Below are 72089 nucleotides of genomic sequence, written 5' to 3' on the forward strand. Positions count from 1 at the left end.
GATCGGTTTTGTGGTGCATGTGAAACAGTATGATTGGTTTTGTGGTGTGTGTGAAAATGTATGATCGGTTTTGTGAAATATGTGAAATAGTATGATTGGTTTTGTGGCGATTGTAAAATAGTATGATCGTTTTTTTGGTGCATGTGAAACAGTATGATCGATTTTGTGGAACATGTGAAATAGTATGATCGGTTTTGTGGTGCATGTGAAACCGTATGATCAGTTTTGTGGTGCATGTGAAATTGTATGATCGGTTTTGTGGTGCATGTGAAATAGTATGATCGATTTTGTGGCGATTGTAAAATAGTTTGATCAGTTTTGTGGCGCATGTGAAACAGTATAATCGGTTTTGTGGCGCATGTAAAACAGCATGATCGGTTTTGTGGCGTATGTAAAACAGTATTATCAGTTTTGTGGACCATGTGAAATAGTATGATCTATTTTGTTGAGCATGTGAAACAGTATGATCGGTTTTGTGGAGCATGTGAAATGGTATGATCGGTTTTGTGGTGCATGTGAAACAGTATGATCGGTTTTGTGGTGCATGTGAAACAGTATGATTGGTTTTGTGGTGCGTGTGAAACAGTATGATTGGTTTTGTGGAACATGTGAAATAGTATGATTGGTTTTGTGGTGATTGTAAAATAGTATGATCATTTTTTTGGTGCATGTGAAACAGTATGATCGGTTTTGTGGAACATGTGAAATAGTATGATCGGTTTTGTGGTGCATGTGAAATAGTATGATCGCTTTTGTGGTGCATGTGAAATATTGTGACCGGTTTTGTGGTGCATGTGAAATAGTATGATTGGTTTTGTGGTGCGTGTGAAACCGTATGATCGTTTTTTTGGTGCATGTGAAATAGTATGATCAATTTTGTGGCGATTGCAAAACAGTGTGATCAGTTTTGTGGACCATGTGAAATAGTATGATCTATTTTGTGGCGAATGTAAAACAGTATGATCAGCTTTGTGGAGCATGTGAAATAGTATGGTCGGTTTTGTGGTGCGTGTGAAACCGTATGATCGGTTTTGTGGTGCATGTGAAATAGTATGATCGATATTGTTGCGATTGTAAATTAGTATGATCAGTTTTGTGGTGCATGTGAAACAGTATAATCGGTTTTGTGGCGCATGTAAAACAACATGATCGGTTTTGTGGCGTATGTAAAACAGTATTATCGGTTTTGTGGCGCATGTAAAACAGTATGATCAGTTTTGTGGACCATGTGAAATAGTATGATCTATTTTGTGGAGCATGTGAAATGGTATGATCGGTTTTGTGGTGCATGTGAAACAGTATGATTGGTTTTGTGGTGTGTGTGAAAATGGTATGATCGGTTTTGTGAAATACGTGAAATAGTATGATTGGTTTTGTGGCGATTGTAAAATAGTATGGTGCATGTGAAACAGTATGATCAGTTTTGTGGAACATGTGAAATAGTATGATCGGTTTTGTGGCGCATGTGAAACAATATGGTTGGTTTTGTGGTGCGTGTGAAACAGTATGATCGGTTTTGTGAAACGTTAAATAGTATGATTGGTTTTGTGGCAATTGTAAAATAGTATGATCGTTTTTTTGGTGCATGTGAAACAGTATGATCGATTTTGTGGAACATGTGAAATAGTATAATCGGTTTTGTGGTGCATGTGAAACCGTATGATCGGTTTTGTGGTGCATGTGAAATTGTATGATCGGTTTTGTGGTGCATGTGAAATAGTATGATCGATTTTGTGGCGATTGTAAAATAGTATGATCAGTTTTGTGGCGCATGTGAAACAGTACAATCGGTTTTGTGGCGCATGTAAAACAGCATGATCGGTTTGGTGGCGTATGTAAAACAGTATTATCAGTTTTGTGGACCATGTGAAATAGTATGATCTGTTTTGTGGTGCATGTGAAACAGTATGATTGGTTTTGTGGTGCATTTGAAACAGTATGATTGGTTTTGTGGACCATGTGAAATAGTATGATCTATTTTGTGGAGCATGTGAAATGGTATGATCAGTTTTGTGGTGCATGTGAAACAGTATGATTGGTTTTGTGGTGCGTGTGAAACAGTATGATTGGTTTTGTGGAACATGTGAAATAGTATGATTGGTTTTGTGGCGATTGTAAAATAGTATGATCGTTTTTTGGTGCATGTGAAACAGTATGATCGGTTTTGTGGAACATGTGAAATAGTATGATCGGTTTTGTGGTGCATGTGAAATAGTATGATCGCTTTTGTGGTGCATGTGAAATAGTGTGATCGGTTTTGTGGTGCATGTGAAATAGTATGATCGGTTTTGTGGTGCATGTGAAATAGTATGATTGGTTTTGTGGTGCGTGTGAAACCATATGATCGTTTTTTTGATGCATGTGAAATAGTATGATCAATTTTGTGGCGATTGCAAAACAGTGTGATCAGTTTTGTGGACCATGTGAAATAGTATGATCTATTTTGTGGCGAATGTAAAACAGTATGATCAGCTTTGTGGAGCATGTGAAATAGTATGATCGGTTTTGTGGTGTGTGTGAAACCGTATGATCGGTTTTGTGGTGCATGTGAAATAGTATGATCGATTTTGTGGTGATTGTAAACTAGTATGATCAGTTTTGTGGTGCATGTGAAACAGTATAATCGGTTTTGTGGTGCATGTAAAACAACATGATCGGTTTTGTGGTGCATGTAAAACAGTATGATCAGTTTTGTGGACCATGTGAAATAGTATGATCTATTTTGTGGAGCATGTGAAATGGTATGATCGGTTTTGTGGTGCATGTGAAACAGTATGATTGGTTTTGTGGTGTGTGTGAAAATGTATGATCGGTTTTGTGAAATATGTGAAATAGTATGATTGGTTTTGTGGCGATTGTAAAATAGTATGATCGTTTTTTTGGTGCATGTGAAACAGTATGATCAATTTTGTGGAACATGTGAAATAGTATGATCGGTTTTGTGGTGCATGTGAAACCGTAAGATCAGTTTTGTGCTGCATGTGAAATTGTATGATCGGTTTTGTGGTGCATGTGAAATAGTATGATCGATTTTGTGGCGATTGTAAAGTAGTATGATCAGTTTTGTGGCGCATGTGAAACAGTATAATCGGTTTTGTGGCACATGTAAAACAGCATGATCGGTTTTGTGGCGTATGTAAAACAGTATTATCAGTTTTGTGGACCATGTGAAATAGTATGATCTATTTTGTTGAGCATGTGAAACAGTATGATCGGTTTTGTGGAGCATGTGAAATGCTATGATCGGTTTTGTGGTGCATGTGAAACAGTATGATCGGTTTTGTGGTGCATGTGAAACAGTATGATTGGTTTTGTGGTGCGTGTGAAACAGTATGATTGGTTTTGTGGAACATGTGAAATAGTATGATTGGTTTTGTGGTGATTGTAAAATAGTATGATCATTTTTTTGGTGCATGTGAAACAGTATGATCGGTTTTGTGGAACATGTGAAATAGTATGATCGGTTTTGTGGTGCATGTGAAATAGTATGATCGCTTTTGTGGTGCATGTGAAATAGTGTGACCGGTTTTGTGGTGCATGTGAAATAGTATGATTGGTTTTTTGGTGCGTGTGAAACCGTATGATCGTTTTTTTGGTGCATGTGAAATACTATGATCAATTTTGTGGCGATTGCAAAACAGTGTGATCAGTTTTGTGGACCATGTGAAATAGTATGATCTATTTTGTGGCGAATGTAAAACAGTATGATCAGCTTTGTGGAGCATGTGAAATAGTATGGTCGGTTTTGTGGTGCGTGTGAAACCGTATGATCGGTTTTGTGGTGCATGCGAAATAGTATGATCGATATTGTGGCGATTGTAAATTAGTATGATCAGTTTTGTGGAGCATGTGAAACAGTATAATCGGTTTTGTGGCGCATGTAAAACAACATGATCGGTTTTGTGGCGTATGTAAAACAGTATTATCGGTTTTGTGGCGCATGTAAAACAGTATGATCAGTTTTGTGGACCATGTGAAATAGTATGATCTATTTTGTGGAGCATGTGAAATGGTATGATCGGTTTTGTGGTGCATGTGAAACAGTATGATTGGTTTTGTGGTGTGTGTGAAAATGTATGATCGGTTTTGTGAAATACGTGAAATAGTATGATTGGTTTTGTGGCGATTGTAAAATAGTATGGTGCATGTGAAACAGTATGATCAGTTTTGTGGAACATGTGAAATAGTATGATCGGTTTTGTGGTGCATGTGAAATAGTATGATTGGTTTTGTGGTGCGTGTGAAACCGTATGATCGTTTTTTTGGTGCATGTGAAATAGTATGATCAATTTTGTGGCGATTGCAAAACAGTGTGATCAGTTTTGTGGACCATGTGAAATAGTATGATCTATTTTGTGGCGAATGTAAAACAGTATGATCAGTTTTGTGGAGCATGTGAAATAGTATGGTCGGTTTTGTGGTGCGTGTGAAACCGTATGATCGGTTTTGTGGTGCATGTGAAATAGTATGATCGATATTGTGGCGATTGTAAATTAGTATGATCAGTTTTGTGGTGCATGTGAAACAGTATAATCGGTTTTGTGGCGCATGTAAAACAACATGATCGGTTTTGTGGCGTATGTAAAACAGTATTATCGGTTTTGTGGCGCATGTAAAACAGTATGATCAGTTTTGTGGACCATGTGAAATAGTATGATCTATTTTGTGGAGCATGTGAAATGGTATGATCGGTTTTGTGGTGCATGTGAAACAGTATGATTGGTTTTGTGGTGTGTGTGAAAATGTATGATCGGTTTTGTGAAATACGTGAAATAGTATGATTGGTTTTGTGGCGATTGTAAAATAGTATGGTGCATGTGAAACAGTATGATCAGTTTTGTGGAACATGTGAAATAGTATGATCGGTTTTGTGGCGCATGTGAAACAATATGGTTGGTTTTGTGGTGCGTGTGAAACAGTATGATCGGTTTTGTGAAACGTTAAATAGTATGATTGGTTTTGTGGCAATTGTAAAATAGTATGATCGTTTTTTTGGTGCATGTGAAACAGTATGATCGATTTTGTGGAACATGTGAAATAGTATAATCGGTTTTGTGGTGCATGTGAAACCGTATGATCGGTTTTGTGGTGCATGTGAAATTGTATGATCGGTTTTGTGGTGCATGTGAAATAGTATGATCGATTTTGTGGCGATTGTAAAATAGTATGATCAGTTTTGTGGCGCATGTGAAACAGTACAATCGGTTTTGTGGCGCATGTAAAACAGCATGATCGGTTTGGTGGCGTATGTAAAACAGTATTATCAGTTTTGTGGACCATGTGAAATAGTATGATCTGTTTTGTGGAGCATGTGAAACAGTATGATTGGTTTTGTGGAGCATGTGAAATGGTATGATCGGTTTTGTGGTGCATGTGAAACAGTATGATCGGTTTTGTGGTGCATTTGAAACAGTATGATTGGTTTTGTGGACCATGTGAAATAGTATGATCTATTTTGTGGAGCATGTGAAATGGTATGATCAGTTTTGTGGTGCATGTGAAACAGTATGATTGGTTTTGTGGTGCGTGTGAAACAGTATGATTGGTTTTGTGGAACATGTGAAATAGTATGATTGGTTTTGTGGCGATTGTAAAATAGTATGATCGTTTTTTTGGTGCATGTGAAACAGTATGATCGGTTTTGTGGAACATGTGAAATAGTATGATCGGTTTTGTGGTGCATGTGAAATAGTATGATCGCTTTTGTGGTGCATGTGAAATAGTGTGATCGGTTTTGTGGTGCATGTGAAATAGTATGATCGGTTTTGTGGTGCATGTGAAATAGTATGATTGGTTTTGTGGTGCGTGTGAAACCATATGATCGTTTTTTTGATGCATGTGAAATAGTATGATCAATTTTGTGGCGATTGCAAAACAGTGTGATCAGTTTTGTGGACCATGTGAAATAGTATGATCTATTTTGTGGCGAATGTAAAACAGTATGATCAGCTTTGTGGAGCATGTGAAATAGTATGATCGGTTTTGTGGTGTGTGTGAAACCGTATGATCGGTTTTGTGGTGCATGTGAAATAGTATGATCGATTTTGTGGTGATTGTAAACTAGTATGATCAGTTTTGTGGTGCATGTGAAACAGTATAATCGGTTTTGTGGTGCATGTAAAACAACATGATCGGTTTTGTGGCATATGTAAAACAGTGTTATCGGTTTTGTGGTGCATGTAAAACAGTATGATCAGTTTTGTGGACCATGTGAAATAGTATGATCTATTTTGTGGAGCATGTGAAATGGTATGATCGGTTTTGTAGTGCATGTGAAACAGTATGATTGGTTTTGTGGTGTGTGTGAAAATGTATGATCGGTTTTGTGAAATATGTGAAATAGTATGATTGGTTTTGTGGCGATTGTAAAATAGTATGATCGTTTTTTTGGTGCATGTGAAACAGTATGATCGATTTTGTGGAACATGTGAAATAGTATGATCGGTTTTGTGGTGCATGTGAAACCGTAAGATCAGTTTTGTGGTGCATGTGAAATTGTATGATCGGTTTTTTGGTGCATGTGAAATAGTATGATCGATTTTGTGGCGATTGTAAAGTAGTATGATCAGTTTTGTGGCGCATGTGAAACAGTATAATCGGTTTTGTGGCGCATGTAAAACAGCATGATCGGTTTCGTGGCGTATGTAAAACAGTATTATCAGTTTTGTGGACCATGTGAAATAGTATGATCTATTTTGTTGAGCATGTGAAACAGTATGATCGGTTTTGTGGAGCATGTGAAATGGTATGATCGGTTTTGTGGTGCATGTGAAACAGTATGATCGGTTTTGTGGTGCATGTGAAACAGTATGATTGGTTTTGTGGTACGTGTGAAACAGTATGATTGGTTTTGTGGAACATGTGAAATAGTATGATTGGTTTTGTGGTGATTGTAAAATAGTATGATCATTTTTTTGGTGCATGTGAAACAGTATGATCGGTTTTGTGGAACATGTGAAATAGTATGATCGGTTTTGTGGTGCATGTGAAATAGTATGATCGCTTTTGTGGTGCATGTGAAATAGTGTGACCGGTTTTGTGGTGCATGTGAAATAGTATGATTGGTTTTTTGGTGCGTGTGAAACCGTATGATCGTTTTTTTGGTGCATGTGAAATACTATGATCAATTTTGTGGCGATTGCAAAACAGTGTGATCAGTTTTGTGGACCATGTGAAATAGTATGATCTATTTTGTGGCGAATGTAAAACAGTATGATCAGCTTTGTGGAGCATGTGAAATAGTATGGTCGGTTTTGTGGTGCGTGTGAAACCGTATGATCGGTTTTGTGGTGCATGTGAAATAGTATGATCGATATTGTGGCGATTGTAAATTAGTATGATCAGTTTTGTGGTGCATGTGAAACAGTATAATTGGTTTTGTGGCGCATGTAAAACAACATGATCGGTTTTGTGGCGTATGTAAAACAGTATTATCGGTTTTGTGGCGCATGTAAAACAGTATGATCAGTTTTGTGGACCATGTGAAATAGTATGATCTATTTTGTGGAGCATGTGAAATGGTATGATCGGTTTTGTGGTGCATGTGAAACAGTATGATTGGTTTTGTGGTGTGTGTGAAAATGTATGATCGGTTTTGTGAAATACGTGAAATAGTATGATTGGTTTTGTGGCGATTGTAAAATAGTATGGTGCATGTGAAACAGTATGATCAGTTTTGTGGAACATGTGAAATAGTATGATCGGTTTTGTGGCACATGTGAAACAGTATGGTTGGTTTTGTGGTGCGTGTGAAACAGTATGATCGGTTTTGTGAAACGTTAAATAGTATGATTGGTTTTGTGGCAATTGTAAAATAGTATGATCGTTTTTTTGGTGCATGTGAAACAGTATGATCGATTTTGTGGAACATGTGAAATAGTATAATCGGTTTTGTGGTGCATGTGAAACCGTATGATCGGTTTTGTGGTGCATGTGAAATTGTATGATCGGTTTTGTGGTGCATGTGAAATAGTATGATCGATTTTGTGGCGATTGTAAAATAGTATGATCAGTTTTGTGGCGCATGTGAAACAGTACAATAGGTTTTGTGGCGCATGTAAAACAGCATGATCGGTTTTGTGGCGTATGTAAAACAGTATTATCAGTTTTGTGGACCATGTGAAATAGTATGATCTGTTTTGTGGAGCATGTGAAACAGTATGATTGGTTTTGTGGAGCATGTGAAACGGTATGATCGCTTTTGTGGTGCATGTGAAACAGTATGATCGGTTTTGTGGTGCATGTGAAACAGTATGATTGGTTTTGTGGTGCGTGTGAAACAGTATGATTGGTTTTGTGGAACATGTGAAATAGTATGATTGGTTTTGTGGTGATTGTAAAATAGTATGATCGTTTTTTTGGTGCATATGAAACAGTATGATCGGTTTTGTGGAACATGTGAAATAGTATGATCGGTTTTGTGGTGCATCTGAAATAGTATGATCGCTTTTGTGGTGCATGTGAAATAGTGTGACCGGTTTTGTGGTGCATGTGAAATAGTATGATCGGTTTTGTGGAACATGTGAAATAGTATGATCGGTTTTGTGGTGCATGTGAAATAGTATGATCACTTTTGTGGTGCATGTGAAATAGTGTGACCGGTTTTGTGGTGCATGTGAAATAGTATGATCGGTTTTGTGGTGCATGTGACATAGTATGATTGGTTTTGTGGTGCGTGTGAAACCGTATGATCGTTTTTTTGGTGCATGTGAAATAGTATGATCAATTTTGTGGCGATTGCAAAACAGTGTGAACAGTTTTGTGGACCATGTGAAATAGTATGATCTATTTTGTGGCGAATGTAAAACAGTATTATCAGTTTTGTGGACCATGTGAAATAGTATGATCTATTTTGTGGAGCATGTAAAACAGTATGATCGGTTTTGTGGAGCATGTGAAATGGTATTATCGGTTTTGTGGTGCATGTGAAACAGTATGATTGGTTTTGTGGTGCATGTGAAACAGTATGATCAGTTTTGTGAAACATGTGAAATAGTATGATCGTTTTGTGGTGAATGTGAAACAGTTTGATCATTTTTGTAGTGCATGTGAAATAATGTGATCGGTTTTGTGGTGCATGTGAAATAATGTGATCGATTTTGTGATGCATGTGAAACAGTGTGATCGGTTTTGTGGACCGTGTGAAATAGTATGATCTATTTTGTGGAGCATGTGAAATGGTATGATTAGTTTTGTGGTGCATGTGAAACAGTATGATCGGTTTTGTGGAACATGTGAAATAGTATGATCGCTTTTGTGGTGAATGTGAAACAGTATGATCGGTTTTGTAGTGCATGTGAAATAATGTGACCGGTTTTGTGGTGCATGTGAAATGGTATGATCGGTTTTGTGGTGCATGTGAAACAGTATGGTTAGTTTTGTGGTGTGTGTGAAACAGTATGATCGGTTTTGTGAAATGTGAAATAGTATGATTGGTTTTGTGGCGATTGTAAAATAGTATGATCTTTTTTTGGTGCATGTGAAACAGTATGATCGATTTTGTGGAACATGTGAAATAGTATGATTGGTTTTGTGGTGCATGTGAAACCGTATGATCGGTTTTGTGGTGCATGTGAAATAGTATGATCGATTTGTGGTGATTGTAAAATAGTGTGATCAGTTTTGTGGTGCACGTGAAACAATATAATTAGTTTTGTGGCGCATGTAAAACAGCATGATCGGTTTTGTGGCGTATGTAAAACAGTATGATCGGTTTTGTGGCGCATGTAAAACAGTATGATCAGTTTTGTGGACCATCTGAAATAGTATGATCGGTTTTGTGGACCATGTGAAATAGTATGATCTATTTTGTGGAGCATGTGAAATGGTATGATCGGTTTTGTGGTGCATGTGAAACAGTATGATTGGTTTTGTGGTGTGTGTGAAACAGTATGATCAGTTTTGTGGAACATGTGAAATAGTATGATCACTTTTGTGGTGAATGTGAAACAGTATAATCGGTTTTGTAGTGCATGTGAAATAATGTGATCGGTTTTGTGGTGCATGTGAAATAGTATGATCGGATTTGTGGTACATTTAAAATAGTATGATCGGATTGGTGGTACATGTAAAATAGTATGACCGGTTTTGTGGTACATGTAAAATAGTATGACCGGTTTTGTGGTATATGTGAAATAGTATGATCATATTTGTTACATTTTCAAAATCTCAAAAATGCATCTCAATCTGACTATTTTTCAATCATATTCACATCAATCAACACTCATCATGAAAAATGCACAACTTCAGCAACTGCTTTGACCAGTGATTTTGCCTTCCTAAAGCCACTGTTTCCGATCATTTGCCTCTCGCACACGTAAACAATATTGTGGATAAAGGCAAACAGTTGTGTTGCACAACAAAATCTCAGGATCTGTGGTTGACTTTACATGATTGGAAACAATAATCAGCTTTGGGAGATCTATTGCACACATCTGCCAACCAGGTGTGTACACATAAATTATAATCCATTGTACTGTAAAACCTTAACAATTTACTCAGCACTGTACACATATCTATTTTCTGACATGTAAAATAGCAAATTTGTTTGTCATATTGAAAAGTGAATGAGAAACAGATTGATAGGTGAGTGAGAGAGAGAGAGTGAGAGAGAGAGAGAATATGTGAGAGGGAGGGATGGATAACACGCGCGTGCGCGCACGCACGCACGCACACACACACACACACACACACTTATCACATGTCTATTTTACTTGTCTCTGGGGTATTATACACTGCAGAGAAATTAAAATCTGGTTACAAAATCAATTATTTATATCAGTTCCTGGAAGGAATGATGAATAAGTAGGATAGTAATTGGTGGAATTAACCTATGAACAACCTAGTGAATTAGAAGGATAGAAATGGATGTGTGAAAAGATGCTAAATAAATATAGGTATCTAGCATGAAACACCATTCTGCTGGTTTGGAGCTATTTACATTCAATTAGGTTGACAGGGATCTGAACCTGGAATATAAAAGGAGAGGCACATAGCAAGCCTGCAGAGGGAGGGGTGCAGACACATATATGGGATGGGAGGTGTATAGGGCAGGAACACACTGATGTGTCATTAATGTTTCATTCCATTTGCTGGGGGGGTTCTACAGCTTTAGCCCACTCAGAATCTACAGTACTTGGGGTGGGGAATGGGAGTGGACTAAAAATATCAGAACAGTGCACAGTTTACTGATGGAAAGCTGAGAGACCCTACAAAATCCCAGTTATTTCCTTCCATTTTTACAATCTGGTGCCAAAAATAATACAACAACCTTTTCCCACATCTGTCTCTCCTGATTTCTGAAGTTTTAAACTTTGGGCAACCTGTCTGATTGGAGACCTGCCACACATGCTGCAGGCAGACTCAGGAGGTAAGGCACTGCTGTCGAGGAAAGGAGAATTCTGGAGGACTGGGTATGTTTGGTGAATACATATTGTAGCTGTGAATATACTGTACCTAGGTGTGTGTTTTTATTAGCCTTCATAACATACATACAGTAGATGTGTGCTAACTCTGTTTAAACCTGTCGTTTCAATAAAGGCTTTATGAAAACATATACAATAGATTTATATATAATTATTTATATATATGACAAAAGCTATTGCTTATTATCTCTCCCACGTGCCGCGGAGACAGCGAAGGCTGTGTATTATAGTCAGGGTGTATGCGAGATGGGCTCATCATCTGCCTGAATGTGTAGAGGACAGATAGCGATCTGAACAGTCATATTTAGAGGGATTAAACTGGTAGGGTCGGGTTAGCAGCTGCAGGGGCTGATTTTTATCAGGAGAATATCCTTAGAAGAGATTTTACTTTCCTCACAACAAGCAACGTGTTGAGGCTACAACAATGTGCCCTTTCACGTGGCCGAGAATTAATCAGCGAGGATTTATTGCAGCACTGTGGACAGCTCCTGATGAATTCAATGAGCCTCTACCGCTTTATTCCTCCCATAGGAGAGAGTCCTGCTCGCGTTTTATGGCTGACTAGATTCACTTAAACATATGGGTGTACAGCGCTCAGCACAGCAGCCATCAATCCATACATGCTTATATGAAAACAGCTTTCTATTATCTATGTAGCCATCAATACATCATATTTATGTACCCCATTCTAAATAGGTCTGAGTATGTTTTTTTTATTTTTTATCTGTCGATAGAGGTCTGTCTGTCTGTATATAATATCTATCATCTATCAATATGTCTATCTATATACATCACATGTATGTCATATCTATCTATCTATCTATCTATCTATCTATCTATCTATCTATCTATCTATCTAACATCCATCATCTGTCAATATGTATATTTACATCTATATATCTATTTACAGCATATCTATCTATCTATATCATACCTATATCATATATATCTATATATGTATTTTTTAGCATACTCATATCTATCATCTGTCAATGTGTCTATCTATACCTATCCATAGCATACCTATGTCTGCCTGTCTGTCTATCTATCTATCTATCTATCTATCTATCTATCTTCTGTCAAACCACACACACACACACACACACACACACACACACACACACACACACACACACACACACACACACACACACACACACACACACACACACACATATATGTGTGTGTATCTATATCATACCTATATAATATCTTTGTCTGTATTTATATCATACTCATATCTATCTATCTATCTATCTATCTATCTATCTATCTATCTATCTATCTGTCTATATGTCTGTCTATCTATCTATCTATCTATCTATCTATCTATCTATCTATCTATCTATCTATCTATCTATCTATCTCCCTCCATTTATTCATCTAAAATATGACCTGTTATAGAAATATCCACACAATTATCCCCTCTACTTTCTGTGCCTCCCTCCCTATCCCCCTCTGTTCCTCTGTTCTCCCTGTGTATGTTTAATGCATGTATAATTCTCTTGCATGTCTGCATTAGTCTCTCTCTGCCCTCTCAGCATGGGACCTGCTGGGCCATTCAGAGCAGGACAGACTGAATGTGTCCCCCAACCTGCTCTCTTTGTCACTGCAGCATTTAAGGTTAATTTAGCAAATGACTAGGACAGGACACAGAGAGCATGAATGATGGGCAGATCTGGGGAAAGAGAGAAAGAAAAACAAGGATTAGGAGAACAGCACATTTTCTTGCAAGCCCCAGGCAGTGTGTCAAGTTTTAAAGGTTTCATTTTTTTGTAAATGGAGATGTGGGCACCAGCGTGCTCTCTGGGGATGACGGGAAAGTCATTATTGAAGTGACATTTTCTAGGGCAGAAAACGGAAGGCAGATAGGAAGAAAAGAGGAATGTGGAAATTATATCAACAGGAGCGAGGGAAAGAGGGGGGAAATATAAGTGTTAATAGCTTGATGATGAAAAGAGGGCTAAGAAATTTTACCGTTGAACAAGAGGATATTGGGGCGGTGACAAGGCCGATCCAGACCCAGTATAAGTGGAAAATATGAAAATCAAGTAAACATGAATGAAGAGAGAAGGTAGAATGGACATTAGAGTGGGAAAATGTGGACAGAATGCAATCTATGCAACCTGTGTTCCAGGAAAGGGCGACATTAAAATGAAGTAATATATAGAAATATAGAAAGAAAGAACTGATAAGAGTGAATAATTTGAAAGATACATGTGAAAGGGAGGGGTAGGGCGTCATTCGATGGGAGCCGTGAATTGAAGTATTGAATCACCATCCAAGGCTTGTGCCAAGGTCATAGAGGACAATACGAGAATAAATACAGAAAACGCTTTGAAAGTACTGCTTAAAGTGTCTATACATTATATATATATGTATATATATATATATATATACATATATAGACACTGTGTGCATATATATATATATATATATATATATATATTTATTTAGATGCATACTGGATACACACATACATACATATACTGTATATCTATCTATCTATCTATCACGTAATTAAATATGTACTAGTGTATGTGTATATACATTAATATACACATACACGCACGCACACACGCACACTTCCACTCTGTTGCTTACCTGTAGTTGTAGTTCAGAATATGTGGATGTTCTCAGATGAAAAGATGCTTCATAACAATACTTTCTTTCTTTGAAGTAACTATTATCCTAAGTTGTCTAACAAATAAGTATGTGTGCATACAGACAAGTATTAATATATATATATATATATATATATACACACACCATGAATGTAAAGGTAGCTCGGACTCGAACTATTGCTTTTTTTAATCACGTTTTTAACTAAATCTTATTCATTACTACTTTTCTAGGAAATCGGTAAAATGACAATGAAAGCTATATATTTATAACCAGTCTTGGATTCGTATTGCAATACAGTAAAATACTGAATATTCATTGAGGACACTAGTGAAGGTTAGGACATGTTTTTGATTATTTTCTTAGCAATTTTATATGTTTAAAGGATTTTATTTATACGATTTTACATTCATTTTGTTTATTAAATTCAGAAATTCAGTTTTCCCACTTTTTTCTTCTTTTAAGAACAATAGCAAAACAGTAGTGCACAAATAGTTGAAGCACAGATAAAATGACTGGATTTATTTGATCACCATTATAATACAGTACATGGCTGTTCTTATTGTGTGTGTGGGTGTACTGTGTGTGTGTGTGCATAAATGTATGATTGCGTATGTATATATATATATATATATATATATATATATACATATACATACATACAGTACATAGCTGTTTTTATTTTGTGGTGTATATTTGTGTGTGTGTAATGTGTGTGTACATCTACATAGAAATAGTCAATTGTTATCGTGGACTAGTATGAATCATTACTATATATATATATATATATATATATATATATATATAAACAAAACCAGAATCAGAATTATTGAGTAGTGATTCATACTAGTCTGCTGTATATATTGATAAAATATAAAATATGCTTTTGAATAACTGTTCAGTACCAAAGGTGCATATATATTTTTTTCGGTTGTTACAGAACATTCATCCATGTGCATTGTATACAATTACACAACTGATTCGCAATAATATAAGTTAGTTAAATATAAACAGTTACTCCATAAATATTTATCCTACAGTTTCGTTAAATTGTGCACCTAATACTAAATAATTATGCAAACAATACTAAATAATTGTGCACCTTATACGAAATAATGATGCACCTAATACTAAATAATTGTGCACCTTATACTAAATAATTGTGTGCCTAATATTACATAATTGTGCAACTAATACTAAATAATTGTGCACCTAATATTAAATAATTGTGCACCTTATAGTAAATAATTGTGCACCTAATATTAAATAATTGTGCACCTTATACTAAATAATTGTGCACCTTATAGTAAATAATTGTGTACCTTATAGTAAATAATTGTGCACCTTATAGTAAATAATTATGTTCCTTATAGTAAATAATTGTACACCTTATAGTAAATAATTGTGCACCTTATAGTAAATAATTATGTACCTTATAGTAAATAATTGTGCACCTTATAGTAAATAATTATGTACCGTATAGTAAATAATTGTGCACCTTATAGTAAATAATTATGTACCTTATAGTAAATAAGCATGCACCTTATAGTAAATAATTATGCACCTTATAGTAAATAATTATGTACCTTATATTAAATAATTATTTACCTTATAGTGAATAATTATGCACCTTATAGTAAATAATTATGTACCTTACAGTAAATAATTGTGCACCTTATAGTAAATAATTATGCACCTTATACTAAATAATTGCGCACCCCACTTTACACTAAGTATCTGCCATATGAAAAATGTACTCTTGTGTAATATTTATTTTTTCTTTATATATCAGCACTTTGCAGGTATTAGTGTTACTTGTTAGCATTCTTGCCATCCACATGCAGAGTTAGCTGGAATATATTATTAAAACACAGTAAAGCTTCGGGGCGGATCGCGTTGAAGGTGAGATGTACTGCATCTCCCTCCATTAGACAGAGCTGAGATGCACAGCGATTACACGGCTGATAAACTGCAGACAGCCAGCTTGGACAAGATAATAGAGACACTTCTCTCAGTGACAGAACCTTCCAATGTGCCCTGTTCCATCTAGCATGCAGGGATTAGCTGTAGATGCTGGGAGGGGGCTGCTATTGTTCTAATGGAGGCTCACATTCCACAGGCACCTGTTGTTCTGAGCTGTCCTTCTGAGATCTGGAGGAAACCAGCAGCAGGGTAGTACAGGAACGGGTCAGAGGACACATTGCTTTTTTGTATGTTACATAGCATTCTGTGATCGTTCTGCTAATAATATAACTGTAACTGGAGATTTATTCACTTCTACAATATGAGAAAAATAAAAAGCTATTGTGCTGTTTTAGATGCCAAGACGTTTTTGTTTTTACATTTCTAATGAAGAAACATGTACATATGCTTGTATGTAAAGGAGAGATGGACATATTACATATGATAAGTTACAGTAGAGGTTGAGCTGAATAAATAATGTTATATTTTTATCTTCCTATTCACTAGAGACTGCCATATTCCCCAGAATAGTCTGTCCTGGAATATTTCACCTTCAATGTCTTATTGTTCTTTTTCTACACGCAACAGCAGATCAGAATAGAACAGATATTAAGAGAATGCTGAATTACTGTCTACTAGTATTGGCAAAAATAGAAATTGCTTTGGAACAGGAGGCTCATAATTAAACTTCCCAGTTATGGAGACTGAAGAGTTGAGGATTTGGTATATGTCTAATCCTAGGAAGACCTATTTTTTTTTAACTATGCAAAATGTGAAACTTGAGTGAGTTGTTGGCTTGTGTCAAATAAAAAAATTCAGAAGACAGATGCTTCCATAAGCAGCTGTCCTGACGAAACCAATCATCCACACTTTCACCGCAAATAGTAGCGGTGAAAATTCAATTGTTGTGGCGCCCATTACTTATCACTGTCTTCATGCCCTATTAGACTGGGTTTAGCCATGTAAAGTGGCTAAACCCACCTAAAACTCCTGTTTCGGGCACCATAACTGCGCACTGGGGAGGGGGACGATGTGAGCCCCTCAGCGCGGCGCATAGCCAGTGGGAGGCACGATCAGTGTGATTGCTCCCCCCACAGGCATAGGAGACTGCTGCGTGTGCTGGGCTGCTGTGATGAAAGAGGGAGGGGGGGCGACGTTGGATCTGGGCCCTTTCAGCAAGCCAAGGCCCGGGTAATTATTACCTGCCCCGCCCCTCTCAGCACCCCTGGTCACCACCTCCCCATTGCCGCCCACAAAGGATCTCTGCCTATCAATCACTTTGTGAATCAATCCTCTCTGTGAGCGACATCAGTAATGAAACTCAGATGTATGCGCAGACCACCGATTTTCGCTCAACTGCATAAAGGTTGGCATTGCCTACATCTCTGAATCAAGCTGTATGTGCATTTTGAGGTGTAGAAGTGATCCAAATGGATTTTTCTTACCCACTGGACCCTCTTCCAATATGTGAGCGGGAACAGCTTAACCCCATCTCATGTAGGGGATATCTATGATATACACTGTGCTATTAGCTTAATAAATAGCATTTTTACTTGTTTATGATAATCACACAGAAACTGCTGTTTCCGTGTGATCAATGGGCAGGGTCAGCACTGCAATTAGGCAGCTGTCTTGGGCAGTGGCAGCTAGAAAGTGCCGTTTAGCAACCTAACAAAACAAATTTAAGAATGTCTCTCAAAAAGACACCCTTCTTTTACTTGCCATCGGCTATGGCCCACGAGACTTATCATCTACTCAAATATCAGTGCAATGTATGTAAACAGTGCAGTGTGGCACCCGCCCAGTGGCGGAATTAGCATCGGTGCAGCTGGTGGCTTGCACCGGGGCCCACTGTGGTTGCAGGGACCCATAGCATCCAACAGCGCCGCTGCACCAGCTGCCAGTGTCCCCCGGGCCCCACAGTATTTATGTGTAGCACAGACCGCAGTCTGCACTACACAGTGACAGCTGTGGCTGTGTATTTGTTAAAGCAGCCAATGAGAGTCAGACAGACTCTCATTGGTTGCTGAGTTCACGGACTGCTGAGCTCACTCATAAGCTCCGCCTTCTGGCTCCCCCCGCAGCGGGTGATGGGAGTGACATCATGGCGTCTCTCCTATAGTGCAGAAGAGCGTACCGGGAGGAGCAGACAGCGGCGGTTTGGGCAGGTAAGTTGTGTGTTTTTTTTGGTGTGTGGGTGTAAGGGACATGGGCACTAACACTGGCAGTGCATGAGGGGGCACTACTGGGGACACTGTATAGGGCGGGTGGCCACTACTGGGGGCACTGTATAGGGAGGATGCAGGGGGGGGCACTGTATAGGGAGGACTGCTACTGGGGGCACTGTATAGGGAGGACTGCTACTGGGGGCACTGTATAGAGGGAGTGGCCACTACTGGCGGCACTGTAGCGGTCACTGGGGGCACTGTATAGGGGGGACTACTACTGGAGACAATGCATAGGGGGGACTACTGATGGGGGCAATGCATAAGAAGACTACTACTGGGGGTACTGCATAGGGGGGACCACTTCTGGGGGCACTGTATAAGGGGCACTGCATAGGGGGACCACTACTGGGGGCACTGTATATGGGGCACTACTGGGGGCACTGCATAGGAGGGCCCAAAGCATGTTCTTTTACCTGGGCCCACCACTCTCTAATTCCGCCACTGACCGTCCCCAGCTCTCCACTCTCCGGCTCTAGTCTTTCTGGATACCCCCACCCCCTTAAATTTCAGGGACATTTTATTTCTCCCACACTACTGCAGGTGAGCACTCATTGTATGCACCTCCGGTCTGCATTATGCTTTCCTTTCCCCACAGCATAGTGCATATCAAAACATGTGGGCAGTGTGGCCTCGGCTCCCTAGTTATGTGAGGCCTGTAGCAATGAATGTAATTGATGTGACCATGAAGATTTGGTATCCTCCTCCTTTCCAGTATGGAGGGAGGAATTTAGTTTCCCAGGCTGCAGACACAGGGTATCATTCAGTGATGTATGAAATGCCATATTTACGCAATTTGAGCGTTTGTTTGCCATTGCACATGCTTGTAAGCCACACTGCAGAGGCACAGTGATTGTATTGCGACCACGTTTGCACAGGGGAGTCAATCACAAAGTGAGTGACAGGTAGTCAGCGTTTGGGGGAGGTAACGGGGGTGGCTAGGCAAACACAGGCGTGTCTAACCGTTTAATCACCAATTCATGGGCGTGATTAAATTAATAATTGCAATCTCTTTCGCAGCATGAGAGCTTACTGTGTGTCAGGAGAGGCGCAGTGTTTGAGATGGGTCAGACTCAGAGGTGCATTTACCGCTAGGCAACGCAGGTGCACGCTTAGAGCTCGGCCGCGGCCTCCGAAGGGCATGTATAATTGAGCAGGGTAGAAGGCATTTTCTTGCTGCCAGGCTCCGGCAGGTTGGACGGGATGGAGCTTAGCCCTGCCCCCTTGCATCAATTGGATAGTGCACCACTCTGTCTACTCTAGTGTCTCCAATTCTCCTGCAATGTGTGCACGTGAGACAGGGGGAGTGAGGAGCCAAGAAGACCGGGGGAGTGAGGAGCCAAGAAAACAGACAGGAATAGAGTGATGTGTGCCATTGCGATGCTGAATAAAAGGTGAGGTTATTGCTTGCCAGTCCTGCCTTTACTATCTTGGGCAATAAAGCTCACCACCTTCACAAATGCTGGGGGGGTGGATTGGGATTTGCAAAGGGGGAAGTGAGGTGCCTGGCAGTGCCTATACTGTTTGCAACAATGGGAGGGGGGGGAGGGCTAGGGGAGGTAAGGTGCTGCTGTCAGTGAGGTGGTGATGTGCTGCTGTCAGGGAGGTGGTGATGTGCTGCTGTCAGTGGGGCAGTGATGTGCTGCTGCCAGTGAGGCGGTGAGGTGCTGCTATCAGTGAGGCGGTGATGTGCTGCTGTCACTGAGGCGGTGATGTGCTGCTGTCAGTGAGCCGGTGATGTGCTGCTGTCAGTGGGGTGGTGATGTGCTGCTGTCAGTGGGGCGGTGATGTGCTGCTGCCAGTGGGGCGGTGATGTGCTGCTGTCAGTGAGGGGTGATGTGCTGCTGTCAGTGAGCCGGTGATGTGCTGCTGTCAGTGAGGCGGGGATGTGCTGCTGCCAGTGAGGCGGTGATATGCTGCTGTCAGTGAGGATGTGATGTGCTGCTGTCAGTGAGCCGGGGATCTGCTTCTGTCAGTGAGGATGTGATATGCTGCTGTCAGTGAGGATGTGATGTGCTGCTGTCAGTGAGCCGGGGATCTGCTGCTGTCAGTGAGGTGGTGATGTGCTGCTCTCAGTGAGGTGGTGATGTGCTGTTGTCAGTGAGGCGGTGATGTGCTGCTGTCAGTGAGGCGCTGATGTGCTGTTGTCAGTGAGGGGTGATGTGCTGCTGTCAGTGAGGGGTGATGTACTGCTGTCAGTGAGCCGGTGATGTGCTGCTGTCAGTGAGCCGGTGATGTGCTGCTGCCAGTGAGGCGGTGATGTGCTGCTGTCAGTGAGGTGGTGATGTGCTGTTGTCAGTGAGGCGGTGATGTGCTGGTGTCAGTGAGGCGGGGATGTGCTGCTGCCAGTGAGGCGGGGATGTGCTGCTGTCAGTGAGGCGGTGATGTGCTGCTGTCAGTGAGGATGTGATGTGCTGCTGTCAGTGAGCCGGGGATCTGCTTCTGTCAGTGAGGATGTGATGTGCTGCTGTCAGTGAGGTGGTGATGTGCTGCTGTCAGTGAGGATGTGATGTGCTGCTGTCAGTGAGGCGGTGATGTGCTGTTGTCAGTGAGGCGGTGATGTGCTGCTGTCAGTGAGGTGCTGATGTGCTGCTGTCAGTGAGGGGTGATGTGCTGCTGTCAGTGAGGCGGTGATGTGCTGCTGTCAGTGAGGTGCTGATGTGCTGCTGTCAGTGAGGGGTGATGTGCTGCTGTCAGTGAGGCGGGGATGTGCTGCTGCCAGTGAGGCGGTGATGTGCTGCTGCCAGTGAGGCGGTGATGTGCTGCTGTCAGTGAGCCGGGGATCTGCCGCTGCTGTCAGTGAGGATGTGATGTGCTGCTGTCAGTGAGGCGGTGATGTGCTGCTGTCAGTGAGTCGGGGATCTGCTGCTTTCAGTGAGGCGGGGATGTGCTGCTGCCAGTGAGGCGGTGATGTGCTGCTGTCAGTGAGGATGTGATGTGCTGCTGTCAGTGAGGCGGTGATGTGCTGTTGTCAGTGAGGCGGTGATGTGCTGGTGTCAGTGAGGCGGGGATTTGCTGCTGCCAGTGAGGCGGGGATGTGCTGCTGTCAGTGAGGCGGTGATGTGCTGCTGTCAGTGAGGATGTGATGTGCTGCTGTCAGTGAGCCGGGGATCTGCTTCTGTCAGTGAGGATGTGATGTGCTGCTGTCAGTGAGGTGGTGATGTGCTGCTGTCAGTGAGGATGTGATGTGCTGCTGTCAGTGAGGCGGTGATGTGCTGTTGTCAGTGAGGCGTGATGTGCTGCTGTCAGTGAGGATGTGATGTGCTGCTGTCAGTGAGGCGGTGATGTGCTGCTGTCAGTAAGGCGGTGATGTGCTGCTGTCAGTGAGGTGCTGATGTGCTGCTGTCAGTGAGGGGTGATGTGCTGCTGTCAGTGAGCCGGTGATGTGCTGTTGTCAGTGAGGCGGGGATGTGCTACTGCCAGTGAGGCGGTGATGTGCTGCTGCCAGTGAGGCGGTGTTGTGCTGCTGTCAGTGAGCCGGGGATCTGCTGCTGCTGTCAGTGAGGATGTGATGTGCTGCTGTCAGTGAGGCGGTGATGTGCTGCTGTCAGTGAGGATATGATGTGCTGCTGTCAGTGAGGCGGTGATGTGCTGCTGTCAGTGAGGTAGTGTTATGGATTGTTTGAGGAAGGGGGGCCCCAAATCAGTATCTTGCTTAGGGCCCCGTGAGGTCTAAATCTACTTTTGGTCAGACTTGTTGCATGTGCTGCATGCATCAATGTTACCAATGTTTACGATGGTGTGCAATGTCGGACGGATATGAGAAGGCAGCAGTGGGTGTCCCTATGCTTAGACAAAATTTGGAAATATTTGCATGTTTTCACAATTGTGCAAAATCGCAGCTGCCAACTGTTCTGGCAAACAAAGTTGGTACAGACTCCAGCGGCTCCTAACGTAACCCCACACCAGCAGCCTATCACCCGGGTAGCTGGTCTACCGTCGGGAGCACTATCCCTATGCACAGACAACATTTTTAAAGCTAGCTTACAGGTGCTACTAATCAGCTTAGCTCTCTGACCTTAAAGAAAACCTGAACTGGATCCATAATTAGCTGATGTTCCACATATAAAGAGGTTAAATCCTGCTTTCCCTGCCACACTCCTCTCCCCTTAGCTTCAACAACCTTGGTGAAGTTAAGAATTTCCAGGCAAACTACCTGACTCGCCTACATCTATTGGTGCCATCCACTCTGAACACACCCCTCCACCATCCTCCAGAGTTCCCCTTCTTCCCCCTGTTCTTACTCCTCTAGCTTCACTACAGGGTTGTGAGGAAGATCGGGACCCACAAACCTTTTGGACAGAGCATCAGCGTTTAGGTGCTGTTTCCCAGCATGTCAAATTTGGCTGTAAGGCCAAAAACCAACGGATCACACAAGCATTCACTTTTTTGGTCATGTGCATCCATTGTATGGGTGCATGGTTTGTGACTAGTTGAAATTCTCGCCGCAACAGATAGCATTTGTTAAGGCTCAAGTATGACAATAGGGTATTAGTCCCGCAACAGCCTTGAGGGCTGGTATACCTTGGCTAGATGCTGCCATGTAGCAGCTTAAACAGCTGATAAGATTTAGAGTGATGGAAGCCTGTGAGTCTGTAGGACGTGATGTGGCCTTCAGGCTGTGCAGCAGCCTTGAGGGCTGGAAGTGACTTGGCTGGCTGTGGCCTGTGGGCCAGTAAGACAAGATGCGGCCTTTGGGCTGGTAGCAGCCTTGGCTGGCTGTGGCCTGAGGGCCAGTAAGATGAGGTGCAGTCTCTGGGCCGGTAGCAGCCTCTGGACTGAGTAGCAGCCTTGTGGGCTGGAAATCCTTGGCTTTATGCGGCCTTTGGGCCAAAATATTAGTTTCTGGGCAGAGTGGCAGCCTTTGGGCTGTGTAGCAGCCTTGATGGCTGATAGACTTGGGAAGATGACGTTGTGATGCGCTTAGTGCCGCCGGGATGACACTAGCGGTAGTACACAAGATTGCGTAGACAGCACGCTGAGGTGCGCTTAATGCCACCGGGATGACACTAGCAGTAGTACACACAATAGCATACTCTGGTGTGCGACCTGTGCAGCCTGGTTGACACAAGCTGCTGGACACTGGATTGTGCACTCTGTACACAGACAGCGGTCTATGCTGCCTGGATGACACAAACAGAAGAGGGCAGAAATGCAGACCATGCCGCCAAGTTGACACAAGCGGCAGGTAGTACAAATGCGGACCGTGCCGCCTGGGTGACACAAAAGGCAGGAACAACAAAGCTGACTGGATACTGGGAACTCGACAGGATACAGGAGACCGCGCTTAGAACTGGAAACACGTGAAATGCTATCACCAGCATCGGAGCAGTGTTCACAGGAGAAGGTCATGGACGCAGAAGCCAATCTAGGCTGATCCCAGAATGATGGACAGGAGGTAGGCAGAGTTTCAGCCAATGCTGGCCCGGCGTTCGCTTTGCACAGCATTAGCAGTGCAGTAGCTTGTGACAATATTTCAGTGACTCTACTGCCCACTTAATTGCCAAGCACTCCTGTTCCACAGTTGAGTACTTGCATTTTCAGGGCATTAATTTCCGGCTACAGTAGAGGACGGGTTTCTCCTTCCCATCTTCCTCTTGGGAAAGGATGGCTCCTAACCCTGTCTCAGAGGCATCCGTCTACAATATAAACAACTTTTTGAAATCAGGAGCCTGCAACACAGGCTCTGCACATAAAGCATGCCTTAAATCCTGCCAAGCAGCCTCTGCTGGACTAGATCATATTATTTTGTCTGGGGACTGGTTCTGCAAACAGACACTCGGTTAGTAGTGCCACCCTAGTAGCAAAATCACAAATAAACCTACAATAATAGCTACTAGGCCAAGAAATGTCCTGACTTGTGACTTACATTTCGGTTTAGGCCAAGTGAGTACTGCTTCCACCTTATTCGGTTGAGGCTTGACTTGCCCTCTGCCTACAATATAACCCAAATACTTTGCCTCCACCATTCCGATGGCACACTTCTCTGGGTTAGCTGTGAAACCCTGTGCCTGTAGAGACTGTAAGACCGCCTCCACCTTCGGAAGGTGCTACTCCTAGTCAGAGCTAAAAATGGCAATGTCATCTAAATATGCTGTGGCATATTCCCTATGAGGCCGGAGCAACTTTTTCATAGCTCTTTGGAAGGTGGCAGGGGCTCCATGTAAACCAAAGGGCAGTACTTTATATTGAAAGAGACCCAATGGCATGGAAAAGGCTATTTTGGCCTTGGCAGCTTCAGTCAAAGGAATTTGCCAGTACCCTTTTGTTAAGTCAAGAGTGGTGAGATACTGACTTTTTGCTAACTTCTCTACTAACTCATCAACTCGGGGCATAGGGTAGGAGTCAAATTGCAAAACTTTATTTAATTTTCGCAAGTCATTACAGAATCTTAAGGCTCCCAAAGGCTTAGAAACTAAGACAATGGGATTATTCTGTGACCCCTAGATACAGCATCTCCTCCACTTCCCATTTTACTGCTGCCCGTTTAGCCTCATGTATGCGATATGGTCTTTGCTTTATCACCACCCTGGAAGGAGTAATAATATCATGTTGTATGACTTGAGTTTTCCCCAGGATGGGCGAGAACACATCCTGGTACCATGCTACTGAGTCTACCACTTCTTGTTTCAGGCTGGGATTCAAGGTGACTTCCATGAGAACCTGACAATCTTTTGTTTTCACGGCCACTAAAGAGGCCTGACTGGTTGTCAGAGTTCAGCCGAGGATCGGCCGTCCCTTACCGTCCCGCCGGCTTCCCCTGACTTCCCGGGCAGTCGGGCGGCTGGCGTGGCGACGTGGGAGGAGCTGAGCATTCACCCTGTAGCTGTGGTGTCAGGCGACCTGGTGAGTGGGGATTGAAGTTTCCGTCATGGGCGCCGCCATGACACTTTCCCTATGTCAGTACTTCCTTCCCTGAGTGGCCCGGCTGGTCAGCTGACGCTGTGGGCCTATCAGCAGGCTTCCAGGGGTATATATCCGGCTCCTGTGTTCCAGGTAGTTGCCTGAGCAATCATTGTCGCCGCTAGTGTAACTAGAGGAGTCTCGTTCCAGGTTCCCGTGCTTCCAGTGTGTTTCTTCCAGAGCTTCTGAGCTATCTCACCACAGTGCCTTTACTATCAACAGCCTGTGTGCAAGTTTAATCTCCATCTCTCCACAGTGCCTTTACTATCAACAGCCTGTGTGGCAGCTAACCTCCATCTCACCACAGTGCCTTTACTAATCAACCGCCTGTGTGCAAGTTTAACCTCCATCTCTCCACAGTGCCTTTACTAATCAACAGCCTGTGTGCAAGTTAACCCTCCATCTCACCACAGTGCTTTACCATCACAGCCTGTGTGCAAGTTAACCCTTCATCTCATCACAGTGCTTTTACCATCACAGCCTGTGTGCAAGTTAACCCTTCATCTCACCGCAGTGCTTTTACCATCACAGCCTGTTTGCAAGTTAACCCTTCATCTCATCACAGTGCTTTCACCATCACAGCCTGTGTGCAGGCTAACCCTTCGTCTCATTGCACCCTAGTGCATGATCTCCGGCAATCCGGTATATACTTCGTGGGATATCCAGCTGTTACCTCAGCCTACCAATAAATCTCCACACCTCTCTAGCCAGCACCTCAAGTGCCTTTCTCCAGCCAGGAGTTCTATCCCACTCCCCACGTGCCTAATCCAGGCATTACCCTTGGGCCACGGGTGTTTTGATTCTCTTTTCCCTGCAGGCCTTGGTCACCAAGTCAAAGGACCGCGACCTGCTTACAGGGAGCTGCACAAGCCCATATCCCGCTTGGAGAGGTCACTGGCGAACACCTCCTTGTGAGTTAGACTCCGCACCATTGACTAGGTCTAGCCAACGACCAAGACTTGTGGATGCAGAGATCATACATCCAGGCCCCTCGCCTTCGCCTCCTCCCACAGCCTCAGACCTCGGCTTTCAAAAACCCACCTCCCAGCGTGACAGTTTGTTCAGGCCATATGGAAGCCGTAGGTGCCCAAGGTACTGGGACTCTTCAAGAGTTAACAAGCTGTATGGATAACCAAGAGGCGGCACAGCGACATGTGGCTCAGTACCTGCAAGAATTGTCTGGACAGTTAATCACCATACAAAATACACTGGCATCTATGTCCACGGCCTCGCCACCTGTCGTTCCTGCTGGTTCTCCAGGGTTACCTCAAGGGGCTACACCACAGAAGTCTCATCTCCACTTGGCCACCCCTGAAAGGTTTGACGGTACTCCCCAACGTTGTCGTGGTTTCATAAACCAATGTGAAATCCAGTTTGAGTGCCTCCCCCAGAATTTCCCTACCTCCCAGTCTAAGGTCGCCTATGTAATTTCATTACTGACTGGGGCTGCATTGGACTGGGTTTCCCCTCTTTGGGAACGGGCTGATCCGTTAGTTTCTAGATACTAAGACTTTGTGACAGCCTTCAGACGGATTTTTGATGAGCCCGGCAGATCGGTTTCTGCTTCCTCCGACTTACTCCGTGTCCGCCAAGGTACTCGCTCGATGGGACAGTACGTGGTGCAGTTTCAGACCCTTGCATCGGAACTTAGATGGAAAGAAGAAGCACTCAAAGCAGCCTTCCTCCATGGGTTGTCCGAAAGGATGAAAGACGAATTAGCATCCAGGGATTTACCTACGTCTTTTTCTGAGACTATTTCCCTCTTCATAAGGATTGATTTACGCCATAGGGAGCGGTGGGGTAATAGAGGTCATGGGGATCGCCCTCAAGATCGTCCGGCCTCAGGAAGTCAATCCTATTCCCCCACCTCCAGGGGTGAGGAACCTATGCAGATCAACAGAACCAGGCTAACCACGGCCGAATGCAATCGGCGCTTTCAAAATAAATTGTGTCTTTATTGCGCTGCCCCTGAGCACATCTTAAAGAATTGTCCCCTGCTGGCGGGAAATGCGAGACCCTAGTTGATGTCGGGAGCATTCAATTAGGGGTCATTTTTAAGCACTCCCAATTAACTGACAGTTTATTGCCTGTATCTCTTTCCCACCAGTTCAGGACAAGGGATGTTAAAGCCCTTATAGATTCCGGTGCTGCGGGAAATTTTATTTCCAAATCTTTAATCCAGTCCCTTGGTATTTCGGTGGTACCTTTACCTGACAAATTACTGCTCTCCGGTGTAGATGGTAAAACCGTGCTAGGTGAATCCATATCCTTGAAATCCCAGCCCGTGACCCTCAGGGTTGGTTGCCTGCACCAAGAGACCATTGAATTCCTCATACTTCCTAACTCTGCTTACGAGCTGGTTCTGGGTTTACCGTGGTTAAGGAAGCATAGTCCTACTTTTGATTGATCCAATATGCAAATTGTATCATGGGGACCAAACTGTTTCCATCAGTACAGGTGCAAAGTTCCCCCCGACCGACAAGCCAAAAGATCCCTCTGTCTCCAGTCTACCACAAGCATATCAAGATTTTGCCGATGTCTTCTGCGAGCAGGCTGCTGATCAACTCCCTCCTCATCGGTCGTGGGATTGTGGAATAGAACTTCTCCCGGGGAAGATTCCCCCTTGGGGCCGGACCTATCCTTTGTCAGTTCCAGAAACAGCCGCCATGGCAACTTACATTAAGGAAAATCTAGCCAAAGGGTTAATACGGCCTTCCTCCTCCCCTGCAGGGGCAGGGTTCTTTTTTGTGAGCAAGAAGGATGGAGGCCTGCGGCCCTGTATAGACTACTGTGGCCTCAACCAAATTACTGTAAAAAATCGGTAATGGTATCCATTACCTTTAATTCCTGAGCTTTTCGACAAGGTTCGTGGAGCTAAATTGCTCTCTAAACTAGATCTTCGTGGGGCATACAATTTGATACGAATCAAAGCTGGGGATGAGTGGAAGACCGCCTTCAATACCAGAGATGGTCATTTCGAATATCTGGTAATGCCTTTTGGACTCTGCAATGCGCCGGCTATATTCCAAGATTATGTAAATGAAATCTTTCGGGACATTCTCTACAGCTTTGTCATCGTCTATTTAGATGATATTCTAATCTTTTCTAAGGATCTCCAAACTCATCGCCAACATCTTCGAAAAGTTCTAGTCCGCCTTCGAAAACACCACCTTTATGGAAAGTTATCCAAGTGTCTCTTTGAACAAACCACAGTTCCTTTCCAAGGACATATAATTTCTGGGGAAACCATTCAGATGGATCCAGAGAAACTGAAAGCAATCTCTGAATGGCCATTACCAAAATCTTTAAAAGCTACCCAACGTTTTTTGGGATTTTCAAACTATTATAGGCGGTTCATACCGAATTTTTCCACTCTGGTGTCTCCCATTACTAGTCTCACACGGAAGGGCGCTAACCCAGCCCAGTGGCCGGACTCAGCCATACAGGCCTTCCAGAGATTGAAAGAGGTATTCTCTACTGCCCCTATCCTTTGCCAACCCCAACTGGATAAACCATTTTTTGTGGAAGTGGATGCCTCTTCAGTGGGTGTAGGGGCGGTATTATCCCAAATTTCCAGTGACGGGAAGAATCATCCATGTGGATACTTCTCTCGTAAATTTTCCTCTGCAGAGAAAAACTATGCGATTGGAGATCAAGAACTCCTAGCTATGCATCTGGCGTTAATGGAGTGGCATCATCTTTTGGAGGGGGCCAAGTTTCCAGTTTCCATTATTACGGACCATAAAAACTTAATTTACCTTCAGACGGCTCATCGCTTAAACGTCAGGCCGGCCCGCAAGTTTTTTTTTTTTTCAAGGTTTAACATTAAGCTTCAATTTTGCCCCGGTAATTTGAACAAAAGAGCGGATGCTCTCTCCCGGTCTTTTCTACTCGACACACAGGAAGAAGATCATCTGAGATCTCGCCTAATCCTGGATCCTATGGTCTTTGCTTCAACTCAAATATTGACTCCGCCTCCGGGGAAAATTTTTGTGACTCCCGAATTACGGGAAAAGTGGTTAATCTGGGCTCATAGTTCTCTATTTGCTGGGCATTCTGGTATTTTCAAAACATACAAGTTTCTTCAGCGTTCTTATTGGTGGCCCTCGATGAGAAAAGATGTTCAAGAATTTATTTTTTCATATGTAAAATGCTCTCAGCATAAAGTTTCTCGCAAAAAAAGTGCAGGTCTTCTACGCCCGTTACCCGTTCCTACTATTCCTTGGACCCATATATCCATGGATTTTATCTCTGAGCTTCCACGCTCCAAAGGACATAGCACCATATGGGTAGTGGTGGATCGTTTTTCAAAAATGGCGCATTTTATATCATTAGTAGGTCTGCCATCTGCTCCCCATTTGGCAAAAATTTTTGTTAAAGAGATTTTTAGATTACATGGTCTTCCAAGAGAGATTGTTTCCGACCGAGGAGTCCAATTCATAGCCAAGTTTTGGAGAGCCTTATGCAGCGCTTGTGGAACCAAATTAAAATTTTCATCAGCTTACCACCCACAAACTAACGGGCAAACCGAGAGGGTTAATCAGGAACTGGAGACCTTTATAAGACTTTTTGTGTCCTCTTCACAGGATGATTGGGTGGACTTACTACCTTGGGCCGAGTTTTCACATAACTTCAAGTACCACACTTCCTCCAATTCCACACCTTTTTATACTGTTTTTGGTAAACATCCCCGGATTCCAGATTTCCAACATTTACCTTCGGTGGAGGTCCCTGCAGTTACTGACGTTGTAGAATCTTTTTCAACCATTTGGAAGAAAATCCATGCCTCGTTGAAACAATCATCCAAGAATTATAAAAGATTTGCTGACAGACGACGGGTCGCGGTTCCTCTGCTGAGAGTTGGAGATAAAGTCTGGGTATCTACTAGGAACAGCCGACTGAAAGTTCCCAGTATGAAGCTGGCCCCACTCTTCATTGGTCCGTACCGCATTCACAAAGTGATCAACCCTGTTGCGTATAAATTGGAACTCCCACCTCAATTGAAGATATCTAATACCTTTCATATTTCTCTATTGCGACCTTTGGTGTTAAATCGGTTCCAAACCACCTCTCCTAAATTACCTCAAGTACAAACTTCTCAAGGTACAGAATTCGAAGTTGGGAAGATTCTGGATTCTCGGTATAGATCCAACATTCTCCAATACCTCATTGATTGGAAGGGTTATGGTCCTGAGGAGAGGGCCTGGATCAGAGCCACAGATGTTCATGCACCTCAATTAATTCGAGCCTTCCACATCAAATTTCCTGGCAAGCCTGGTGGGTATCCGGTGTCCACCCTGAAAGGGGGGGTACTGTCAGAGTTCAGCCGGGGATCGGCCGTCCCTTACCGTCCCGCCGGCTTCCTCTGACTTCCCGGGCAGTCGGGCGGCTGGCGCGGCGACGTGGGAGGAGCTGAGCATTCACCCTGTAGCTGTGGTGTCAGGGGATCGCAGTTTCCATCATGGGCGCCGCCATGACACTTTCCCTATGTCAGTACTTCCTTCCCTGAGTGGCCCGGCTGGTCAGCTGACGCTGTGGGCCTATCAGCAGGCTTCCAGGGGTATATATCCGGCTCCTGTGCTCCAGGTAGTTGCCTGAACAATCATTGTCGCCGCTAGTGTAACTAGAGGAGTCTCATTCCAGGTTCCCGTGCTTCCAGTGTGTTTCTTCCAGAGCTTCTGAGCTATCTCACCACAGTGCCTTTACTATCAACAGCCTGTGTGCAAGTTTAATCTCCATCTCTCCACAGTGCCGTTACTATCAACAGCCTGTGTGGCAGCTAACCTCCATCTCTCCACAGTGCCTTTACTAATCAACCGCCTGTGTGCAAGTTTAACCTCCATCTCTCCACAGTGCCTTTACTAATCAACAGCCTGTGTGCAAGTTAACCCTCCATCTCACCACAGTGCTTTACCATCACAGCCTGTGTGCAAGTTAACCCTTCATCTCATCACAGTGCTTTTACCATCACAGCCTGTGTGCAAGTTAACCCTTCATCTCACCGCAGTGCTTTTACCATCACAGCCTGTTTGCAAGTTAACCCTTCATCTCACCTCAGTGCTTTTACCATCACAGCCTGTGTGCAAGTTAACCCTTCATCTCACTGCAGTGCTTTTACCATCACAGCCTGTTTGCAAGTTAACCCTTCATCTCATTGCAGTACTTTCACCATCACAGCCTGTGTGCAGGTTAACCCTTCGTCTCATTGCACCCTAGTGCATGATCTCCGGCCGGCAATCCGGTATATATTTTGTGGGATATCCAGCTGTTACCTCAGCCTACCAATAAATCTCCACACCTCTCTAGCCAGCAGCTCAAGTGCCTTTCTCCAGCCAGGAGTTCTATCCCACTCCCCACGTGCCTATTCCAGGCATTACCCTTGGGCCACAGGTGTTTTGATTCTCTTTTCCCTGCAGGCCTTGGTCACCAAGTCAAAGGACCGCGACCTGCTTACAGGGAGCTGCACAAGCCCATATCCCGCTTGGAGGGGTCACTGGCGAACACCTCCTTGTGAGTTAGACTCCGCACCATTGACTAGGTCTAGCCAACGACCAAGACTTGTGGATGCAGAGATCATACGTCCAGGCCCCTCGCCTTCACCTCCTCCCACAGCCTCAGACCTCGGCTTTCAAAAACCCGCCTCCCAGCGTGACACTGGTATTCTCTTTCCAGGGTTTTAGTAAATTAACATGGTAGATTTGAATTCCTTCCTCATACCCTCTTGCCAAACCTTATAGTTAACACGTTCCACTGCCTCTATGATCTCATAAGGGCCTTGGCACTGGGCATATCATTTACTTTCTGTTCTGGGTACGAGAACCAGTACCTTGTTTCCCGGATTAAAGGACCAGTTAACCACAGTAATGTCATAATTGAGTTTTTTACACTGTTGAGCCCTATTCATATGCTCATTCAGAAGTTGCTCAATTTTCCTTAAACTGTCATACAGTTGGGCCAGAAACTGAACAATGTTAGGTTCTTTGGATGACTGCTGCTCCCACCCTTATTTTAACAAATCTAAAATTCCTCTGGGTTGTCTACCATAGAGAAGTTCAAAGGGAGTAAACCCCATAGAGGCTTGGGGTACCGCTCAAACTGCAAACATCAGATAGGGTAGGAGTAGATCCCAATCATGCTTCTCCTGAGACACTGCCCTTTTTATAATTTGTTTAAGAGTTCAGTTAAAGCATTCAACCAGGCCATCTGTCTGTTTGTGGTAAACTGAAGCAGTAATTTGATCCACCCCGTCCATCAGGACCTCTTTTGGTATTCCCAAACGGGACCATAGGATTAGTAATTCCCGGGCAATACTGCTAGACTTCATATTACGTAGCAGTATGGCCTCCGGGTACCTGGTAGCATAGTCAACCACTACTAATATATATTGATGCCCATGAGCAGATTTCTTCACTGGCCCTATCAAATCCATACCAATTCGCTCAAAAGCCTTGGAAATGGGAGGCAGGGGAACCAAAGGCACCCTAAACACTGGCTGGGGTGCTGTCTTCTGACACAATGGGCATTCCTGACAATATTACTTTACTGCCGTATGAATGCCTGGCCAAAAGAACCTTAACTGTATACGCTGGAGGGTTTTTTCCTCCCCTAAATGGCCACCCTACAGATGCGTGTGAGCAGAGCCGGCCCTAGGCATAGACAAACTAAGAAAATTCCTAGGGCACGGCACCATGCTGTGCTGGTAGTGGGGGTGTTGTGCTGGGTGAGGGATGCTAGGTCAGGTGAAGGGTGCTGACACCATACTGTGCAGGGAGAGGGGTGATGGGTGCTGTATTGGGAGAGGAGTATTGCGCTGGGAGAGGGGAGAAGGGTGCTGTGCTGGGAGAGGGGTGATGGGTGCTGTGATCTGTGCTGGGAGGGGGTTGTTGTGCTCGGTGAGGGGTGCTGGTATCTGTGCTGTGAGAAAAGTGCTTGGTGAGGGGTGCTGTGTAATGAGTGAAGGGGCCACAGTACAGTGAGACCATGCCCCTTCCGTGAGGCCACACCCCTTTTCAGGATCCTAATGGGGGGGCACCACCCAAATTAGCCACCCTCATTATCATCTTCGTATTTCCGGGGAACTAACAATTGGTCTACCTTTTTATCCTGCACATAAGCAACATAGTAAAATAAATCATTTTTCAATACACAGTATGGCATCCCTTCTGGTGGTATAGCAGTAATTACTTTATCATTCACTTCTACAACACTTTCAAATACATCCTGCCCAAAGTCCTGCAATGACACTCTGTCACCAATGGGAGCCCAATGGACCTCTGCTGCTCACTGGCCAAGGAGGACTTTACAGTCACAGAACTTTGGTATCCTTTAGCTCTTGGTTCCTGGGATCCAGCAGCCTCTGTCTGCCCACCAATGCCATGCCAGCTAATCACCTCCTGCAATAGTGGAAAGTCACGGCCTAAAATTAGCAGATAAGGAGGTTGGGAGGTCACTGCGGGTATCACTTTCACTGGTCACCCTTTTATCACCATAGGCAGGTGCAGTCATGGGCATTCTTCTACATCTCTGTGTATGCAGAGCACCTTTACAGAGGGTAGCACCTGGTCAGCCCCGGGAGGAACCAAGTTAGCAGAGATGATGGTCAATGCGCTGCCAGTATCCACTAAGGCCCAGACCTCTTGGCCTTCAATTTGTACCAGCAGACGAAACAGGGTGGCTTCTGCTGAGGAAGCAGCCATGCTGACCACAGGCCAAGCGTTTTTCCCTGCACTGCAATCCATCGTCTCTCTCTGTTTTGGGCAGTCTCTATGTATATGACCGGACTCACCCCACTCAAAACACACAGCTGGAGGTGGTTTGTTGGGTTTGACCACAGGGACCTGCATTCTGGGCTTAGGTACTGGCTGCAACCCCTGCTTGGCTTTATTCAATTTCCCAAGGGTCAAGTACAGCTCAATTACCACTGTCTCCTCCTCAAATGTTTGGGAGTCAGCTTGTAGGGCCCATTGTTGTACAACCGAATCTAATACCCATATAGAATGGTCTAGAGCAGTGGTTCTCAAACTCGGTCCTCAGGACCCCACACAGTTCACGTTTTCCAGGTCACCTAGAAGGTTCACAGGTGCATTAATTACTCACTGACACATTTTAAAAGATCCACAGGTGGAGCTAATTATTTCACTTGTGATTTTGTGAAGAGACCTGGAAAACATGCACTGTTTGGGGTCCTGAGGACTGAGTTTGAGAACCTGTGGTCTAGAGCAACCATTTCCACCACACGCTGTGCAGAGATTTTATCCAGCTGCAACCAGGCTTTCCTCTTTTCGTTTTGCTCATGAAACACCTGGGCAGTACTGGTAGGCTACTCAACTGCACAGACTGTAATCACACTTAAAAACATTCCTGGCCTCCAAGCCACATATACAGAAGCAAATAACTTTTTTAAGCTGTGAAAAGCTGCCATTTAAAGGGCTGGCTTGCCCACTTACTTAACCAGATGTCATTAGTGCAACTCAGACTCAATTTAATCCCGGGTCCTTTGCTGTGTAGTAGCGTCCAGCAATGTGTCCCTGTTCATGCGCCAACTGTGACAAGGATCACATACACCGTGACAAGGATCACATACAAAACGGCAGGTTTATTCTTTTTAAGTCAGGTCATTCATGTGGGACAACAACAGTTTACAGCAGATTACAGCATAAACACTTGTTGTTCTGGAAAACAAAGTTAGTACAGACTCCAGCGGCTCCTAATGTAACCCCACACCCCCAGCCTATCACCCGGGCAGCTGGTGCACTATCCCTGTGCACAGACAACATTTTCAAAGCTAGCTTAAGGTGCCTATCCACTAGGCAATAAAAATGAGTGATTGAACGATAACAATATCGATATTGTTCGATCGTTACATAATCGTTCGATAATCATTTGAAAATCGTTTGCAGATTGTTTAAAAAATTGGTCGTTTAGACATCTATCATCGGGCAAACATACTGGTCAACATGACGATAACGTCAGGTTCAGCATGTTTGCAGATGATTGATTGTGCCTACACTGAACGACTGCTCATTCAGTGTAGGCTTATCACAGACTGACAAGCGACTGCACAATTACAATGTCGTAATCGTGCAGTCTTTTGCCTGTCTTCTAGTGCAGTGGTTCTCAAACTCGGTCCTCAGGACCCCAGACAGTTCACTTTTTGCAGGTCACCCAGCAGGTGCACAGGTGTATTCATTACTCACTGACACATTTTAAAATATCTACAGGTGCAGCTATTTCACTAGTAACATGCACTGTTTGGGGTCCTGAGGACCGAGTTTGAGAACTTATGTTCTAGTGCAGTGTTGGTTAACCTTGACACTCCAGCTGTTATGGAACTACATAACCCAGCATGCACTGCTACAGTTTTGCTATTAGGGCATGCTAAAACTGTGGCAGGGCATGCTGGGATATATAGTTCCACAACAGCTGGAGTGTCAAGGTTAGCCAACACTGTTCTAGTGTATAGGTACCTTTACAGGTGCTACTAATCAGCTTAGCTGCAGTTCATCTCTGACTTTAAAGAAAACCTGAAGTGGATCCATATTCAACTGCTGTTCCACATATAAGCAGGTGAAATCCTGCTATTCTTGCCACTATATATACAGTCAGGTGCATAGGTATTGGGACATTGACAGAATTTTCATATTTTGGCCTCTGTTCACCACCACAATGGCTTTGAAATGAAACAAACAAGATGTGCTTTAACTGCAGACTTTCAGATTTAATTTGAGGGTAATTACATCCAAATGAGGTGAACGGTGTAGGCATTACAACAGTTTCTATATGTGCCTCCCACTTTTTAAGGGGCCAAAAGTAATGGGACTATCAACTCAAAAGCTATTTCATGGACAGCTGTGGGCTATTCCCTCGTTATTTCATTATCAATTAAGCAGGTAAAAGGTCTGGAGTTGATTCTAGGTGTGACATTTGCATTTGGAATCAGTTGCTGTCGACTCTCAATATGAGATCCAAAGAGCTGTCACTATCAGTGAAGCAAGCCATCATTAGGCTGAAAAATCAAATCAAACCCATCAGAGAGATAGCAAAAACATTAGGTCTGGCCAAATCAACTGTTTGGAACATTCTTAAAAAGAAAGAATGCACCGTAGAGCTTAGCAACACCAAAAGACCCGGAAGACCACGGAAAACAACTGTGGTGGATGACAGAAGAATTATTTCCCTGGTGAAGAAAAACCACTTCACAGCAGTTGGCCAAATCAAGAACACTCTCCAGGAGGTAGGTGTATATGTGTCAAAGTCAACAATCAAGAGAAGACTTCACAAGAGTGGATATAGAGGGTTCACCACAAGATGTAAACCATTGGTAAGCCTCAAAAACAGGAAGACCAGATTGGAGTTTGTCAAACAACATCTAAAAAAGCCATTACAGTTCTGGAACAACATCCTATGGACAAAGGAGTCAAAGATCACCTTGTACCAGAGTGATGGGAAGAGAAGAGTATGGAGAAGGAAAGGAACTGCTCATGATCCAAAACATACCACCTCATCAGTGAAGCATGGTGGTGGTAGTGTCATGGCGTGGGCATGTATGGCTGCCAATGGAACTGGTTCCCTTGTATTTATTGATGATGTGACTGCTGACAAAAGCAGCAGGATGAATTCTGAAGTGTTTAGGGCAATATTATATGCTCATATTCAGTCGAATGCTTCAGAACTCATTGGACGGCGCTTCACAGTTGCAGATGGACAATGACCCGAAGCATACTGCAAAATCAACCAAAGAGTTTTTTAAGGCTAAAAAGTGGAATGTTATGCAATGGCCAAGTCAATCCCCTGACCTGAATCCGATTGAGCATGCATTTCACTTGATGAAGACAAAACTGAAGGGAAAATGCCCCAAGAACAAGCAGGAACTGAAGACATTGCAGTAGAGGCCTGGCAGAGCATCACCAGGGATGAAACCCAGCGTCTGGTGATGTCTATGCGTTCCAGACTTCAGGCTGTAATTGCCTGCAAAGGATTTGCAACAAAGTATTAAAAAGTGAAAGTTAGATTTAGGATTGTTTAGTTTGTCCCATTGCTTTTGGCCCCTTAAAAAGTGGGAGGCACATATAGAAACCGTTGTAATTCCTACACCGTTCACCTGATTTGGATGTAATTACCCTCAAATTAAATCTGAAAGTCTGCAGTTAAAGCACATCTTGTTTGTTTCATTTCAAAGCCATTGTGGTAGTGAATAGAGGCCAAAATATGAAAATTCTGTCAATGTCCCAATATTTATGCACCTGACTGTATATATATATATATATATATATATATATATATATACACTACCATTCAAAAGTTTGGGGTCACTTAGAAATGTCCTAATTTTTGAAAGAAAAGCACTATTTTTGTCAATGCTGGTAACATTAAATGATTCAGAAATACACTATATACATTGTTAATGTGGTAAATGACTATACTAGCTGCAAACATCTGTTTTTTAAAGGAATATGTACATTGGTGTATAGAGGCCCATTTCCAGCAACCATCACTCCAGTGTTCTAATGGTACATTGTGTTTGCTAAGCACATTAGAAGACTAATGGATGATTAGAAAACCCTTGAAAATGGGTTTGCTTGTTAGAGAAGCTATAAAACTAGCCTTCCTTTGAGCTAGTTGAGTATCTGGAGCATCACATTTGTGGGTTCGATTATACTGTCCAAATGGCCAGAAAAAGAGAACTTTCATGTGAAACTCGACAGTCTATGCTTGTTCTTAGAAATGAAGGCTATGTGAGAAATTGCCAAGAAACTGAACATTTCCTACAACGGTGTGTACTACTCCCTTCAGAGAACAGCACAAACAGGTTCTAACCAGAGTGTGGGAGCCACAGCACTGATGGTACACAGCAGTAGATGGAATTCAGATAATGATGATCAGTCTGTGTGTGGCAGGAAAGCCACAGCGCTGAGAGATGATACACAACAGTAGATGGAATGCAGACAATAGCAAGTGGTCTGTGAGCAGTGTGGATGTCGTGGTGCTGAGATGGTATACATAGGTGATGGTAAACAGTACTGGTGGTTATCTGCATGTGGCATGAAGACCGCAGCAATGAGAGGCAAACAGCGACGGTACAAGTGGGTAATGGTTGAGTTTCAGCAAGGAAAGTATCCACAGGAGAAAACTCTGGAAACACAGGAGACACTGAGCCTGGAACGATCCTCAGGAAGAAACACAGTTTTCATCAATGAGTCTTTCCTAGACCTGGAAATATATAGGGAGTGGTAACAGGTAATTGGTCAGGCTGACCAGGTAGGCGAGCAGTAATCACTGGTATAGTCTGTTGGAGGTTTTAGACACAGCAATGAATGAATAGTTAACCCTGTATGGGTGGCTAAGACCATGATTCGTGACAGTGCGCTGCAAGTATTAATTGTTCTAGCTCATTGTTGGAATCATTTCTTTATTGAATGGTGCCCAGATCTTCCATTGTTTTATGTGACCGGAGCACAATGCTGTAGCTGGGAAAAATTAAAGAAGCAGTGTTATTTTCTATACAATGGGGCCTATTCATCATGACATAATTATCACTAGTGATAATTATGGTTTAAACTCGCTGCGAGTTTAAAAAATCTTTTGGAGGCATTCATCATGCATCACTAACAAAAGTATCACTTCCAAAAAGCTGCTATTTTTGCAGAGTCAGCTTTTCGGAAAAGTGATACTTTTCTCCTTACAGGTGAAGTGTCCATAAGGATTTCCTCACTACGTCTGTCTCTATTACCCACTGTCTTTCACCCCCCGCAGCCTCCGGTGTCCAATCCGGCCCCCTTCCCACACCCCCTCCTCGTATCCTCTGGTGTTCGATACAGAAATTACTGAGGCATAGTTATAGCCAGAAGATATCTGTGATATCTCCTGCGTTACATGAATGATGAATGGGTCTGATTTTAAATTCTACAAAAGCAGGTGAAAATTTTAATTTCCACCTGCTTTTGTATGAATTAAGTGATGATGAATAGATCCCTATGTGCCTTATTCAGCAGTGCACGGTATTCCCGATGATCTGCGCATGTGCAGTAAGGGTCCTGCGCGCTTGGACGAAGTCCGGCAGTATACTGTCAGTGATTGACAGTCTCCTGCCGTTTGTGGGAGGGAGTGGTGATGGCCTCCGAAACATAGGCGTGTCGCCGCCGTCGGGTGGGGGAAGAGGCCAGGATCTCCATCGGCTGACGGAGAATTCCTGGCCTCCTTATTGTACATGCTGCAGCCGGCTTGCGTGACTCCATGGGTCACTCAGCCGGTCTATCTTATCGCAGATTATTCGATACTGCATCTTTGGACGCAGCTCGGATAAGCAATGAATGCAGGAGGTATGATGCCTCCTGCTGAGTGACGCCTTCTGCTGCATTACCATAACTGCAAGGACGGAATTACAAAGCTGCGTGCGTGCAGCTTTGCAATTCCGTGCTGTGCTGAATTAGGCACTTTGTTTGCAAAAGCCATCACCATCACTTTCTCCCCTCTTTCCTGGTGAAGATTATTGGGCAAATTTGCCCAATCCTTCTATGGGATTCCCAGGCCTTTTCATGCCAACTGGGAGATACAATGCTTTTTTTTGTTCTTAGTTTGCCCATGGAAATAGGACATAATTTGGAGCTAACAACATACTGTATGGTGAAGGAGTAGCAAAATGGATGTCATATGGAGTGGTAGTCTGATATAACATACAATTCGTTAGAAAATTCAAATAAAATAAAAAAATTAATCTCTGCCATGTCATTGATGTGTCACAGTCCCATGGTGCCATAAGTACACATATTACTTTAAATAGCAGAGATAGTCACATCTCAACACCCGATGCATGACCCCTTTGTAGTCCTGACTACACCTTGATATCCCATTCATGAAAATCACAGACAAGAGTGGAGACCTATGCAAATATGTATACGCACAAATAGAGATCCACTATATCCTGTTAATCCCTACTAATATATAAAAAATGAAATGTATGTTTGTTGCTTAATCACGGCCAAACCTTTGAATCGATCAACTTGACAATTTGCAAAAGACATTTTGGCATACCAAATCCAATGTGCATGTGCAGCAAGGAACCCCCCACACAGAGCACACGTCCGCTGCCAGCCATGCGGGCATTCACGCACAACCCAGAATAGCTCACTTATAAAGCACATTTCATTCTACATATACAATTAAATACATACAAAATATGTTACATTCCAATGACTAATGCCATCCACAAAAACACATTTAGCACAATCAAAGTCAAGTAAAAGCATCAGAGAGATACTAGGCTCAAATAAAATATTTATACAAATACATAGGTGTCAGGCAATGTGCTGCACAGCAGTAAGTAAGTCTGAAATTGCTTACCACAGAACTTCAGAATGAAGTAGCTGCTCGTAGCAAAATCCAGAATGTTTGTAGCTTATAGTATGTCAGCGTCTTCGATCACAATGTGTAGGAGTCTACTGTATTAAACATGTCATGTCATATAGATAGTTTGCAGCCATAAATTAACATGGAAATGCTGGCTGAGATGCTAACATACACAAATCTTGGTCTCATTCACAAACTGCAAAACAGGCTTTGGTGATGTGTGTCCAATGTACACAGGTGCTGCTAGATTCCTGCCAAAACATGTAGATTTGTGGAGCAAGATGGCAACATTTGTGGGTCAGCAGAAATTTTCATGGGCTGATGGGAGGAGAGAGGGTGTTCCTTGCTAATTATGGAGAAGATGCATTGGGGTGTCTAGTTTTGGGGATTAGTGCAAATACATTTTGCCAAGAGAGATTATTTATATAAAATAACGGGTCAAAAATTGGAAAATAATGTAGGTACCTTACTATGCGGAGGCACTCACAGTTATTTCCACTCCTCAAAAGGACTAACATACTGTACTGAACCATTTTAGAACTTGGGGCGATCAGGTCTGTATTACACTTTCAATGAGACACATTGTGGACCTTCCAGTTGCAACTTGAGAAACACATTTCTAGACGCATTTAGCACAATATCAAACGAAACTTTAAAATGCACTTGTAATAACAGCAATGCCACTGCCATGAACACATTAAGCCAGAAATTATGCTGAACTGAGCAGTGTTTTAGAATTAAAACTGAAAAATGTTCTATCCACTGCGCTTTGTAAATCGAATGATATGCATTTATACTGACCAGTCACTATATCCAGATAAATATTCCATCACAGTATCCCTTATTTTAAAATATCCTTTTATCTTGCAGGTGGAAGAATGGGTACTTTCCTCTTCCTGTTTGCTGCTGGTACACTTCTGGGGACAACACTCAGCTGTCCTGAACCCTGCTCTTGTGTAGACAAATACAATCAACAGTTTGCTGACTGTACCTACAAGACGTTACAGAAGGTTCCAACAGGGTTCCCTTTCAATGTTACCACCCTCAGTCTTTCAGCCAACAAAATTAGCTCTCTAAAGAAGTCTAACTTTGTTGGAGTGACTCAAGTGACATCACTGTGGCTAGCTCACAATGATATTAGTGCAATAGAAAAGGGTACTTTGGCTACATTAGTGTATCTTAAAAATTTGGATATTAGTCACAATCAACTGGTAGACTTCCCCTGGGAGGATCTGGCCAGTCTACCTGCCCTTCAACTATTAAAGATGAACAACAACCGCATGATCAACCTACCATTGGATGCTTTTGACAACTTGAAAGATCTGCGATCGCTCAGAATAAATAATAATCATTTCTCTGTCATTAGGGAAGGAACTTTTAAACCTCTTGTTTCTCTTCTACACATCCAGATCTACAACAACCCCTACCACTGCACTTGCTCATTGATGTGGCTTAAAAAATGGTCTGAAGAAGCTCAAGTCACTGTAGCAGAAAAGGACTTAATTGCATGTGCTTCCCCTGAAGAATTCAAAGGGAAGCCACTTTCTGAAATTCCAACTTTGGAATGTGAAGTTCCTACTGTGCAGCTAAGCTATCACCCCAACCTAGACAACACAGACTTATATGATGGATTTACTCTTGCTTTGCATTGTCTGGTCAGTGGTAGCCCCAAACCAACAATCCAATGGAAAGTCCGCAACGCTACTCAGGAGGTAGAGATTAAATTGTCCACTGATTGGCCCAAAGCTGAGGTCTCTGGACACTTTCTGGTTTACCAAAATGGAACACTGGTTATTCCTCACCTCAGCAAGAAACTAGAAGGGGCCTACACTTGCCTAGCCACAAATGAAATGGGAAGTAGTCAGAGTTCAGTCAACATCTCTGTGGCAGGAAGTCAAAAATATCCCATCAAGGTTGAAGATCCAGCAGCAGGGAAGACACAAACAGATAGCAAAAAGACTGCAGTGAAGGAATCTGGAAACAGTGTTCTTAACTCAGATAAAACCGAGGAAAAACTGAAAACTGTCATCCCCACGGTGCAAACAGTTGGTAATGAGGATAGCATTTTGGATACCTTAGAACATCCTCACTCAAATGAGAAGAAGTGTGGACCAGGTGTAGGAGGACTACATGTTTCCAACCATGCATTCAATGACAGCACAAATCTGAAGCCTCATGTATTTGACCTGGGTGTCATCGCCCTGGATGTATCTGAGAAAGAAGCTAAAGTGCAAATTACTCCATATAGTACACGACCAGGAAAGAAAAATCTCAAGATGCTGTACCTGTGCCAGGAAAATGCCAAAGGGTTTTCCTTGGTCCAGTGGTCAGAAATTGAGGATCAAGTAAATTCCTACTGGTTTCAAGGACTTACACCTGGTACCAACTATTCTGTGTGCCTAACGTACAAAGGAGAAGACTGTCAAGTGCAGGTGGTTTTCACTACCAAAAAGGAAGTCCCCTCCTTGATAATTATAATAGTGGTAAGCATTTTCCTCCTTAGTTTGGCTACTATACCTTTAATGGGAGCCACTTGCTGTCACCTACTTTCTAAATATCATGGCAAAAATTATAAATTAATAATGAAAACCCAGAAACCAGATCCAATGGAGAAGCACATGGCTGCTGATTTTGACCCCAGAGCTTCTTATGTGGAGTCAGAAAAGAATTATGACCCTAGCGAAGCTGGAGGAGATGAGGGAGAAGTAGGCGCAGCCCCTGCAGATGAAGAGTTGGAGAGGGAGGTTGAAGGAAGTGTTTTAGATGAGGTTCTAACAAGCTCCCAATCCAAAACCAACCAGGAAGATTTTGAGGTGGGGTCAGAGTACAGTGACAAACTCCCTTTGGGGGCTGAAGCTGTGACCGTCTCTGAGGAGATTAATGGTAACTACAAACAACCTGCACGCTGACATGGCACAAGAGTGATATCAAGATATTACTTCTCAATTAAACCATCTACTTTATCCTTGAATTTATAGAGGAACGAGATCTTCTCTCACCCACATGCTCCGTAACGTCTGTGGAGCCCTCCAACAATAAGAACTTTTCTTAAACAAATTTCCCAGTGTCTCCAGGAATATGTTCAAGAAAAAGACCTTATCAGTAGACCAGCAGAGGAAAAGCATACATACATACATATAGAGAGATAGCTTAAAAGCTCCCATGGATAAAACAGTACTAATTATATCAGTGACTGGTTTCACAACTATTTGTCAATGTAAGAATATTAGTAATAGGGAGGAAATAAAATCTCCAAACACAGCCCCAATGGTCGGTTATCACAGTAGACATCTCATATACGGATGATGTTCACTGCACATCTGTATGCATGCCTTGTGTAACGCATATGTGTGTGCATTAAAGTGTTTACGTAGCAATGTATATATATATATGCCACATGATACAAAAATGTGTACTGTAGGTGAACTTGTGGAAAATATATGTGGATGTATCACACAAAGGTGAGTGCACAGTACATATTTATTTATCTGTAATGTATGTAAGAAACGTGTTTTTGCAGAGAGCACATACAGCATAGATGGATGTATACCTGCATACAAAGCAGCATATTTCTTTCTGTATAGGACACACAAACGTAGAAATGTGTTTATTTATGTACAAAGAAATTAGCCTTGCATATTCTATAACTAGATATACATAGAGTCTGGAAAATAATTTGAGCCTTATATGTAGACTCACTTCAACAATTCAATCAAAACAATGACATTTAGGTTGGCTATTTAGTTGGGTTTTTTATTTTAAATCAAATCACAACCATATGTATCCAACTTTGTTAATGTAAGTATATTAAACCAGGACTGTGCAATATATGATCAGATGTTAATCCTCCGATAAGTATAGGGTTTTTTCTGCCACCACTGTCAATTAGAAAACAAGGTCTATAGAAATCCCAGGGAGATCTAATTACACTGAAAAAAGAGGATTATGGGAGAAACTTAGTGATGAGTCTGTATCTGTTCTGTGTCTTCTCTGAGCTACAATACCCAGTAATAGCTTCATGCTGTGACTCCTGGGACTACGTCACCACCCGTCCACTTATTTCACCAACTCAGAAGGAGATGGAAACTGAGTGACCCTTTCAGTGCCCTGAAAAAATGATAGCACAATATTTATATGATTTATATGGTGTCTGTTGTTTATTATCAGAAGTATATATATATTAAGTTAATTAATGCTCCAAGTGATGGGGACTGGATCCTGCTGGGATCTTAACCTTTTAATGCATTGACCAATTTTAAGCTGGAGGGCAGCTTTGGGAGGGCAGCTTTGGGAGGGCAGATTTTTGAACCTGTATTTCCATTTTATTATATTTGGCTCCAGGCAAAGTATACTATTTATTAGAATATAATTGTTAGGAAATGATTTGTAAGTTTAGTTGTGAAACTGTATGAGTTTCTGTTTTTGATGGCAAACCAGGGTAAGACCCCATGGTTTAGTAACATAAAATACAGAGTTGATCTGCTTTATGTTACAAGTTTTATTTCAGGGCTATCATGAAACAAATCCATACATTGATTGTGTCAACCGGTTGTAGTTGATTTGATAATTTTCCATTTTAAAATAAAAATATATATACAACGGTCTTTATATATCTGCCATAATGTCAAAAAGACAGTAGTATTGTAATTTTACATTACACGCATAATGCACACTGTACAGACAGACATATAAACATTTTCCATTAATATTGCTATGTTTATACATAAATGTATAAATAATAGTCCTTGTACCTATTTTAATTATTACAGAGTTAAAAAACTGCAAATTTGACCAAAGTTTTTCTATAGAAAAAAAACCCCAGATAGTTAATGGAGTTAGCCATAATTAAACTTGCACACTCCTATCTACAGTTTGCTGTCATCCTGGCCTTTGTCATTAACCTCTGCCGAAAAATGCTATTGATTATGTAAAATAAAACAAAGATAGAAAAACCTATACAAAAAACAAACAAATAAAAATGAAGAAAGAAAAAAGAAGAATAAAACATGTCTACAGTATAACTGCATTGGAGACCGTTGCAATCAGTTTATCCAAGTTCATATTATTAGAATTTGTCCACAGTCATACTTTTCACCATTTTAATATGGATGTCACCAATTGGGGTCTGATTAGGGGTGCCAATTATTCTTTGCATAAATGCACTTATAATGCGAATCTATCCCTGAAAGAATGTATATATTTACAATGAAAACATATAAACTTGCTGTTTAAGTCATAACTGTGCACTTATTGTTAATTGCAACTTTCTTTGTGTTTGAAAAATGTCTGTTATTCAGCATCTATAAGATTTTTTACATTTGTACTGAACTGTTTTATTGTGAGTCAATACTTGACAATTTTCAGGTATTATTTTATAGTGGTAATTTGTTTGAGTATTGGGAAACAAACAAAACAACTATATATATATATATATATATATATATATATATATATATATATATAATGTATATGTAGTATTATACGTAATTATATCACAGAGGGCAGTGTTTTAGCATAGTGCTTATTACATTATGGTGTCTTTTAACTGTAAAGGGCAATATAATCCAATTTATAGACTTCTGACTATAGAGGCTTGAAAACCAATGAGAAATTCCCTGGGGATCATTTCTGAATGCAGAAAGTGAGGTGGAGTACAGCTAAAGCAATTGCCTAATGTTTTAAAGCAATTGCCTCATGTTTTGTGATGTAGTGCATCTACTTTTGGATTGTTGCATCAGTTTATACAGAATTTAGGCACAGTTTAGGCCTCCCCTGTCATACTCCTTATATTTGATATAAAAATTATTAGAATAATACAAAGAAGATATTTATAATTTATAACCATTTTCTTTGTTTATTGTAATCATTTTTATAGTTGACACTCACCAGCTTTGTGGAGCTCCCTGGGACTGAAGGGAGACAAGAGATGAGGCAGTAACAGCTCAGCCTCACCTCTGTATAGTCAGGTAGTGCTGGACAGAAAGAGAGCTAATAGAGGCATATCTGTGAGCATGGGTAGGCAAGCCTTGAGGACTGATGGACACCTTGGATGTGTCATGTGACCAGGAAGTGCACTTCAGTGTTTAGAGATTGGAGCTCAGCAGCAAGAGAGGACACAGTGATGCAGGTAGGAGAATCAATAGTAGGGGGTGAGACAGGCTCCCAGCACTCAGATCCATCTCCATGCATGCCACCCCAACCATTGACCTCACCGCACGTCACTGACAGAATTCCTCTTTAGAGCAGTAGCATTTCATAGCGGAATGAGCAACTGTTTGTTGAAGATGATAAGCAGCCATTACATGACATGGGCGGATAAGTGTGTGCCATATATAAAAAATGTGGGATATCTACAATGACTATACTTACAAATGCTAAACCAGTATTTTCATTTGAAATTTCTGCAAAATCCTGCAGAGGTTATATAGATGAGTATAATGTCCAGGTTGTTTTACACGACTTCTGAGGTGACCATATATACTGTACTTGCTTATTACTTTCAATGGTATGTTTTCTAACACAACTTAGGCCCATTTCTAGACACAATGCACTAATATGTGCAGACAAACCAAGATTAAATTAAAAGTGTGCCATTTGAAATAAAGATAGTATCAATTTCTGAGAGTACTAACTGATATGAATTATACATTGTCACACACTTAGCACACAGTCACTGCGGCGGGAATGTCCGGATCACTGTATAATGCATAAATATTCATCCATTGAACATTATTTTAGGGTTTTTACTTTTCTTGATATGCACATTAAAGTAACAGTATACAGACCATTCTCATGTAAAGCATCTGATCAGACTGACTGAAAATGCAGCTATCTATGTGGTAAATTCGGCTTTTCGCTGCTAGCTTGGCTGGTCCTTATTTGCTAAAGCCATCCTAAATTGGTGTAAGGCGTATCTGAGAATAGGGACCAGGAAGCCAGACCTCTGCTAGTTCTGCTCCGGGATCTCTGTGCTTGTGCAGTGACTCTTTGCTGGCTGAGCTAGGCTGACAATGGGATGGAGAAAACCTTACTTAGGAGCAGGGTTTTTGCCAGGGCTACAAGAGGGGCCCGGATTGGTAAATAGTTACAAAACTGCATTCTTTGTATCTGTTATATGCAATACATAATGCAGCCACTGCACCACTAATGTGAAATAGTCGCTATAATATTTTGCTTCATGTGTATAGTGACCCCTTCATTAGAGTCACAATTTCATTTATTAGATTAAGCACATGCTAATAAGCATCTTCACTCACTCCATGAACAGATACTAGTCATGGGTGTCTTTGCAGCATATGGCACCGCATTTTCTTATTTGCATAATGTTTGTACTTTGACGCCGTATGTGGGAGCAACCAGGAACAATATCTAGTCATTTCACAAGCATAATCAGTAACACCAAATTACAATTTACTAAGTAGATGCAGCAACTACCACCATTCTCTGTGCCCCACGTGACGCCTTCCAAACCTTAGCAATGTGATGTAATAAAATAAAATTGTTTCTGCAGGTGGAAAAATAGCTGTTAATGGTTATTACAAATCACTTTGTAAAAATATCTGACTTTAGTTGCTGTTATTCAGTACAATGAGTGAGACTTCAAAATAAAAATAAAATAATTTAATGGGGACATCTGTGCATACTTTTCTTTACCACATGTGGCGGATGGACACCGCTCATACGTCCTGTTTTACACTAGTGCATCTAGCTGAACTGTGCAGCAATTTTTAATGTTCCATCTTACTTTCTGCTCTTTGACAACACTTCCACAGATTACAAGCGTGTCTAGGTACACAGGCAGGTGCAAACATCAGAAGCGGTGACTCTACAAAAGTGTAAATGTTACATCAATGTCCTACTGCCTAAATGGGCTCATACATCAGCAATCAATTGGGACAATTACAGTGTTTTGCAGATGATTTTGTAAAAAGCATTGTATGGGGCTCACTAATCGCCGATTCCGACCAGTGAATCAGGTTGTCCAACATGTTGAATCTCGTAGGCCAATTGGGGCTGTAGATTACCAGTGTATGAAAACGATAGCGACCCTTTGAGATGATGTATGGGCACTTTCAGATATCACCAATGTATGTGTGGATAATGGTGGAATGGAGAATCGGGGAAATTGGGGGAAAGAAACGTATAATCAGAGAATATTTGTTTGTACTTGCTGATGCATTACTCTTTAGAAGCAAATCGTTCATATAAAATAATATTTCCCATTTTCACCTAAAATACTGTCCAATTTATACTCATTATGGGGCCTATTTATCAACACTAAAATGATGTTTTTAAGGACTTTTTCCTTAATTACCGTTATTTTAGTATTCATGAAGATGCTTAACACAGGAGATATCACTGATATCTCCTGGTTAAGTCCCCCTGCGTTAATTTCCACACTCCCCATACATTAGTATGGGGATATGGAAATTATGCTATTCATCAAATTCCGAAAATTATGTATTTTCAGAATTTGATGGAGTTACTATCCGCCACTGTGAGGTTGCGAATAGCAGAGATGACACTTACCTGTGTCAGCATGTGCAGGTCCCCCGGCGTCTTCCTCGGGCGCTTTGGTCCCTCCTCTTGCTCCGGTGTCTGCTCGGACACTGTGTTCTCCCAGTAGAACACAATAAAGTTTAGTAAAAAAAAAAAAGTTATTTTGTTAGAGCAGACACCGGAGCCAGAGGTGCTGCAGCGGGCAGGTAAGTGCGGGACAGAGGGGAGGTATGCGGAGGGGTGGGGGGGGGAGGGGTGGTTGGAGGGGACACACAAAATTACTGCAGCTGTAGGCAGTGCTGCGCATGCGCTGGTTTTATGAATGTAACAGCGCATGCGCAGCACAGATTCCAGCTGCGGTAAGTTAGTGTAGAGAGGGATAACTATCTATTTCCTGAAAAGCTGTCTTCGCAAAAATGACAGCTTTTCGGAATAGATAGTTATGGGGAGGAGAAATGATGAATTCCTCTGGTAATTAGGTAGAACTCCATGCGAGTTCTAAACCTAATTACCTACATTGAATTTTAAGTTATGATGAATAGGCCCCTATGAGAGAGAGAAACCATATAGTCATAATAATATATGGCATGTTTATGTGTTTGAAGCTTTTATTTACATTGGGTAAATGCGCTTCTCTGCAGTGTAACTACTAAATGCTTCTCAGTAAGAAGTAAAAGTACAGGGGAAGCCCCAATGCTCCAGCACTGAGCTGATGCAAAATGCCAGTGTTTTTGCAGAGTGGGAATGGCTGTGCAAGAGTATATGCACTCACCTCCCCTTTATCTCATTCCAATAATCCCAGTCTGCAAAAAGTGGGTGTGCAAATCTAGGTGTAGCTGAGTCCATGAACTTCTTCCAATTGTGGGCCTGATTCAGACTTGTACGCTATTCCGATATGTCTGAGTCACACTGCACATACTTCAAAGTCCATTACCATAGTCACTCACAGCGAGAATTTATTCAGGGTGTGATTGACAGTCAGGGAGCATTTGGGGGTGTCAATGGGGAGCGTAGGCTAAAAACGCAGGCGTGACACATCCTGCGTCTGCGATCCCATATGCGGTAAACATGGATCTGATGTCTCATTTCCCGCGGCTATTCTGTGCAGCCAGAGAGTTACTCAGGACTGCTAACATCGAATGATCGAGTGATGCTGCTTCTTTGAAGGTGCAAGATGCCGATGGGTGTCTCAGTGCACATCCCGGCGGCTGTAACATTAGCTTATTTTCGCACAGCAGCTGCGTATGGGATCACAGCCGATGTGACAATAGCGTACATCTCTGATACAGGCCCGGAGGGTGTAAATGTATATATTGTGCAAGGCCTGCCACATCATATTGGTTTTATTCCACCATCTCATGCACATCAGCACAAATAGAGCCACACAGGAGCAAAAATAGATGTGTGACATAACCAAACCTCCATCATGCCTGTATGCTACAAATGACTTCCAGTATGCTTCACAAGTAAGAATGTCTTCAACCAAATAGCCCTAGAACTTTAAAACATATTTATATGGTTTGCTAGAAGCAATCTGTCACCTACTTCATATCAATTTATAATCTGTATTTAATTTCTGCTCAGTTTACTTAATACAGCCTCTCTCTAGGGCCTCCACCATATAATTATTCCATATTATTTATTATCTCTTTAACCCTTGTAGTTCCCCTGCTAGGTCTCACTACAACCTTTACAGTTACATGCCTAGTTTTAGTCTATAGTATTATTTCCTTTCAATTTTCACAACTGTATATATATATATATATATATATATATATATACATATATATATATATATACATATATATATACAGTCAGGTCCATAAATATTGGGACATTGACAGAATTTTCAGATTTTGGCCTATATTCACCACCACAATGGTTTTCAAATGAAACAAACAAGATGTGCTTTAACTGCAGACTTTCAAATTTAATTTGAGGGTAAGTACATCCAAATCGGGTGAACGGTTTAGGAATTACAACAGTTTCAATATGTGCCTCCCACTTTTTAAGGGGCCAAAAGTAATGGGACTATCAACTCAAAAGCTATTTCATGGACAGGTGTGGGCTATTCCCTCGTTATTTCATTATCAATTAAGCAGGTAAAAGGTCTGGAGTTGATTCTAGGTGTGACATTTGCATTTGGAATCAGTTGCTGTTGACTCTCAATATGAGATCCAAAGAGCTGTCACTATCAGTGAAGCAAGCCATCATTAGGCTGAAAAATCAAAACAAACCCATCAGACAGATAGCAAAAACATTAGGTGTGGCCAAATCAACTGTTTGGAACATTCTTAAAAAGAAAGAACGCACCGGAGAGCTCAGCAACACCAAAAGACCCGGAAGACCACGGAAAACAACTGTGGTGGATGACAAAATAATTATTTCCCTGGTGAAGAAAAACCCCTTCACAACATTTGGCCAAATCAAGAACACTCTCCAGGAGGTAGATGTTTATGTGTCAAAGTCAACAATCAAGAGAAGACTTCACAAGAGTGAATATAGAGGGTTCACCACAAGATGCAAACCATTGGTGAGCCACAAAAACAGGAAGACCAGATTAGAGTTTGCCAAACAACATCTAAAAAAGCCATTACAGTTCTGGAACAACATCCTATGGACAAAGGAGACAAAGATCAACTTGTACCAGAGTGATGGGAAAAGAAGAGTATGGAGAAGGAAAGGAACTGCTCATGATCCAAAACATACCACCTCATCAGTGAAGCATGGTGGTGGTAGTTTCATGGCATGGGCATGTATGGCTGATAATGGAACTGGTTCCCTTGTATTTATTGATGATGTGACTGCTGACAAAAGCAGCAGAATGAATTCTGAAGTGTTTCGGGCAATATTATATGCTCATATTCAGTCAAATGCTTCAGAACTCATTTGACAGCGCTTCACAGTGCAGATGGACAATGACCCGAAGCATACTGCAAGAGCAACCAAAGAGTTTTTTAAGGCTAAAAAGTGGAATGTTATGCAATGGCCAAGTCAATCCCCTGACCTGAATCCGATTGAGCATGCATTTCACTTGATGAAGACAAAACTGAAGGGAAAATGCCCCAAGAACAAGCAGGAACTGAAGACATTTGCAGTAGAGGCCTGGCAGAGCATCACCAGGGATGAAACCCAGCGTCTGGTGATGTCTATGCGTTCCAGACTTCAGGCTGTAATTGCCTGCAAAGGATTTGCAACAAAGTATTAAAAAGTGAAAGTTAGATTTAAGTTTGTTTAGTTTGTCCCATTACTTTTGGCCCCTTAAAAAGTGGGAGGCACATATAGAAACCGTTGTAATTCCTGCACCGTTCACCTGATTTGGATGTAATTACCCTCAAATTAAATCTGAAAGTCTGCAGTTAAAGCACATCTTGTTTGTTTCATTTCAAAGCCATTGTGGTGGTGAATAGTGGCCAAAATATGAAAATTCTGTCAATGACCCAATATTTATGGACCTGACTGTATATATATATTATTTCCTTAATACATGTATATTGATATTAATAAGACATCTGTCATTGTGAAATGTTTTTTAAAAATGGAAGCACTGAGACATGATGTGTGCAAATCCAATAAAATGCTGTAATAATGGGACAACTGGAAGTGTATGTTATTTATACAGTGATCACTGCTACACACAACCACCATTCACCCCCCCTTCTCTGTATAATCCTGATGGTTTTCTACCCACCTCTCGCCAGACCCCCTAATTGCCTCCTTCCGCTCACACAATCCAATCTCCACATCTATTACCCTGGGATACATGCTGCTGTATAGTATGATTTTATTTTCTATGGAAATAACTGGAAAGAAAAGCTTGATATTATTATGCCGTAGAACACAGCCCATTATCCTCTTTCTCGTTTTTTCTTTCTAGCCTCTATTCTTCTCTGCACAGAAATTTCATATTTGTATTTTACTGTTCTATCCTTTCTCTCTCTTATGTTCTTATCTTCTCCCCCCCACGCGTCAGGCAACTTGTTTATATTCTTCTCATATTCTTTCTTGTACAATTTATTTTTCTATTCTAACCCACGCTTGTTTCCTATACGACTCCGCTCTTTCTGTTTTCCATTTCTCAGCACATGAATGTGATGTGAATGTGATGTGGGGGTCTCTATGCTCCAGGTCCCTGGATTTTCACAGTCACAAGTACTGAGCTTGACGCCAGTCAGTGTTTGATTCCTATCATGTTACTCTTGCATTACACAATCCCTGATGGCACTGTCATTGTACAAAAGAGCTGACACTCTAAAATATGGCTGTCTTTATTTTTTTTTTCCCCAATTTTCTTTCTCTCTGTCTCTTCTGAATGACTCTGTCAAACTCTAGAGTATTTCATAGATATGTTAAGTGCACATGTGATGAAATCATGGCAGGGGAACAATCACTGACAAAGCACCTGACAGGAGGCTGCAACAATTAATGCTAAAATCACTGGTGAATAAAGAATGTGAGTGACAGATGAACTGGTCACATCACGTTCTGTTATTTTTCTAGCATTTACTATCATTACATTGGAATTCGCCCAGGTACTGAATGATAAAGCAGCATCACAAGCCAGAAGCTTTATTTGAACCTGTGGTGTCTTTCAGCAAAAGTGCAATAAAGTGCATTGGAGCAGAGGTTATACCAGATTTTGAGCCAAGGCGCTTAATACAGAAGCATATGTTGGAACTGTGCTGCACGGCAGTGTATATGCCATGTGAAAATGGAACTGTTCCTCTTTATCTTAAGGTTCATTTGTGCCTTAAACATTCTGCGTACAACAACAGAACCTCCTCTTGGGCTCCCATTGCATATATCCGCAAGTCAGCGCAAACATCAGTAACATCGAGTAACATCGGACCCATACGCACAGTTGTGGTTGAGCTGACCCTGCTTCACAAACTGCGAAACTTCCTGTCGCCATTTAGATTAATTATGCACGCCCCTGTAAGGGCGTTCAAATGCACAGGCATGCTTGCGTTCCTTCGACCACCCCACCTCTCCACCCCCAAACTGTGCTTCCTGTCAATCACTCTGCGATGGCTTTGTGTATCTGCTGCATTCGCGATCGCAGGGGCTGATTCATGCACGTGCGCTGCAGTGCATACACATGCGCAGAACGCAAACATCGACTGGATACGTGTGTCCGCAGACTTGCAATCCAAGCTGAATGAGGCCCTTAGTTTGAAAGTAACAGTGGTATTCAATGCATGCTGGGAATTATAGCTGCAGTCATCCACAAAACGAGGAACACTTTTCATTCTGCTCAGTCTCTACACCAGTAAAACAGATGCACAGATGTCCTATTGGAGATACTGTGTATTAGCACCAATTCTAATATAACTTTAGTGGACAGGACATTTTTTGGAGGAAGATGCAGATTTGTCAGTCTTCTGTTTTCCTCAGCAAAAATCACCATCTTATACTGTACGATCCACATAACCCCACAGATTAGAATGTGAGACAAATGCAGGGACACATACTGTGCTAAATGAGAAAGTAAACAGCAAAAATATGCTACACAATTCTACTTTGTACATGAGGTGCCCACCAGTGTCTTCAGCTATATCACGGTATACCTGTGGGTTAAAAATGGTTTTGCTTATAAAGACAGCGATTTATAACAAATTAAAATTATGGTGAAAAAAAAAGATTTTTTTGCTCTTCTATTCTATTTTATATAAAAAGATGAAACATACAGTATCAAGTCATGAAATCTTGACTCACATTATTACAAGGTGCAAATGGATTTATAAAAAAAGGATACATTCTAGTAGTAGACTAGTGCTACTTATTCACAGCACTTCCTATATTATGGCCTGTACTATTTTCCATTTGTACTGTATATTGTTTACCACTGGTCCCCATCACTAACTCCATAGCTGGTAGAATTTATAATGTTACTGTCTGAGTCAGCCCGTGTTTATGATTCGGGTAAGAGTTAGTCATAGCCCTTACAGTATGTCTTACTTTCTGTCTGTGTATCACTCCCTCCCTCGTCCCTCGCTCCAGTCCCTGTGATGTGAAGCATTGCTCTCCATGTCGCTGCACACATCTCTCACATCATGTTTTCCCCACCACTCTTGCAGAATCCCCCAGGCTGTGATACTTGGAAAAGCTTTTATTGGAGGTGTGATTATTATTTGACCTCAATCTGACATCTGAATTAGGGGAGAGTGGCGGCATGAGTATGGGTTGGAGGCTAGAGGCCAGAGAGAGGTTAAAAAGGACAATGTTGAAATTAACTGTGCTAGAATAGATGGACAAACATAATCTAAGGCTACAAAATCACATTTAAAAATATGGAAGTGATAGATGTAAAATATTATAATTTATCACCAAAAAGAAAAATGGCAGTCTTATATAGTTTACTGTATATATATTATTATTTATTTTCAGATACAGAAAACATTTGTCCTGAGCTCCCAGCTTCATACAACAAAATGAAGACTATCCATTTATCTCTGAAATCACTGGTGATATATACTGTAGATATGAGCGGGCCCGGTTCTCAGAGAACCGAGCCCACCCAAACTCCGGGAATCCGAGGGGGTCTGAGACACATCTCGGATCTCCCCTCCCTCCCCAGATCCCTATTCGAGGCAAAACCTCGAGATCCCGCTGTCGGATCTTGAGGTTTTGCTTCGAGCGGCCATTTTACAAAGTCCCATTCAATTCAATGGGGTTACCGCTGATTGGCTGAGAGAGCTGTCTGTTACGGCTCTCAGCCAATAAGCACTTACCCATAGACTTCAATGGGCACAGGAAATGGGAGAAAGATACCGCCCATCCCCCGCACTGACACCGATGCTGACACCGCCAACACCCCCGTGCTGCCGACACTGCCAGCACCCTGCACTGAAGACACTGCCAGCACCCTCACACTGAGGATACCGCTGGCACCCCTGCACTGCCGACACCGACAGCACTCCGCACTGAGGATACCATTGGCACCCCCACGCTGCCGACACAGCCGGCACCCTGCACTGAGGACACAGCGGGAGGTGAGGTGGACCAAGCAAGCAGGGATGAAAGGGGCATTTGCAGGCTGCATCTGTATAGCTGGGATGGAGTAGGAGCCGCCACCGCAGGAACGGGAGACTGGTGGGAGGAGCTTTCACTGGCTCTGGCTATGCAATGTGCAAACTGGCTGCTATAAGTGCGAGAGACGGACGGCGGTCGGGACCCATGCGGAGAGAAGTTTACCCCAGAGTGAAGGTGATTCATGTTCATCTTACTTCTTCCCAGTGAGTCCCTTCCACTCCCATCCTGTCCGCTTATTCACACCACTACTACCACTCTGGCCCCCCCTAGCACAGTTTGTCCGACCTTTATAATCTCTATCCTCTGCATCATTAAGTTCAGAGGAGAGAGATGATAAAGGCTGTGCTGTGCTGTGATCGGAGCTCCCTTCTCCCAGTCAGGGGGATGTGTCAGTGACAGGCTGTCACCCGGGAGGAAGAGATCACAGTCGGCTCCTCACACCCTGTGATCAGCTGTGTGGTCACACGCTGATAACTGCTAAAAAAATCAAAACAACTTACCTCTCTCCAGGGACCGAAGATTGGGGCTCCGGTGATGTCCTCACTCCAGTCAGCTGGTCTCCCGGCTCCTGCACTGTGACCCTGGTCAGCTGCTGCATTAAACAGCTGACCAGGTCACAGTGCAGGATGGGAGAACAGCTGACCAAAGCCCGGAGGAAGAACATCACCAGAGCAGCAGAGGGAAGTGAAAGTAAAATGAGGGGGAGGGGTCACGTGGGTGCAGTGAGGGGGGGTGTCACGGAGAGGGGTTTCCGCAAGGTGGGGTTGCCGCTTGGGGGGGGTACTTAAACATATATTGATTGCAAAAATCAATGTGGCCAGCAAAAAAAAAATGTGATGGGGAGGAGCTGGGACCAAAAAGGGGATGTGCTGGGAAGGGCAGGAGGGTCATGGATGAGAGATTTGTATTGCAGCTACCATAATCATTATCAGCAGCATGTCCCCAGGGCTGGGGCACCTGTGCATATTTCCGCAGCCTCCATGCACACATCTCCCCAGCTGCCGAACATGGCGATGAGCAATGTCCTCTTTGCACAATGTACCCTGTATTTCCTGGGCTTCCTGTTGAGCTTTCTCACCATGGTACTCGTGTCCAAGAACAGCGATGACTTCCATGGGAGGTGCCCCTGTTTACCAAGTGCATATAGCTGAGCAAGAACATCACGCTTGAGAGAAAGCATTTCACGGTGGAGGATGGGTGTACGGAGTCCGCCTGCAGGTTCAGCATAGGAATGGACATCGGAATCTGATGGTTACTAACCATCAATATTTTTGTTCCGATGGTAGTGTTTTTACCATTTGATGGTGGCAGTCTAAAGTTTGCCATCATCAAATGGAAATCATTTGATGGTGTTCCGATGGTTTTTTTTTAAAATTCCTGATAGCTATGCCTCCCTTGGCTCCTTCCTCGCTATCGGTATCAGAGCATCTTCATGGGTCCATGGAGGCTGTCTCCCACTCTCTGTCTACCTCAGACCTGACCCTGCTTAGTCCCTGACTCCCTCCCCTCTCTAGGCTTCTGCTAAGCAATTGGGCACATTGATATCTCTGATTGGCTCTCACTGTCCCAGAGAGCCAGTCAGAGTGCTTGAAAAAGTCGCTGTCCCTATCTATAACCACTATGGAGCTGGTGAATTTGCCCAGTAATATTTTTGGACTGTATACCTGGACGAGGAAAAGTCCATTGCCAACTAAAAATTCCAGCCACTATTGTCGTGAGTTGTGCTGCGGCTGCGGCCGAACTGAACAAGGGACACATATGTTATTGATGTGCTGTGATGGCTTGGTTTGACATTGCCAGGCACCTGACGGGAAGTGCGGCTGCAATTATACCTGCACCGATAGCCACTTAAAGATCTGTATTCAGTGAGACTAACAGAGGTAATTATTGTGGAGAGAACACCGTCATCCGTGGCTATATCCCCTGAACACGGAATACAGTTGGCAGGAGAAACGTGAGTAGATCGGCTAAGCCGCTGGGGGACGCCCTGGACTCTACTGTGTAATCCAGTTTGAATTGAAACTTTCACAGACAGCCCGATTGGATTTTTTCCATGGCGAAGCATGGAACATTGTATGTGTAATAACTAAACACGCTATATACCAAGCAGAGTTACTGCTGCTGAGAATACTTGACCTCCGCAGGATAGACCATTGTCATAACTATCTAGCTAACTCTCTTACGGGACTCTTTTTGCAATTTTAAACAATTTAAGCCAAGTATATATTTTTAGCTTGACATCCATGAAAACCATATAATGTGATTTGTATTCATTAATGGAGTAGATTTAAATGTTTTTAGAAATATATAATGTATATGTATTTTTATGTATGATTTAATTTATGTTTATATGCTATTAAATAGATATTTAGTGTAACCAGCGCTGCATTGTGTTACTAATGTTTCCAATCCGTTGGTTATGTACGATTTAGTGTGGGGGTAGCAAATCCCCTGCTGCAGGTGCACTTAATTATTGATTATAATTGGTTGTCCAGCGCAGACCTTCTGTGTTCTTCTCTATAATGCAGCAGCAGCAGTCAGCTACTCACACAACAGTGTGTTCTGTGATTTTCTTCTTTCCAAGCCTCAGTTTCAGAAAATGTCCTGCTGTTTCAGCACCCTGGCCAGCTCCTATACAGCAGCTTGGTGCAAGATTTTTTTCTGTCACTTGCATCACTAAAATTGTCACTGTTCAGCCCCGTTTTGTCACCGATGACTGGTTCATACACCTAAACCTTCCTCGATCAATGCTATATAGAACAGTGAAAACCCCATCAAAATCCATCCAGTGGTTCAAGAGCATAACCTGGACGAATACACAGACCCCGACACCGGGGACTTTATTTGAGAGAGAGAGAAAGAGAGAGAGAGAGAGAGAGACTATACAACAGCATGTAAGTACAATATAGTCTCAAACTGCTGTTTAGTAATGCATAAGCACTGCAACCATACTGATCAGTCCAATATTTGTTTTGTTTAAGTATACGTGTATGTATAATGACACTTAGGCTCGGACTGGGCCACCATGGATTCAGGGTTTTCTCCAGTGGTCCCCTCGGCCAGGAGACCCACCCCCTTCCAGTCTCCTCTCCCTGGCTGGCCAGCCTGTCTGAGCACAGTGAGGTAAGTATATGGCGAGGGGTGTATTAATGCAATGTCAGGGTGGGGAGGATTAATGGTATTGTTATCTGGTGGGGAATAAATTAATATTAAAGGGGATAGGGGTTGTAGTCATTGTATAGGGGTATATCTTTGTTATCAGAGGGAAGTATAAAAATTAATTTGGGGGTATATTAATTTCGGGGTATTAAATTGTTGGAGTTGATGTGATAATGGGATTATGTTTTTCATAAAAATATTTGCACACATTTCCATTTACATACACAAACACACACATATGGCCATGAAGACAATGGGAATGGACAAGTATAGCAGAGAGACATGGGTCAGGGAGTGATGGGCTATTGTCACTCACTGGCACTGGCATTAGGGACATCTTCTGCTGAGAGGGACATCCACCCGCCTTCTCCTGCCCCATATTCCTACATAATAAAACCATCCGGATATGATCACAGCCATGAAAATTTTGCCAGTGCCCAGTGTGTGCTGAACATGCGTCCATGCCCTGATGACATGTATGAGCGAGCCTATAATGTGCACATGTGCCCTGATGACATGTATGTGCGAGGCTATAATGCGCACATATGCCCTGATGACATGTATGTGTGAGGCTATAATGCGCACATGTGCCCTGATGACATGTATGTGCGAGGCTATAATGCATATTGGCTGGTGTAAGCAGCACCTCACTCCTCCTGGAAGACCCTGGCTGTGTGTAGCATTGTGACTGTTGCAATATTTTCTTAAAGGAAAAAGTTGCATCATCCGGCTGTGAGGACGGTGTGTGTTTTTGATCCTCCATCTGTGTGTACTAAGGAATATGGAAGTCACCCCTTCCACTGTTCTGTCGGGCTAGGAGGAAGCACTAAGATATCACCATGCACAGTTCCTGCACTCTTTTGCTTGTTTTCTAGATATTACTTGGAGTATTGGTTTTCCGGGCATTCCGTATAATAACTGCTATCACTGTGCAGTGCACCCACATTTAGCTTTTTTTATGTTTGTATGTGCAATTCTCCCTGGTAGATTGTATATTTATACTAGAAGTTGTTTTTTTTTCTCTCTACTTACCACTGTCTACTAAGCCCTCCCATCCCACCATTTATTTCTCCTTCTCTCTTCCCCTTGTTTTTTCATCTCTCTCCTTCCCCATCTGTCTATTCCTCTTTTTCCCTCTGACACTGTTTCCCATTTTTCTCTCCCATAATTTTTAATAGCTTCTTTCCTTCTGTCCCCCTACTCTGTCTCTATCATGCCTATTTATTAATGATCACATTTGCAATGCAATCTGGACATGGCATTATAGGCATGATCGTGTTGCAAGATGTGATCATAGCATGGGAATGTATCATCTGGCACACACAGGGACAGGGGCTCCAGAAGAAGCCTGTCCCTGCGATGTGCTCAGAGTAATGCCAGAGCTATTACGCATGCGCAGTCCCACTGACTGCACATGTGTTGCTGTGTGGCTAATTATGCAAAGTGTAGCCCACCGGCTAATGCCATCTTCAGATGGCACTACCTGCAGGGTCCAATCTGCATCGCATTCCAGAAGTTGGTAAATCTACCAGTATTGCATCCCCCATAGAATTCTATGGGGAATGCGGCTGCCAACGGGAATGGAGAGATATCACCCTTACATGCTGCAGTCCCTCTGTCATATATCCGGGGGAAACTTAATATTTGCGGTTAAACCCTGTCTCTTGCTCTTCTCCACCCAGAGACATAAACTGCTGTACTGCTGCTTGCTAAAATCTGACCCTCTTTAGCAGGTATGTGCGGGAGATATAGTGTCAGGGGGTATATAATGTTTGAAAGCTATTTCAGTGGGTAAGGGATGGTGTCTCAGTGGAGAAGTGGGTAAGAGGAAATATTTTTCTAGCAAAGTAATTGGTACAGATTAAGCATAACGATGCTTTGCGCAGGTCACTTGTATTGCACCTGTATTTTGCCCCCTTACACAAACTGCATACTTTTACTCAATTTTATTTCTTACTTTGCTTATAGTGTCCTAGGTACTTGGTATTAGTGTTTTGGGCAGCTAAGATACATTGTCCGTGACACGCTAAACTGGGCTACAGTATTCTACATGATTTAAGAATAGATGTATGAGAACACATCTGTATCTTCGTTTTTGTGTATTGTATGGTGCAGAGGGTCATGAGAGCATAGAACTAGTACACCATACACAGTATGTTGTCACGTCCTTTCAGTGGGCCCCTACCACTGCATCTCCCTGGTGGGCCTTTCAGGTCCCAGTCCAACACTGTTGACACTACAATTGTATACTTATGTGTCACATGACACGCTAGCTCCTACAGCCTCTGTGCTGCAAGTCCGGTGAGAAGGAAAAAAGCTTTTTCAGCATTCCTTGATCTACCCCTTTTGTACACAAACCAGTACTGGGAATACCTGATTAATGCTAAATACTATGGATAGATGAAACAAATAGGTTCAGTCTCCTATGGATGTCGTTCAATCATTGAATATAATGTTATTCTATTATTATTTATTCCACGATATCACATCGTAGGGCAAATTATCTGCTATTTATATTTTCACCTGGATTTTAGAAACACCTATTGCAGAAACGTACACATTGATATGAATAATAATTATTAGTTTGCATCATTATTCCTATCAGTCTTTGATGTAATCTTGAGCAAATGATAGTTCAATATGAATAATTTTCTCTATTAGACAGTGATAACTTTGACCAATGTTGCTACCTACAGTATTTTAAACTAATATCATTAAAACTTAGGTTTCATAGTTTCACATTTTCAAATTAATAAAGAGTCCCCCTACAAAGGTATCTAACAATGCAGGTCAATAGTTGTTTATTAATATCAAGGAGCCACTGGTGACTCTCAACAGTTCCAGGAGAAATCAGCAGGCTCTGTGCTGAAGAAGCAGGCACAGACAGCAGCAGCAGCCCACGGAACAGCAGCCGGGATCCCTTACACAGATAATAAGGACACAAGGGGTCCGGACAGCATCACAGGCAACTGGAGGGAAACAGCCGCAGGTCAACCGCAGATCCCAGGAACAGCAGCGAGGATCCTCTTGACCAGCAGATGGGCACAGCACACAGGAGGTCCAGACAGCAAGGCAGCATCACAGGCAACTGGAGGGAAACAGCCAAAGGTCAACCGCAGATCCCAGGAACAACAGCCTGGATCTGTTACAAGGAGACCAGCAGGACACAGGAGGTCCGGGCAGCCAGGCAGCATCACAGGGAACTAGAGGGAAACTGTCACAATTGGTGTTTGTCATTTACCTGACTCTGGTGATGAACCGGATTCAGCGGAGACCGACTTGACTGGAACCATGGCTAACGTGAATAGCTCTTTTAACATAAGAATTGGATAGCAGTGAGAACTGCCTTTGATGATGAATGACTGGAATTGGAAACTTGAAAAGTTGGAGTGGGACCAGAAGGAACTTGGAGGAACCAGACTGGGCCCGGCAGGAAGGCTTCTGATCTGGACGGGGTACCAGTAGATGGGCTTGCAGATGGATGGTAGCACGGAAGCTACTTGGTGCGGCTGAGAAGCTGTGTAGAGACTGATGGTAGCATGGGAGCTATGTGGAGTGGCTAGGGAGACGTAAGGTGAGCGGTGGTAGTTTGGGAAGCTACTTGGTGCGGCTAGTGAGCCGTGAGGTGAACGGTGGTAGCAAGGGAGCTACTAGGTATGGCTGGGTAGCCGTAAGGAGACTGATGGTAGCTCGGAAGCTACTTGGAGCAGCTTAGGGAGCTGTGAGGTGAGCGATAGTAGCGCAGGAGCTACTTGGTGTGGCTAGGGAGCCGTAGATGGTTGGTGGTAGCGAGAAACCTACTTGTCTCGGCTAGGGAGCCGTAGGTGGTTGGTGGTAGCATGGAAGCTACTGGTTGCAGCTTGGGAGCCGTAGTTGATAGATGGTAGCGTGGAAGCTACTTGTTGTGGCTTGGGAGCCATAGTTGATAGATGGTAGCATGGAAGCTACTGGTAGTGGCTTGGGAGCCGTAGATGATAGATGGTAGCGTGGAAGCTACTGGTTGTGGCTTGGGAGCCATAATTGATAGATGGTATCATGGAAGCTACTTGTTGATTCTAGGGAGCCATAATTGATAGATGGAAGCGTGGAAGCTACTGATGGTTGGTGGCAGCGAGGAAGCTACTTGTCATGGCTAGGGAGCCGTAGGTGGTTGGTGGTAGCATGGAAGCTACTGGTTGCAGCTTGGGAGCCGTAGTTGATAGATGGTAGCGTGGAAGCTACTTGTTGTGGCTTGGGAGCCATAGTTGATAGATGGTAGCGTGGAAGCTACTGGTAGCGGCTTGGGAGCCGTAGATGATAGATGGTAGCGTGGAAGCTACTGGTTGTGGCTTGGGAGCCATAATTGATAGATGGTAGCGTGGAAGTTACTTGTTGTGGCTAGGGAGCCATAGTTGATAGATGGAAGCGTGGAAGCTACTGATGGTTGGTGGTAGCGAGGAAGCTACTTGTCACGGCTAGGGAGCCATAGGTGGTTGGTGGTAGCGTGGAAGCTACTGGTTGCGGCTTGGGAGCCATAGTTGATAGATGGTAGCATGGAAGTCACTGGTTGCGGCTTGGGAGCCATAGATGATAGATGGTAGCATGGAAGCTACTTGTTGTGGCTTGGGAGCCGTGGTTGATAGATGGTAGCGTGGAAGCTACTGGTTGTGGCTTGGGAGGCATAGATGATAGATGGTATCATGGAAGCTACTTGTTGATTCTAGGGAGCCATAATTGATAGATGGAAGCGTGGAAGCTACTGATGGTTGGTGGCAGCGAGGAAGCTACTTGTCACGGCTAGGGAGCCGTAGGTGGTTGGTGGTAGCATGGAAGCTACTGGTTGCAGCTTGGGAGCCGTAGTTGATAGATGGTAGCGTGGAAGCTACTTGTTGTTGCTTGGGAACCGTAGTTTATAGATGGTAGTGTGGAAGCTACTGGTTATGGCTTGGGAGCCGTAGATGATAGATGTTAGCATGGAAGCTACTTGTTGAGGCTAGGGAGCCGTAGTTGATAGATGGTAGCGTGGAAGCTACTAATGGTTGGTGGTAGCGAGGTAGCTACTTGTCGCGGCTAGGGAGCCGTAGGTGGTTGGTGGTAGCGTGGAAGCTACTGATGGTTGGTGGTAGCGAGGAAGCTACTTGTCACGGCCATAATTGATAGATGGAAGCATGGAAGCTACTGATGGTTGGTGGCAGCGAGGAAGCTACTTGTCGCGGCTAGGGAGCCGTAGGTGGTTGGTGGTAGCGTGGAAGCTACTGATGGTTGGTGGTAGCGAGGAAGCTACTTGTCACGGCCATAATTGATAGATGGAAGCGTGGAAGCTACTGATGGTTGGTGGCAGCGAGGAAGCTACTTGTCACGGCTAGGGAGCCGTAGGTGGTTGGTGGTAGCATGGAAGCTGTTGGTTGCGGCTTGGGAGCCGTAGTTGATAGATGGTAGCGTGGAAGCTACTTGTTGCGGCTTGGGAGCCGTAGTTGATAGATGGTAGTGTGGAAGCTACTGGTTACGGCTTGGGAGCCGTAGATCATAGATGTTTGCTTGGAAGCTACTTGTTGCGGCTAGGGAGCCATAGTTGATAGATGGTAGCGTGGAAGCTACTGATGGTTGGTGGTAGCGAGGTAGCTACTTGTCGCGGCTAGGGAGCCGTAGGTGGTTGGTGGTAGCGTGGAAGCTACTGGTTGCGGCTTGGGAGCCATAGTTGATAGATGGTAGCATGGAAGTCACTGGTTGCGGCTTGGGAGCCATAGATGATAGATGGTAGCGTGGAAGCTACTTGTTGTGGCTTGGGAGCCGTAGTTGATAGATGGTAGCGTGGAAGCTACTGGTTGTGGCTTGGGAGCCATAGATAATAGATGGTATCATGGAAGCTACTTGTTGATTCTAGGGAGCCATAATTGATAGATGGAAGCGTGGAAGCTACTGATGGTTGGTGGCAGCGAGGAAGCTACTTGTCACGGCTAGGGAGCCGTAGGTGGTTGGTGGTAGCATGGAAGCTACTGGTTGCAGCTTGGGAGCCGTAGTTGATAGATGGTAGCGTGGAAGCTACTTGTTGTGGCTTGGGAACCGTAGTTTATAGATGGTAGTGTGGAAGCTACTGGTTATGGCTTGGGAGCCGTAGATGATAGATGTTAGCATGGAAGCTACTTGTTGAGGCTAGGGAGCCGTAGTTGATAGATGGTAGCGTGGAAGCTACTAATGGTTGGTGGTAGCGAGGTAGCTACTTGTCGCGGCTAGGGAGCCATAGGTGGTTGGTGGTAGCGTGGAAGCTACTGATGGTTGGTGGTAGCGAGGAAGCTACTTGTCATGGCCATAATTGATAGATGGAAGCATGGAAGCTACTGATGGTTGGTGGCAGCGAGGAAGCTACTTGTCGCGGCTAGGGAGCCGTAGGTGGTTGGTGGTAGCGTGGAAGCTACTGATGGTTGGTGGTAGCGAGGAAGCTACTTGTCACGGCCATAATTGATAGATGGAAGCATGGAAGCTACTGATGGTTGGTGGCAGCGAGGAAGCTACTTGTCACAGCTAGGGAGCTGTAGGTGGTTGGTGGTAGCATGGAAGCTGTTGGTTGCGGCTTGGGAGCCGTAGTTGATAGATGGTAGTGTGGAAGCTACTGGTTATGGCTTGGGAGCCGTAGATGATAGATGTTTGCGTGGAAGCTACTTGTTGCGGCTAGGGAGCCATAGTTGATAGATGGTAGCGTGGAAGCTACTGATGGTTGGTGGTAGCGAGGTTGCTACTTGTCGCGGCTAGGGAGCCGTAGGTGGTTGGTGGTAGCATGGTAGCTACTGATGGTTGGTGGTAGCGAGGAAGCTACTTGTCACGGCTAGGGAGCCGTAGGTGGTTGGTGGTAGCGTGGAAGCTACTGGTTGCGACTTGGGAGCCGTAGTTGATAGATGGTAGCATGGAAGCTACTGGTTGCGGCTTGGGAGCTGTAGATGATAGATGTTAGCATGGAAGCTACTGGTTGCGGCTAGGGAGCCATAGTTGATAGATGGTAGCGTGGAAGCTACTGATGGTTGGTGGTAGCGAGGAAGCTACTTGTCACGGCTAGGGAGCCGTAGGTGGTTGGTGGTAGGGTGGAAACTACTGATGGTTGGTGGTAGCAAGGAAGCTACTTGTCGAAGCTAGGGAGCCGTAGGTGGTTGGTGGTAGTGTTGAAGCTACTGGTTGCGGCTTGGGAGCCGTAGTTGATAGATGGTAGCGTGGAAGCTACTTGTTGCGGCTTGGGAGCCGTAGTTGATAGATGGTAGCGTGGAAGCTACTGGTTGCGGCTTGGGAAGCTGAATGGAGATGGCAGTAGCAGGATTGCTGGACACAGCAGGTTTTCAGATAGAACTGGTCTAGGAACCAGCAGGAGCCTGGGATACACTTGTACTCAGAGGTACAGCTATAGCATAAGCTGTACACCATGGAACGGAATGAGATGTTCAGGCTCAGAATGCTATCAGGGGAGGATATATATACCCTGGGTCTGGCAGCAATTAGAGAATACAGACAAGTGGTCTGGCAGTAGTATTCTGAGTGGTGGAAGGCACAACATGCAGAGGGAGTAATCATCTCTGCAGCCCTTGAGAATCAGGACCACACCTGCGATTTCAATTAAGACTAGCAATGCTCACAGACAGAGGAGAGTCCAGGTGGCTAATCACTGTGGGAAGGAGAGCAGTCTGCACACACAGAAATGTTACAACCAGCATGAATCAGAGCAGATCTCCCAGGTGAATTACAAACACAGATCCATGGAGCAGCTGGCAGAGGTAAGTCTCAAAGCAAAGGTAAAAACTAGCCAGGGTTATGACAGAAACAGCCAGGTCCACACCAGATCCCTGAAGTCAGCACACTGTCCAGAGAAGCCAATCATTGGGGGAGATCTCCACAGTCAGTAGGAAAGCTGGCAGAAGACCATCAACATGGTGTCTGGTGTGCGCAGCTGGCAGAGGCTCCAGAATGAAACAGAGCGGCGGGGAGAGTCATACCGCCGCAGGAGCCTGACAAAATCACACTCACGGCAGCAGGAGATCGGATGCTGGTAAGATGTAAAGGCAGTCCTCTGAAGGTGACAGGATGTATGTGCTGGATATATAGGCTGTATAGCAACAAGAAGCCCTACTCCATGACTGTCCAGGCCAGGCCCCCCCACATCGTACATGTCCAAGTCAAACTCCGTTTCCCATATGTCCATATGGCCCATTTCTAAGTCAGACTGCATTTGCCATTTGCACAGGATGGCTGTGCTAATATAAACTAAGATCATAAGGATGAAGAAGTAAAAGGCCCTTTGCTGGATGAAATTGGCATATTCCATTATATCATGACGAAGGGAAATGGTATTTCTAGAAAAGAAAGGAGAATTGTTAAATAGGTCTGTGTATTTCACAGCAATGTACAGAACACATGAACAAATACACCAATAATATACAATATAAAAAATGTTAAGAATAGAATTATTACCCTAACAAAATATAAAACATTTTTGTATTTAAGGTATGTTAGAATTCCTTTAAAAAGCCCTTTTGTCGCACTCACTGGGGGTGATGCAGAGTTGAACATAAGTCCATTTGCAGAGCGTATCTTGTTTTCTCAGCGCACATGTTCTGGAACTAAGGGCCCCATTTAATGAGACTAAAGAGGTTATGCCCTCCTTTCAGTATTTAACAAACAGCGGTAAGCTGTTACTGTACCAGTTCTGCCATCTATAGACTGCGATAGCGATATGGACTCTATTGCCAGCAATGGGGAGCCAGCAACAGCCTTCCAGGCATTGGCGAGGATTGTTATTAATTGGGGCCCTATGTGTACGCAACTACAGGTGATGCCGAGCCGTACGCATCTCCCACAACTCCAATTGCAACTGAGTAATCATAACTGGGGTGATGTTATGTGGTTTAGGTTCACAGAGGATGTAGTGATGGCATTGCAGGCTATGCATAATTGCACCAAGGCTGGGACTAGAGCAAGTGTGCACAGATTATGAGGACAGCTATGAAATGGGTGGTCCAGCCACAGAGATGAGTGCAATGCTGCAATTGGTGAGTATAGGCATTTAGTTCTGTGCATGCAATGCGGGAGCAATTATGGCCGACTTGCAATCAGCGCTGCATCTGCCCCAGTGTGTGTCATTTATGAGACCCAGACATAAAGTTAATAATTTCTAATCTAAAGAAAAAAAAGGACAACCTAAGGTATGTAATTGCAAAATATATGTGATGGTCATGAGGTAGAAATGGCTATGAACATACTGTACACCATATTACATGTAACAGTAGCAAAAATTCACCTCATGATTTCCTTGTTGGTTCCCAGATCTTTCACCTTCTGTCCACGTCTGGTGCTGCGGTTGGGATGTTGTGCTGTCGCCTTATGTACATGTCTGGAGCTGTGGGTGGGTAGTTGTTCTGAAACAGCAGCAAGAATACACTTATTATACTGAAACACATTGGGCTCTATTTACTAACATTATTTTGACTAAAATAAAGTGAAAAGGGGTGTTTTCACATCCTTTTCACATTATTTTAGTATCACCTATAGTTATTACAGGGCAATTGGAGTAGAATTCGTAAAATTCTACTTCAACCCCTAAGTATCACTTATTTTTAGTAAAGCAGATCGCATATCCCATAATTGTAATGGGAAATGTGATCTGGCCAAAGTTACTAAAAATAAAATGTGAAAAAATATCAGGGAAAGCCCTGTGATAATAATGCCACCTGGAGGTGGTGTTATCCAGGGTCTCCCCCGGTTACCGGACTCCTGGCCTGCTCTAACGGGGAGAGCAGAGCCGGGAGTCGGTCCCAACAATCAGCTGTGTGGTCTAAACAGACCACAAGCTGATTACTGTAAAAAAAAAAATAATTGACTTACCTGACTCCAGGGACCGGTGATTGGGCCTCCAGTTTTGACTCCCCTCCGGTCAGCTGGTCTCCCATAGTTCACTGCTGCCCAGTCATCAGGTGATCAGGTTCCAGTGCAGTATGGGAGATCACCTGACCGGAGGCATGGAGAACATCACCGGAAGCCCGGATCATGCAGGTCAGTGTAATAAAGGCAGAGGGGGGGTCGCGGGGGGTCTGCAATCGTGGGGGCATGGTTTAGCGCCGGGGGGGTAGCAGTGGCAGCCGGTACATGCGCGGGCACTTAGTCACGGTATTTTTTGCGAAAATACCGTGATAAGGCTCCGAAGGGGATTCGCACTGACAGAGCTTTATCGCAAGCTCTGTCCCTGCAAGGGATTTGTAGTAAATCCCTGTGATATTGCCTGAATTCGCAATACGAATTCAGTCATTAATATCACACTACAATCTGCATTCAATATGCGGATTGTAGTAAATAGAGCCCTGTGTGTTATGTGCAGGCCAGAAAGTCCAGGATGATGATGTTGTTCTGCTGTATGTATGCAATCCTGAGTACACAACTGTAAGTGCTTATTGTCAATGCTCATACATGGAACACTTATTCCTATTTGTAACAGTGACTGTGTAATATACACAGATCCCATCACTGCTACAATGTCAGCCATTACTAATCTCTCACAGTGGATGTCTGGTAATCTGTTGATAAAATGCACCATCATATTCTGCAGTCTGAATAGGTATGAAATAACAATGACTGAAAAGCCGCCGGTTCTCATACTGATGCCGGAAGCCCAAAGGGAGAACATCCCAACAGCGGCTCATAAGTATGCTAACCCTCCCTTGGTGGTGCCTAACCCTAGAACTCCCGGGGTGGTGCCGAACCCTAACCTCCCCCCAGGGGTGCATAAGCCTAACTATCCCTTCCCCTAGGCTAACCCTAACTCTCCTTGGGGGGTGCCTAACACTAAGTACTCCCCGGGGGTGCCTAAACCTAACCCTCCCCCCCACGGCTACTACAACCTAACTATGCCCAGCTTACCTCTTTGGGGATGTCGAATTTCAAGATGTCGGCATGAGGCTAAAAATAGGCATCAGCATTTCAATGCCTATCTTTAATCTCAGGTCGGCCTTCCGCCAACGGGATTCCGACAGCCAGCATTCCGGGTGACGGTAAATTAACTGCATCCCCTGCAGCCATATGAGAAATTGCTGTATAAAGAGGCAGTGAGACATGAACCGATGTACTAAATGAGAAAGGAAGAGTGAGCTGTAAGGTGTGACTGAGCAGGAGGTATTGGGAATATGTCTGCAGAAAGGAGGAAAATGGGTCACGGAGCGCATGGCGTTCTGCAGTCTGACATATTGTCTTCTCTATTTTTAAATCAATAGAATTCAGTGTATAGTCTGGAACATAACACCTAAAGGAGGGGTTGGCCACTAGGCAGTGGGGCCCACTGGGGATTTCCCCTGTATTCCTGTAGGCCAGTCCAACCCTGCTCCCGGCAGTGTGTTTCCAAAACAACACAGTGACTGTATGAATAAGCATGACTTGAAGTGTCCCATGATATCTGCCACACACTCCCTGCTGATGCCCATGTGGCCAGGCAGTGTGTTGTCTACAGGTACCGGCATGTGCAAGACTTCAGAGGATTTGTCAGACCTCGGGGAAATAATGGAATGAATTATAACTTCATATACTCCACACATACTAATTATGTGACAGAATCATTCCTCTATTAAAAAGTGTTTCAGTCAGGAGAATAACATTAAGCAAGTGGATTTCTGTACATATGTTTCTTTCAGGGGCATATTTAGAGAGGAGGGGGCCACTTTCCAGGAGTTCTGTGTAGTGCCTCTCCAGCCGATGTGGGACATCAGAGAGGTAAGTACTTGGAGGTATGGGTACAGGGTGCACTAATTCTAGATATGCCCCTGGTTTCTTTGTGTATGAAATCTTACCTTCACTCCCAGAAGGTTCCTGCAGCCCGGGGTCAGTGCACTCACTCTCTCCTGTGTTCTGCTGGCCACGCATCTGTCAGTCATACAATTATTTATGTCAAATTGCAGTAAACTTAAAACACTTACAGTAAATAAATGTAAACACAAATGCAATAGGCTTCATGACCTTGAAAAGATTTTGGAGTTTATTTAGTAAGAAGCACAAAATCAGCAACATATATTTGGCTTTTCTGGACAGAGACGTACAGAATTTATAAAAGTATACCGGCCAGGACAAGACTAGCAAAAAAGACCTGTCCTGGCTCGGAGAAACCTCACAGGCTGTGGGCTCTTTTTGCTGTCTTACACAAATGTAAAAGCCTGCAACATATACCTGTAGCTCAGTACATGCGCAAATCGGGGAGTGACCTATGACAGCATTGCATTGTGGGAGAAAGCGGAGAAATATCTTGTCTCTGCACCAGTGTGAGCACTCATAACGCCATCTAGAGATGGCAACAAGTATTAAACAAAAGATGAGATGGATAAATCTGTGAATTTACTGCACTTTTCTCTTTACTACAGACAAAGAAGTCCAATATATTGTTTTCTACAGCTAAAATGCTGAGAAAAGCCAGTTTTAGGATTACTAAATAGACCCTTTTGTGGCTTTTCATTCAAGGCTGTGAGAGGAACATGGTCATCCTAGGAAAAATGGCTGCACTAGGAATGCAAGGGGCCCCACCTAGGCGGAGGGATCCTTTAGAAAAGCATTGTCTTAGGCGGTGGCACAGTTTTTGAAAATGCTGCCATGCATTTTCCCCTACACCCCAACACTGACCCAACACTATTCACCCTCATTTAAAAGTGCAAGTTTTCTACTGCAACACTAAAAAGATACTTTTCATATCACAAAGAATATAACATGCATAAATACTACAACATGAACATGAGCTCTGTATTCAGATAATTATTAATTTTAACTGGAAAGTCACAATGCATTAAACTTTAGGCTGACAGGCCTATAGCTGCTACATCCCCTGCAAAGGCTGTAGCTCTGCCTCTGACGGTCTGCAATTACACTGGCAGTGATCCCGCGGCTCAGACAGAGCAGAAAGACTGGATCTTGCTCTATGTGAAAAACTAAAACA

At 43.3% G+C, this 72089-nt stretch overlaps 1 protein-coding gene across 2 annotated transcripts; it reads left to right on the forward strand.

The window, feature by feature from the left end:
• Positions 1–11100: 11100 nt before the first annotated feature.
• ISLR2 (immunoglobulin superfamily containing leucine rich repeat 2) lies at positions 11101–48104 on the forward strand. Of its 2 annotated transcripts, none has more exons than XM_088446210.1 (2): positions 11101–11411; positions 41351–48104. In XM_088446210.1, the coding sequence occupies exon 2, from the start codon at positions 41359–41361 to the stop codon at positions 43387–43389; it is 2031 nt and encodes a 676-aa protein (XP_088302336.1). In that variant the 5' UTR covers positions 11101–11411; positions 41351–41358; the 3' UTR covers positions 43390–48104. The 2 variants fall into 2 exon arrangements, with proteins under 2 accessions (XP_088302336.1, XP_088302335.1); XM_088446209.1 differs by having other exon boundaries at positions 11101–11368.
• Positions 48105–72089: the final 23985 nt, after the last annotated feature.

The sequence above is a fragment of the Taudactylus pleione genome, unplaced genomic scaffold, assembly GCF_031769625.1.
Source record: "Taudactylus pleione unplaced genomic scaffold, aTauple2 ptg000019l, whole genome shotgun sequence".
Lineage (NCBI taxonomy): Eukaryota > Metazoa > Chordata > Amphibia > Anura > Myobatrachidae > Taudactylus > Taudactylus pleione.

Excerpts from the sequence above, each read along its gene's own strand:
- ISLR2 (XM_088446209.1), top strand. The coding sequence starts at position 11,347 with ATGCTGCAGGCAGACTCAGGAG. Across the intron at positions 11,369-41,350 it reads GCTGCAGGCAGACTCAGGAG|GTGGAAGAATGGGTACTTTC; the intron begins GTAAGGCACTGC and ends TTTATCTTGCAG.